Source organism: Melanaphis sacchari, unplaced genomic scaffold (assembly GCF_002803265.2).
Source record: "Melanaphis sacchari strain LSU unplaced genomic scaffold, SCAv2.0 Contig0_pilon_pilon, whole genome shotgun sequence".
In the NCBI taxonomy this organism is placed as follows: Eukaryota; Metazoa; Arthropoda; class Insecta; order Hemiptera; family Aphididae; genus Melanaphis; species Melanaphis sacchari.
In genome coordinates this window covers 11,876,438-11,948,526 of record NW_020270366.1, presented here as the reverse complement: position 1 = coordinate 11,948,526, position 72,089 = coordinate 11,876,438, and the positions used below count along the sequence as shown (strand labels likewise).

The 72,089-nt window shown below is 27.1% G+C and overlaps 4 protein-coding genes across 6 annotated transcripts; 2 read left to right on the top strand and 2 right to left on the bottom strand.

The window, feature by feature from the left end:
- Positions 1 to 25,536: 25,536 nt before the first annotated feature.
- Positions 25,537 to 32,267, bottom strand: LOC112600404 (annexin B9-like). 3 transcript variants are annotated; one of them, XM_025347640.1, is made up of 10 exons: positions 31,986 to 32,267; positions 29,450 to 29,998; positions 28,546 to 28,722; positions 28,230 to 28,434; positions 28,061 to 28,140; positions 27,930 to 28,002; positions 27,698 to 27,871; positions 27,457 to 27,638; positions 25,931 to 25,945; positions 25,537 to 25,662 (listed from the first exon to the last, which is right to left on the bottom strand). In XM_025347640.1, exons 1-10 carry the CDS (start codon positions 32,016 to 32,018, stop codon positions 25,609 to 25,611), a joined length of 1,542 nt encoding a protein of 513 aa, XP_025203425.1. In that variant the 5' UTR covers positions 32,019 to 32,267; the 3' UTR covers positions 25,537 to 25,608. The 3 variants fall into 3 exon arrangements, with proteins under 3 accessions (XP_025203425.1, XP_025203577.1, XP_025203505.1); XM_025347792.1 differs by lacking the exon at positions 29,450 to 29,998 and having other exon boundaries at positions 31,986 to 32,263; XM_025347720.1 differs by lacking the exon at positions 25,931 to 25,945 and having other exon boundaries at positions 31,986 to 32,262.
- A 210-nt stretch (positions 32,268 to 32,477) lies between these two features.
- LOC112597308 (V-type proton ATPase 21 kDa proteolipid subunit) lies at positions 32,478 to 33,378 on the top strand. The gene has a single exon (XM_025343294.1). It carries the CDS (start codon positions 32,644 to 32,646, stop codon positions 33,268 to 33,270), a length of 627 nt encoding a protein of 208 aa, XP_025199079.1. The 5' UTR covers positions 32,478 to 32,643; the 3' UTR covers positions 33,271 to 33,378.
- Positions 33,379 to 34,597: 1,219 nt separating this feature from the next.
- On the bottom strand, positions 34,598 to 38,861 carry LOC112597302 (PCI domain-containing protein 2). The gene is made up of 10 exons (XM_025343281.1): positions 38,754 to 38,861; positions 38,220 to 38,333; positions 38,092 to 38,133; positions 37,900 to 38,024; positions 36,664 to 36,790; positions 36,456 to 36,601; positions 36,166 to 36,383; positions 35,431 to 35,531; positions 35,162 to 35,361; positions 34,598 to 34,895 (listed from the first exon to the last, which is right to left on the bottom strand). The coding sequence occupies exons 2-10, from the start codon at positions 38,244 to 38,246 to the stop codon at positions 34,643 to 34,645; spliced, it is 1,239 nt and encodes a 412-aa protein (XP_025199066.1). The 5' UTR covers positions 38,247 to 38,333; positions 38,754 to 38,861; the 3' UTR covers positions 34,598 to 34,642.
- A 4,836-nt stretch (positions 38,862 to 43,697) lies between these two features.
- On the top strand, positions 43,698 to 70,224 carry LOC112604162. Its single transcript, XM_025353068.1, has 7 exons — positions 43,698 to 43,850; positions 43,914 to 44,064; positions 64,603 to 64,752; positions 66,299 to 66,900; positions 67,636 to 67,959; positions 68,080 to 68,227; positions 69,527 to 70,224. The coding sequence occupies exons 2-7, from the start codon at positions 44,028 to 44,030 to the stop codon at positions 69,787 to 69,789; spliced, it is 1,524 nt and encodes a 507-aa protein (XP_025208853.1). The 5' UTR covers positions 43,698 to 43,850; positions 43,914 to 44,027; the 3' UTR covers positions 69,790 to 70,224.
- Positions 70,225 to 72,089: the final 1,865 nt, after the last annotated feature.

Sequence of the window (72,089 nt, the reverse complement as noted above, 5' to 3'; positions counted from 1 at the left end):
TGTTCACAACGCTAGTTACTATAAATCCCATCAAAATGTAAAATATCCTTGGACCGGAGTTCGAGTGATCGGCGACGGCGACGTTGATTTAAACGCCACATACGACGTTATAATAATATACTGCGATAAGCCGTACACATACCTACACATAATATATAAATATAATACATCCGATGTGCACTGTTGTTGCGCATCGTTCTGCCAATACTTTATTGCAATGTCAGTGAATATATTATTATTTATGTGAAAACATATTCATATACTTATAATAATATATAGCAATACATGAACATTTTTTGTTGTTGTCGTTATTGTCGTCTTCCACCTCCTCCGCGAAAACGGGTAGTTTGCGTGTGTCGATTTTTCGTTTTCGTCGCCGTGTATAAAACAAATACTGTTTATCGGACCGCAATAAAACCCATTAGAAAACTATTGAAGACGAAATATCGTCCGATACCGAGAGAAAAGCGCCGACAGACCGTGACGACGACGACGAAGACCATGACAACGACCACGATGAATGCGCTCTATGACCGTTTTTCCGCCGTAAATAACGGTCCTAAAAGTGGTGGTCAAGACGAGGAAAAGGAAAAACCGTGGAGAGTGCCCCAAATATTTATATTTCTCTATTGGTAACTGTATAGTTGCGCAAAGACTAAAAAGCTATTATTAACGTTTATATTTAGGAATGTAATAAATTACCACCGTCGAAACAAAATAGAACTCAATACATTGTAAATAACATCATACGCAAAATACTCAAGCAAAACAATATAAGTATTGACAGCTCATTTCGGTGTAAATTGTCTTCATAAATTTAAAATGTAAATCATTCTACAATAAGTATAATAACACAATTTTCCTTAAAGTTCAGTGATCTCTACCTATTCCCCCGTACGGCTGTGCGGTATACCCAATCAATCCCTGACGACGATGCACCGGTACAGAGGAAGCAATAACTATATCCTGAACACGTTACATCTTTTTGTGATGGCGGATTTTCTAGAGCAAGCCGCAAACATAATGATAACATAAGTAGCGTGTGTATAGCGATTACAATAATATTCATATTACTATTACTATTATGACATCAAATGCGTCGCGCACGCGCACCCCGTTCGCCGTTGATTTATCGCAGACGCGGAACATGTCGTTTTATTTATTTCGCATTATTGTTTTCGCCGAGGCAAACCGTTTTTTTTTCTCTACGTACGTAAGACTCCTCGTCGTCGTTACCTACAGTATATAGGTAGGTCGGCGCATTTACTTTAGCATATACACACACACACACACACACCTATTGCCGCACGACTGCAGACAATGGGTGTGCGCACCGCGGTGTAATCGGGTATATGGTGTCACATTCCGGACGTTTTAAGTTTGAAAGACGCGCCGACCGCCGCGGATTAACTCTATTGTCCGCGTCGCGGCCTGTTTTTTCCGAGTTCCCGAGAACGCGCCCGCGTTTCAGGAATTAGTCCGGTTAATTTATTGATGTCGTCCAGGTTGAATTATGTATTATTATATATTATATACTCGCGCGCAATACACGCTAACCGATGGACGAGTGGTCGGGGAGGGAGGAATAACAAAAACCGCTCACGAGACTACGAGAGAGAGAGAGAGAGAGAGAGAAGAAATCCTCGAGTGCGCACATTACACGACGTGGGTCAAGACTGTGCAACTTCGAAAACAGTTTAGAAGTTGAAATTATATTATTATTATTATTGTACGTATATTATAATTTATAATATGTAGTGTGTGTCGTGTGTGTATACGATTCTTCTTACGTACGGGTCACTAAAAATCGAGAGTTTGATAGAAATCTGAACGCCGCCGCCGTCGTGTGCACAAACAATGAGTCGACCGATCGCATTTCGTTTATTTATATATTTTATTTTCCGTCCGAGAATATATTGTTTTAGTAACATATATTATTATTATTATTATCAAATAGCTGCAACTCGAACCCAGTGAAATAAATTTTAATGCTCGGCGCCGGCCGCCAATTTTAAACTCGCAAGCGGTTTTTGGACGTCCCGTCTCTCATAAACATAATATATATTATACATAAATACGACTTATACCAGTACATATGTATATTTGCAGCCGTAGTACTGAATGTTGACGAAATAAATCTGTCAACCAAATAGTACCCCGGACCACATATTTTAGTTTTTATTCGGAATAAAATAATATACATTGTAGTTTACGTATATTATATTTTTACCACTTAAATAATACGTATACGCGAAATTTATATTCAATTAAAAATCGTAGAATATCGTTACAATCGCAATAACTAGGATTAGGAAGTCGTAGGATTTTGCATATTTTTTTTTGGCAAGTCAAAATTATAGCTGCGATGAGATGGAAATCCGTTTTACTGCTGAAGATAAGGTATGCTTTTTTAATTTTACATATTTTTGTGTATTAAGAAAATTTTGAAGATATCTGCATATAATAGAGTTAATTTGGAAAATTTTCTAATATGTCAATTTATTTATTTTTTACTTGCCGTTTTTTGAATATCGTTATCGTATTTTATATGTTTATGGCTTGCAATTTTTTTTTATCTATGAAAGTTTTATATTTTTTGTATAACAAGCTTTTAATACAATACCAAAGCTGCTTTAAGTGATTTTTTTGAAATAAACTCTAGCTAATATTTTATATAATTATAAATTTTAATATTTCATAATTCATCAATTTAATTTTCAATAGTATATTCTAATGAAATTGTCTCATTAAAAAAAAAAAAAAAAAATTAAATAAAATCTATTAAAATATAAATTTCAATATTTATCGAACCGGTTGATCTTGATTTTTTGTTATGGGTGTAGATTGTATTCTGTGTTTTCTGAACATTAATTATTGTGTTCTGCATAAAATTATAATATGTAGCTCAAATATAGAACAACTTAGATTATGTATAAAAGTGGTATAATTATAGTTATAGGCCAGAAAATATTAATAAGTTATAATATACGGCTTTAATTTGATGTATTGTGATATATTAATATATTATAATTATTTATAACTAAGTTTTAGACTTATACACGATAATGCGTAAACATTTAAAACAGATGTTAAATGAAAACTGATAAAATATGAAAATCGGAATAAAAAAACTAAATTAATTATTTAATTATATCAATAAGCAAAACAATAAGTAGGTAGTTTTGTTTGCTTATAAATTATAATAAAGATTATTCAATTTTAAATAATTTCCGTATACAATAAATGTTTTAACTAATGTTGAACATTATTAATTAAATTATAGGAATCCTTAAAATAATATTATAATCTTTTATATATAAACAAAGAAATTCTGTGTATTTTGATAAGCTATTTATGTTGTTGAGTAAACTCGTAACATTTTTAATACGTGATTGGTTTGAATAACGATATTGCGAGCGACGAAAGACCACATTAATATTTATGGTATAAACGTAATAATTTCTATACCGACTAAAAAATCTAATACAACCGATAAATAAATAATAGAAGTAATATAAAAAGACTGCTAAATTTAACATATTTTAATACAATTATATAAATATATTATCATTTTTCTAAAAAATCATTAACATTTATTCGAAATTTAAAAAACTATTACTTTAAAATTTCTACTGTGAGATAATTTTGACATTGAAATAAATTCAAACATAATACAATCAAAAATATTGTATACTCTATGAAGAAACAAAATTATACTGTTGATTAGGTGTACGATATAATATATGTATTTTTAAGTGTGATTTTTGATTTCATTATTAAACTTTGTATATTATGGAGATAATAGTTGTCATAACATTTTTACATAAAATATCGCGCACACTCGACTGCGATGAACTGCAGCTAGCAGACAGCACCTAATATTTGACTGTCAGAATTCCTTGGTGAAAATTCGGTGACCATTGGTTCGTCCAATACATCACTTTAATTTCATTACCGATACCTCTCACTACTTTGCTCGGAAATGGCATCATTTACGAGACATGCTAACATCAACTCATCAACTCCCTTCCCCACCCCCTGACTCAAATTAATGTAGCACAGTTATAAAATACGGACTTGTAAGACGAATATAAAAATGCACTTATGCAGACGACGTCTCTCATCTTGACATTATTAAGCAGTCGGGGGTGTTAAAATTAAGTTTAAAGCTATATACTATATAGTTGTGCCATTGATATGCTCAGTGTTTAGGATTTGAATATGCATTTACACTCTTCTAATGTTTTCATTTTTCAAGTATAAATGTAATAAAATATAGTAAAATACACATGTAATATTTTTTTTTGTGTGTACAATAATTAATTATTATTTTATTTTCTTCTTAAAATGAATAGGTAGTATTTAAAATATAAAAAAAAAATTTAAACTGATTGGCTTTTAAGTGTTTGTGGATTGTAATAAACCATATTATATTATCAGCATTCAGTATATTGTAGTAGATTGAAAATAAGAGTAGTAGCATTATACGTTATTATTGTATCTTATGAAATCACCTTCCGTGGCGAAACGTCGTAACAAATACGTCTATAGATATAATGTACAAATGAGTTTTCCATAACCCGGCCGACCGACCGGTACTGTTCGATCCACAGTGGCCTACGTTATCTCTCTTTCTCTCTGTCTCACAAACACACACACACACGCACACATACACATAAATACAGTGTGCGACACGGGCACACACGCATAACGGACAACAATAAAAGTGACAAATTTATGAGCCGCTCGCGCGGTTGTGGACCCCTTTCGCGCGGCGGCGTCATACAGGAGCAGGACGATCGCCGCCGACGAAACCCGCGCAAAACTCCACCAGCAGCGGTCGAAACTTCTTCCTTTGTTATGGTCGTGTCGGATCCTCTCTCGGCTCGATCCGCTAGCCCATAAATTAAACGCTCTTTTTATCTCCACGCACACCGCCACCGCCATGTGTCTTTCAACCGACCCTCCTAGCTATCTCTCACGGCGCTTCTGCTGCTGCGACGACCCTATCCCCCCTGACACACACAATCGTGCGCGCGCGTAGCACAATTTTTTGGTAATTATCATATTGGATTGGCCGGCATTCATGGCTCTATACAACGACGATGGCATAGCGTATATTATGGTAGCGACTCGGTGGTGTGCCCTCGTAATTCATAAATTTACGACCCGAAGCGTCATACGCTGCCAACCTCGCGATTTATGCGTCCTCGCGTCGTGGCGACAACGCATTTCTTCCCATCGTCGCCGTCGGGCCGTATCTCTCTCTCTCTCTCTTTCCGTCGTCTCAATTCCCTATCTGTCTCTCTCTTTCTTCGGCCCTCGTGGTATCTATTCGTTTCGCACACGTACGCACAACGTTGCGCACCGGAATCACATAATACGCGTGTACAACAATCTGCAATTGATTATTATTATTGTCGACGGCTGGCTCCGATACACACACAATGTCTTAAAACGAAGCGAACGTATATAAAACACACCGTATTATAATAGGTATACACGAAGAGGGCATTTGCGATCACTGCGGAAAAAAGTACTTTTACAACACTAAATACCGAACGATTTACTGCCGCCGTATTGCATTACGACCGTATACCTTTGTACATATATAATACCTAAGTATAAATTATAAATAGGTACGCAATCTATATATCATATTATTATTATCTTCTTCCGAATGAAATAAATCAATCGATTCAAACTTATAACGAAAAACCGGTGGAAATCGCACACGAATGTCTAAAAATGTTAGAGACATCGATCGTATATTATATAGAATGCTCACGCATATTATAACATTGACTGTCCGACCGTTCTACACAGATCCGTAATCAATAATCATGCATATACAGACGTGGATCTAGAAATCTGAAATGGTGTGAGGGCTAAATATTTTTTTTCAAAAACTACAGTTATAATTTTAGTACATAATACATATTTTAATGGATTATTGATATTATAATGTAGATACGATATAAAAAATTCACAACTTTATTTATGTTTTAAATGTATATATAGCTTTTAAAGCATATAAGAACTACATATATTTATTGTATAAATAAATACATAGGTAATATACAATATATTCGAATGGGAAAATGCCCATTGTCCCCCTCTCCTTCACTCTGAATCTGTTCCTATACATAGATACATAAAGTACACATACGTATGAAGTGCTGTTATTTCATTAAATATTTATAATTACATACTTTAAACACTAAAATAATCTTGAAACAATTATAAAAATTATTCTAGTTATTCAAAATTTATAATTTTAAACAACATGTGTATAATATGCATATATGATTATATTAAATCCAGTTATTTTTAGCCATGACAACCATAAACATAAAAATAATAAATTAAATTTAGTAATTAAAATGTACACAAATATGCATTAATGCATGATAAACAGTATAACCAACCCTTGAAATGTCGTATATATTTATTGAATTGCCATTTAAACTAGAGATTTATACATTTTACATATGTATATATTGGTTATAATTTTATTGCATATCCTGAAAGTAATAAATAAAATATTGCATGCATATTTTCTATAAAACCCCAATCAAATATAATCATAAAGTTTTGATTTATCATCAATAACGTTGTTAATAAAGTTCTTACATCGACTATTTAAAATTTAAAATTATTTTCGTGCGCGCTACACATAAACATTGTGTTTTATTTTGCGTACAGACATTTAAAAAAATGGGATAATTTACATGACATAATATTGTTATAATATACACATCTAATAAATTATACATGTATATTATAGGGTTTTATTTTTATTTGTACAATTTTTAACGCACAAATGTGGCAGACACTCTTAATAACCCGAAAAGAACCTCTTTTTTTTTATTGCTTTGCCCGAAAAATTGAGGTATCATTGTATGGATTATCAAATGTTATACAAGCGTTATGCTGAATTATATAGTACTACAATGACTTAATATAGATATATTTTTTGGAAAAATATATAGTTTATTTGATAATATAATATATATGTATTTAATTCTACAGTGTTTGTGTAGGTAAGTGTAAACGAAAATCCGTGCTCGATTACCGACGCGTATAAAATTGTCTTGTATTCGTATAATGACGATAAAATACATTTCCAGATTATTACTTTTATTTAAATTAAAATTCATAGTAATAATCCATATGAATAAGTGAAGCTTGTTTATGTTACCCACCAAACCTTCAATCTGAGTTTCGCATATTTTTATCACGTGAATTATCAAGCTATTAGTTCTTATAAATTCCTAGCCAGCTCTTTGCGATTTCTACTCCACCCGTTTGACGAAAAGTTGAATTTATTTTTTACCTTGCAAAGAAAATGGTTGAAAATGAACCTATTTAGTTTTTAAATTTTTTTTAGGTAAGACGACAGTATTAATACTTAAAAATAATTTAATACAAATAACATAATATAGTAAAAATAATATATGGTATCATAATAATTAAATGTTAATAATTTAATAACATTTAATATCTTCGTCAAAAATGTATTCAACTTTCTGTAATACTAATAGTAAAATCAATTAATCTCACAGTAATAAAAAAACATCATGAATTATACTAAATTACATATAAGCTGATAGACTGTTCTCGCTCAAGATAATTGTATGTATGCATACAATAATATATCGTTAAATTTTAATTTAGCACATTCATTCAACAGGCATTACCCATCTGTTTTTAAATATGAATAAAAAAAAGTTATTTTTAGTTTTCTGACTTGAATTAGAAAACAGACATATCACACTAAAGCTCAAAAAAAAAAAATGTTATACGATGTATGTAATAAACAATATTGTAATTTGTCATTCATTTAACAGCTTACCATAATATCTATTATTCAATCATAATTTGATAGGTAACTGTTGTCAAATAAAATGAATACGAGGTTAATAATCGGATTTTATATATATACGTTATTAAAATTTACGATGTATAGAATCTTCAATAGAAAATATATTGTAGAATCGTATCATATTTTATGGAAACACCGGAAATTTGATAGTATGTAGTATAAATTAAACAAATTACAATACTAATATAATATAGTATAGTATGATGCATCCATATGATGTAATACAAAACAATAAGTGATTATTCTTACGTTTAAGGGAAGTGTGCGTGAGAAATCCAACATTGCAGGGACAAAAGTATAAATTAATTTAATGTCAGTACAAAATATTATATCCGGTAATAAACGCAATGGCATAAGTATAGTCATGAAAGAGTTTGAAAACATGAAAGAGTATAATAATGATAATAACAATTGGAAAAAGTTTGATGAAATTGGAAAATAATTATTCAATATGATGGATGATATTAATATTATTGTGTATTATGCAAATATCTAAATATTAAAAATCAAGTAGCCATTTTCTTTGTAACTAATTTTTACAGCAACAAAATTTTACATGGTTATTTGTTAAATCCTTAGAAATGTTAGAGTTAACTTTAAAATTACCTGAAATTACTCCCTGGATCACAATAAGTTAGGATTTAAACTTTAGGAGTCTATCTATGATTAATGTTTTCAATTTTCTCAAGAACCACTTGACTGATTGAAAACAATAATTATAAATTAAAAATTAAAAATGAATCGATAGAATTAAAGAAAAGAACCTCTCCGGCGAATCCAGTGTAACATCCGCTTGTAATGAGAAATACATAGAAATGAGCAGACGCGGCAATCACAAACAAATGTCTAGAGATCTACAAATACTTATTAAACAATAGATTTTCTTCGTTTGCGTGCACAGGATATATAATGAAGAAGTATTCACACGTCATTGGATCATTTGTACTGGGCATTAGATTTGACGAAATAGTAAAATTTCGGGTCCACTGGAATGTCCACCCCCTCCCATAACCACTATTATAATCAACCTACATGGGCTGCATGTATTCGCATCGACGTGACTTTTAATAAGTCACCTGCAAGCTGTGCTGAGAACACTGATTTTGTACTCGCAATATGTTTGCTACGCTAGCATCACCGGTACCTTGTTTAATACTACGTTTATTGTATCTTTGCTATTTCCTCCACCACTGACACCCATGGCTTCTAAAGTATTGCTGCCGCCGATCACCCTGAGTAAACCAGGATTTTTAATAGGCAAGTCAAACTCTTCCTTGTTCACAGTAATCGGAAAGAAAGAATAGTACTGGATTCCGATTACAACAATAATTCTGAACTCTGTTATCCTTAGATAAGACACCTGCGAGAAGACCGAAATCGGCGACGATTGTGTTGTTGAAAATAATTTAAGAAATACCAAGGATACATATAATCGTAGTTTAAATTATATTATTGTAAAATTGTTAATAATAAATAAAACTTAATACATAAATTAATACTAAAATTATTTCATAAACGCAAATAAGTGTAGTTATTTATTATGTCTAATTGTGTATGTTGAATAAAGAATTAAATAAAAATTCAAATCAAACATTTAACCTATTTTTCATATCATTTTAATGATAGTAAAAATTATAATTTTTAATATCAATCATATCATAATGTTGAATCTTTTCTATGGTTGAAATTTTGTGAAAAATTCAATAATTTCAACACAACTTATAGCTTATATAGGATGATCTAAAAAACAACGTGCGATAATATTTATATTATAATATATATATATATGTGTGTGTTTTACATTATGTTCTTTGATTACACATACCTATATATATTATGTCTATATAAATAATCGAATAATTTAATTTAAAAATATTATTATATCATCAATATGTACTACTTTCAATATTTTGTTTATAATATAATAACTTATTTTTTCAACACATCCATTCTCTGTTTCATAGGATTCGAGTTCCTGTGTATGTCGTACGCGTTCCAGCAGGTGGGCGAGGTCGTCGGCTTGACGTTGTGCGTACTGCATGACCACCGGACTGGCGCTTATAACTATTCCATTACCCTTTTGGTGAGCGCACAGGTGCTTCTACTACTATCACCACAAAAAATCATCGTACACCACTTCCTCACATACATCCATAAAATATAATGGATATAGGTATCGTTGGTATCAGGCGTGTTTATGTATAAAAGGTGAAACGATGAAAAATTGGTTTAGTTTCTTTGAGCTAGATAAACGCTTAACCCACCTTACCAGTACCAAATAACAACGCAAAGGCTCTGATAAATCAAATCCTTTTTATGCTAGTATCATATCGTATATTTTAAATGTACCTATATATTTTTTATATTACTAAGTTTTTAAACGTTGAGGACATCAGTTGAGGTTTAAATTTTAAACTCAAGAATATGGTTGTATAAATCAAGTTTAATTATTTTAATGAAATGAGTATAGCGAGTTTACTATACTAGAAAATATAATCATATACTTTATTTATGCGTATGAGGTGAAATTGAACATACTGTTATCGTTTTCATAAAAAAATATCACATATACAAAACCAACAGAAAAATTTTAGTTTGTAGAAAAATTCAATAATTATATACAATTATATTTATATATTTTATTAACAGAAATTTCTATTGGACGATTTTCAGTAATTTTTATGAACAATTATCATACACAATTTTTTTTTTATTTAAATACCATATACCTACTACATAGGTATTAATCGTTTTATGTTGAAACATATCGTTTTTTTTAATTATAAATTATTGTGGATCGATTTATTTCGAGGGTCTTCTTAAGAAGGTACATAGTATACATAACTATTTTAAGAGGAAAGATATTCTGTCAAAACGTCTGATTAAAAATCTATTCCATACTACTGTTTTAGGTATAAAATATGTCATAGATACAAGGTGCAGTCAGTGTCGTATTATTTTTATCAGGACTCGATCGAGTACAGCTTGGCACTGAGCCCGAGAGAAATCAGTTATTTTTCAAAGTTTTTCAAGTAAATATAATGTATAGTATGTATTTATGTATGATAATAATTTTATCATGTATATAATGCTCAAAGCGGTGTACGATAATTCATAGTTTATAGCATAAAATGTTACATTGACAACTATAATAAGACACGTTTAAATATTATTAAATAAATAGATAGGTTTTTGCGAACGGTTCAAATTATTATATTGTTTATTTTTATGTAAATTATTTTATTTATACCTTACGTTCACGTTAATTGCGATAAATTAATCACCAACATAACAATGGCGTAGCCAGGATTTTTGTTCGGGGGGAGGGGGGGGCTGATCAATTTTTTACATAGCTGTGATTTACTTATGTAATACTTAAAAATAGGATTACTAGTATAATGGACTTATGGCTTAAAAAAAATCACACAAATAAGTATGCGCATTTGCACCAAATAGTAATTCATTTAAATAATTAATTTCTGTCTTTAAGCAAAATTATAATGCTTTTATATCAATATAAATCCAATCTTATAAGTTATAATAAAAACAAAATCATAAGTCAATGTATTGATACTATGGAATTATATTTATCAAAATATCATTAATGATGAGAAGCACAAATCTAATCGTGAGGAAAAACACTCAACGTTGGTATAGTATAGATATTTTAATTTTTAAATTACATTCTTACGAATAATGTAATTGATGAAAATATAATAAAAACCTAAATTATTATGCTTAAATATTGCAAAATTTTTAAAATATACAAAAACCAATTTTGGATTTATATTCCTTACTATGTGACTATGTCTTAAATATGATTTTTGTTTGATCCTGATATTAATTTAATTATTTATCATTACAATATCATTATAAATGTTTGAAGTTTTACAGAATAATATTATAATGAGTGGAAAGAATAAAAAAAAAAGATATTATTTATTAAGTACCTATATTATGAACAGATAGTATTGTTTATAAAAAATATAGTGAATTATACTGATAGAAAAAAATTATCAATTTTCGTAAATTTGATTACTTATCCAAATTTTAATTAATTGTTTATATTTGTTATAGGTATGTTTTGCAATTTAATATATAATTCGTGGAACATTATTAAATAATTCTAGTCCTACTTTAATAAAGTGTCTGCTTGGTTTTAACGTTTTAAATGTATGAATAGTTAAGCTAAATGCTAAAAAGGAACATTCTACAATTAGAAGTAGCATTAAGCCTACTATAATATATTACAAGAAAAAAAATTGGATACCTTTACATCTATGTACCTACTAACATACAATAGTTAATTGTCGAAATGGAAGTGTATGCAAATATTGAGAATGTTTGTCTTAAAAAACTCGACGGGGCCTTGTACCTGTTGTTGTTGTTATTTCTATTAGAGTCGTCGGTGTTAAAAACTGTTAAACGCTTTCGGCCAAATCATCATTTTGCTATATCTGTAAAGTAAAATATTCAAGTCGGATCTACTAGAGTCAATATTCTACAGTGACAATTGAGCAGATGTTTTAAATTTTTCGTAATATTTATTGTTCTCATTCGTATTTCCTAAGTTCTGATAAATTAACAGTTAGGTACTTATTAATACATTATTTAATCTTCAGAAAATATTTGCTATTGTTGCTTTAAGTTAATAAATTGGCAAAATATGAAAGCATGTACTAAAAAATTGATTGTTCATTTAAATTTAATTAATCAAAATCTAGCAATTTGAAAATATATAATATGGTTATAGATTTTTTTGATTAGTATCATTTTTATACTGTGGAAATCGCATGCAGTAATTAATCGGAGGTCACGTTTGGTTATAATTTTGATCGAAAATAAATTACAACTGATCGAGAATATTACTACATATATTATTATGTAATATCATAGTGACCACTATGTTATAATATATAATGATGAAGCATTCATTTTAAATAGGTGCGGAAATGGACTAGCGCACATAATATTATGTATTATTAATACAACAGTATAGACAGTATAAGTATAAATTATCACATAATTAATGACATAATAATAATTGTACATTTCATGCTACGTCAAATGCAAATTTGTTTGTTATTCATAAGTCATAACAATCACAATAACAATACGTATTAATTTCCAACGATATTTTTGTTGATTATGACGGCCGTTCAATCGACCCAAAAAATTTTCACCATTAAAACAATTCTCGAATTGATGACGCATCGTTAAAATAAGAAAAAAACTATATAAAATATACAAATAATAAATAATATTATAATAATACGAGTGTATAAAGATACATTACACCTAAACAGTTGCGGTCGTCGTATCTACATAGATTTTAGTTCACTGTTTATACTAGTTCAGATAATCAGTTCTATTATTATTTATTATTACTAACATATTAATTAATTACTTAACCATGTATCTACTTATATAAATTATGAACCGTGATTTCGTTGTTACACTATGTTTGTTGACGAATTATATTAATCTATTTGCAGTGTGTAAAACTGTATGTTATACCGCTTGTCCTTCGTCTTGGTCTATATAATTTTATTAGTTGATAGTTGGTGAACCGAGACGACTACTCTTGCAGCCTGGGGCTTTAAATAAAGCGCCGCTGTATCAACCCTTAACATATCAGTTAATTATAATGTATAAAGTATTTAAGTGAAGCATGGTATTATTTTTATGTATTGAATTATTGTTGCACGACGTGAATGTGTAAGGATATTTCAATAATAATGAATATTACGCAGATACACGTTGAAAGATTATAAATACCTACTGGCTACTATAGCTTTCAGGCATAATATATGAAGTACGAATACTTCTTCGATACCAACACGCCACGTCAAAACAAATCTGTAGAATTACGTACGAATGATTAAGTATAATCATAGACAAGGACATAAAGTAAAACGTAATTTATTGAATTTAAATTTTGAAAAAGCGAAACATTCTGAAAACGAAAATAACTAAAAGACATCATTTTTAAAACGTAAATAGACGTTACATGAAATATTTTTCGAGACAAATCGTAGTATACTAGTATACATTGATATTATTATTTATATTTTAACTTTTCGCAAAAATATTACGAGTATAAAAATATGTCAATGTGATACATTAATCATTAATGTATACAAATATGCATATAATTTTGTTTTACTTAGTCTTTGTTTTACGCTTACTTGGGAATGTTAGGTGTTTGTCCCGAGATTCGGTAATAGCCGTAGTAATACCTATAATATATTATAATATATATTTTCCGGTAACCACACGAGAATATTTTCATCATAATCGTAGTATCTCTGTTTGAAAATAATTTAGAACAGTAGAACATGTGGTTCAGGGTACACGCTGCAGTGCTAAGACGCAATCAGAGACCGTCGCAGTTGTAGACCCTATATATATGCTATATAAGGTAATACCCGGTATAGACCAGGTTCAGACGTGACTGAAGAAAAAAATTAAAGCATGCCGCGAGACTGTTGCACCGATACAGTAAAATCAGTACGTAATTTACACGTTAAACAATTACACTTATTCGTATGATATTATGCAAAATATATATTTTGCACGCGGTCGCATCTGGCGACGCCGTGTTGAACGCGCACGGTGGTGTAATCCGTGTAAAAACGGTTTATGAGAGGGCGAAAAAACCGCTAAACGCGGAGAAAATATTATTATTAGTTATTACACATTTCGCTGTGTATATACATAATATTATACGTACATACGTATATATATGAGGTGCTGTAGAAGCGGCATTGTAATAGTAATTTATTATACCGTCGCCGACACGCAAACGGATATCTCGGCGACCGCGGCGGCTCGTTGTCGCGGCGCGGAGCAGGTCCCCGACTGCTCTCACTATCGCCTTCCTCTCTCTTTCAGACACACACACACACACACTCATACGTCAGCACTCGTCGTATATTTACTGTATATAATAATATATATTAGCCGAGGTAGGTGGGTAGCAGGTATAGATATACAAACAATCACGTGTGGTTAAATTCGCTAATGAAGTTCAAAGTCATCGTCGTCGTCGCGTTTAAACGGCGATTTATTACGTTCGCCATTGTATACTCGTACACTATATGTACACATATACGGTACATACACACGCACGCGCACCACAGCCAATATATATATATATAGATTATAGGTATATATTATATTGGTTCGCATATGTAGGCTCGAGTGTCGATATATATTATACATATATACCGGTTATTAATGGACGCGAGACGTAGTTTTTTTTACACCGCGTTACGTTTCGATCGCACATTTGCACCGCGGAGTACATATTATTATTATTATTATGTATACGGACGGCGCACATATACATATATGTATATAATATTATGCGTACAAATAAAATAGTACGACGCGTATTTTATAGATAATTTATATAATATATTTTATGTAAAATAAAAACACCACATTTTCCACCGTCCGTCGATACGTTTTGAATTTATGACGGCTTGTCGTCACTAAATATTGATGCGGCGGCGCTGCACCGGCAGTATTATTATAATATATTACACGGAAAGGTGTTTTTTATTTTTATTTTTCCCCCGCATCCTTCTATCTTCTATTTACGGCCCGCCAGTCTTCCGACTATGGTTTGCACTTAGGGACGGACATCGTCGTAAAGATGCCATCACAAGCGCACACACGCGCACTTGTACATTATATACCTGTAGTATATACCTACACCTATAATACCGTAGGTACACACTACAACGACAATAATATGTACGCCGCCGCGGCCATCGGTCTCTCGCGCGTGGGTCTATCGAATGTTTAGCGCTTGCGATATTTATTTGACATCCCGTCATGGTCTGAGTGTGTATGCGTGTGTGTGCGCGCGCGCGTTTACAAGTGTGACTGCGAATAATATACCTAGTATATACTGTAATGTATATAATTTTGTTCAACCACGGCAATGCTATATAAAAGTTCGTATTCGTAGTCTTTCCCAGCCACCCGTCTCAGAGAAAAAAAAATATCCATTCCCATTTATGTATCGTTTTTTCCATTTTCGTGCCTCCGTTTGTCTATATGTATAACATTTTGACGTTCTCTCGTGCATCCACTACGCTTATGTGTATGTACGCACAAACACACACACACACACACACATACACGAGTATATTATATAAATAATAGTGCGCACACACATAAATGATATCGATTCGTCAAGAACGAAGACGACGAAGTGATGATCGACGACTGCTGCCGTGATCGTGTCACCTGCTGTACCTATATCTATTATACTTACGTACGGGTGTTGTATAAAAATAGGATTTTTCCAACGTTATTATTTCGCAGTGTCCATTAAGTGTTTTTCACGATTTATTTGGCTCGTCGTTGTCGGATTAATGGTTTCTATTTTTTTTTTCTTTCAATTCTCCTGCAGCTGCGATGTACATAAAAAACAAACGGTAGTCCTATATCCACTGGATCTGTGTAGACGACGGCGAAGAATATGACGATAATCACCGGTCTGCGCGGACTCGATTCCGGACCAAACACATGTCGTAGAACCGCAGGAGTCGTTTCAAAAATTAAATATACCTACCTATAATATGTAAGTTTTTTTTTATAATCATCATTTATTATTTTCCACGTCTGCGGTATATATTACGATTATCGGCACAACTCTCCGTCGAACGGTTTTTATGTTGTTTACGATCCGCGAGTTGCCGTTGATTATATTACTATTAAATATTTATATATTGTTTTATAACATAAAGATGAGATTTAAAATTCAATATATAACTCTAAATGTCAGTACATATACAATAATATATATTTGTATATTCATTGCCTAAGTCATAAAATATATACGTGCTTACTTCGACTATATATGCATAGGTAAGTAGGGTGAGCTGTATATGGAACAAAAGGGCTTGGGGTGCCTGTGTAAAAGATGAATTATTACTGGCATCTCCATAACCCCGCTACATCCTAAATCGTAGACCCTATATAATCGATTCGTTTAAAAACGACAAATTTCCTTAACGATGTTGGCCGTCGGGTTCAAATGTCAATATCAGAGAATTCTAAACCAAAATCAAAATTATATCAAGTTTTTTTCTATTATTCTATCGACGGTTAAATAATAACAAAAGATATTCATAATTTTCATTATTTTTTAAAATAATTTATTTCGGTTCGATGTCTTCGGACACACAGAATAATTATGAATGTGTTTGTAAATACAATAAAATATTATACATAATTGCTGTACTAATTCATTAACATTTTTAATAATACTATTTATACTATATATTGTACGTCTAAACGTTTTATATAAAAAAAACTATAAACACAGAATTGAGCAAAGTGTAATGTGCATCTATACCTAAAAGCTAGACTTATTGGTAATATAGTGTACCTTTATTAATATATTATGAATGTTGATACTGCATTATAAGAGAATTAACAACGAAAAACAACAGAATATTATATAGGTAGATATTATATTGATAAATATTATTCTACTTTTTTTTTTTTTTAATTTATCAATTACCTAAATTGTTTTAACATATTATGCTAATGTGTTTAAAGTGTAACTTTAAATTAAATTAAAAATGCAAAAATAAAAATAATTGTATGATAAGATTTATAAATATGATAATGAATTAGAATGTGGGACATCTTTAGAGAGGCGTGGCTTTAATCGACTTTTTTTTGTTTTTTCCCAGTTTTATAATGAAGAAATATCATACTTAATCAGTAGCATAACCAAGAGGGGTTAAAGCGTATGGGCCAGGACACTATAATGTTATAATGTTGGGAGTGGACAAGTGTTTTCTTTAATAATAATAAATTATGTTTTAATTTTTTTTTTTTTACTTATTAAAAAACAATAAAATTCGCTTTAAACTGTATGAAACTACCGTTAACGTAATTAATTATTATGTTATAGTCAGTTGCATGATCACGACGAGTAATATCATTTCAATATTATTTTATTGTAACATACTGTATATTGTATAACATGTTACCAACGCGGAAGTATACTATGTAATATCACATAGGCGCAAATAAGGTGGGGCTTGGGGGGCTTAGCTCCCTCCTGATCCCATCTAAGCCCCTAATATTTACTCTCATATTAAAATTAATGTACCTATTTATAATCTGACTGTTCATTTTAGCTGTACACAATAATGTCAATATCAGTTTTTTTCTACATTTTAAATATAAAGTTAATTTATTTATGAAATATTGGGAATATAAATATTTATTTAAGAGTATAAGAGTTCTAAACAGACAAGTTATAGTTAAACGATGATGATTATCGAAAATGTCTTAAAAGTTTATGTTGATTTGGAAGTTCTGTAAAAAGTAAAATCACTTAAACTCATTGAATAGGAAACAAATCTTTCCAAATTATTATAAACTTTTTAATGTAGCAACAACTTTGCCAATTCATTCTGCTACTTGCGAAAAGTCACTTTCCACCATGAGGGTATTGAAAACATGGATGAGTTAAAGAATGTTCAAGAAAGATTCAGTAGTTTAGGGTTAATTTTTAATTTATATTGAAAAGGACATATTAATATTTACACGTTATCACTGTTATCAGTATTAAATGACTGCCAATCCAACAGGAGAATAAATTTAATAGTGTAGTTACCTATTACCTAGTAAATAATAAATACATAATATATATATAATATTTTTATTTGATGTAGGGGATTTTCATTGAAAATATTGAAGGGCTTAAGTCCCCACCAATGTAACTCCCTATTTGCGCCTATGGTATAATATGACATGAATTATGATTAGGTACTGGGTATTTTAAAAGGATAGGAATAGCTGGTCTATTTGATGCTTATTTCACAAATTCCATTAAAAAGCGGGCATATTTAAAATTCGTGTGTTATGTTACACTCAAAATATACCATTATATTTTATTAGGTAGTCCTGTTCGATTAATCGATAGTTACATTGATTCATTTTTTATTAATAAGTATTCTTCACCGATCAGATATTCGATTGACTAATTAATGTATTGATAGTGCATTGTAAATTCGTATAATCACACATTTTTGTTTGATAACTATAGTGTAAAAATATTAAATATTTTTTAATTTTTAATTATTTTTTTCACACACACACATCGCTTCCGCGTTGATTGTGAAATATCATGCACCGTTACCTTGTTTCCTTTTCGTCGTGTTACGTACTAAGTACCAATTCTTTTGTTTTTTACTAAAAAAAGTTTTTTTCATCAAGAGCCGTCGTTTCTTCACACAAAATACCTCATCATATAGTGGCTCTAGACCTTCTCGTAGTCGGTTTGGTAACTTTTTTAATTTATTAATTTATTAATCAGTTATCTGTGAACTTACGGCGGCCAACTCAATCAGCCCGCTAATCAGCTATTACGCAATCTACTTACCACTATAATACTCACTCCGTTATAATTAAAAATTTCACAATAAACAACAAATAACAATAGAACTTTCTCTCCGTTAATAATTCAAAACTCTCCCATAACAGAGCGTGCTAAATAAACCTCAAACTTCTCCGACTGCTCAGTGATGGTTTCAACTCTCTTGCTAAATTTAAATTACCTACTCTTCTTTTCATATTAATCACTCTAAAAATAATCGTTTTTTCGTAACTTGCGGTAAATGAACACGTTGATCCCGACTACTAATCGAACGCCAACATAGAATTAATTATATTATGAGCCGATTATTATGGAAACAGAACCTTCACCTCCAATATTTATTATGAGAGTTAATGACTTTAGCTCTTTTACTATATATAAATTAATTAAATAACAAAATGTGATAATTTTTCACGTAAAAATACAATTAATAATTTCAAACTGGCTACTAGTAAGTACAATTGATTGATGTGGAATTGTAATCAAATTTTTTCAATCTAATAATGCAGACTTCCAAACTTATCAGCTGAAACAAGAAAAAAGCATTTAGAGCTATAATAATAACTTTTCACCTCACTTTCCACAAGACAAAATAAAAAACAACTCATACTCCAAGAAACGTAATCAATATCTGACAACATCTTTGTATCAATCTAAAATCTAACATTAACAACAAAGAATTTTTCAAAATTGATCTCCTCTGTTATACAAAAATAAAAATAGAAGAGCTTCGTGACTTCCATAATCCAATTCAATGCCTTCGTTTTTGCTGCCAAGACTATAGACATAAAAACTTATCGTAACCATCCACCTAAAGGGGTTGATGTTGTAGTGAACTTTAGACAGTTGTCAACTAATCAACTACAGAGGTTGTCCAATACACAAAATATTTCAATCGACTCAGTAAAATAAAAAAAATCACTTAACTCAAGCTGATTTCAAACTTATTACTTATTAGTTACAATAATGTAAACACTACTTCAAATTTTAATTTTTGTTTCTTCTTAATTAAAACAATTTATTATGTTTAGACAAAAAAAAATTCCAAAAATCATTTGAATGTTCTCTTAGCAAAACCAACTCAGTCACTTAGACTAGATCTGTTTTATATTGTCACCCTATATCTTGATAAGTTTAAACCATTGATTACTCTTATCTCACTCTTGATCACCTTCATCAATAAGCTCATTATCTCCTTATTTCCAACAATAACAAATAGACATAATAATATAAATCATCCTATCATAATATTCCTTTGGGATTCAGATTAATACACAAAAAAAAATGAACTCCAAGCATTTATTTCTAATATTTAATCTTTGCCACTAATCCCTGATAATCCCACCTTGACGTTGCAAACGCAACTGGTCGTGTATATTTACTTGTTCAAAATAGCCTACAACTAAAAATAAAAATAAACAAAATTATCTATAAAATTTAATGTAGCGTCAATGGCGTCACATTCTGTCATGCTACCTCCGCGCCTATTTTACTATTATTTAATTTGCTTGTTATTATGTTACTATGTATGCAGATTGTAAATGTTCTACAATTCATTTTTAATGAATAAAAAAAAAAAATGTATTTTACTTTTTAGTTTTTACATATTATTTTGAATGTTTATGTTTATAGAATTAGATAAAATAAATATCGCATCGTTGTTAGAGAATGTTTAAAAATATAATTTAGTAGGTATAATATTACGCTATAAATAATAAAAAAAGGATGGGAGCTTTCCTCCTCCCCTAAACAATTCAAGTCTGCTAATATTGATTCTAATATAAAGACAAAAAATTAGAATTTTGTCATAATTTTAAAGTTACTTCACTATACTTATAAATTATAATATAAGCCATATAATAAGAAATAACGTAATGACGTAGCTATACTATGTCTAGAAATATTACAATGAGATTAAGTTTCAATATATTGTACGTCTATGCAACCCAGATAAGTAGTAAGATAATTTTATTAAATATACATTTTTAAAATAAGTTTCAAATATACTAATACTTGTGGACTGTGGTATAACAATCTAGAAGGATAAAAAAGTATTTTGTTTAGATTTTTTCATTAAGGAATAGAAAAAAATCGGTAGGCAATATCAAGTGCACGACGCAACGACGAAGAAGTTTATAAAAAAAAAAAAAATAGAAATGAAAATTCAACTGTAAATATTAACCAAAGTATATCAATGCACCAACTGTAACCACGAAAATCAGATATAAAGAAGCTAAACCAGCGGTTCTCAAACTATGGTACGCGGAAGGCCGCATGGTGGTAGGATTTTTAATCATCAGTGGTACGCGACTGATTAATAATATACTTAAGTGGTACGCAAAAAAAAAAATGTTTGAGAACCGCTGACTTAAATCAGTAAAACATTGCACTTATTTATCCACCAGACCACGTGGAATTTTCCAAGATAAGGAGTGGAACCATAATGATTTTATTCACGGTTCCGGTTAATATTAACAACTATTATTATTACAACAGAATAAAGTTCTTTGTTACTACTGCGATTACTATTTGTATTTGATTATCTTTCAATAATTCAGGAGTTAGGTTATTTAATCTAAGTATTAATTTGAATTATTATTTAAAATAAAATAATATTTAATGAATATAAGATTTAGACACATTTGAATTATCCATCTCTAAGTTTAATGTTTTAAATATTAGTAATTATTATTTCTATTAATAAATTATTTATTGTCATTAAAAATACATGGAATATTGGAACCTATTGAATTCTGAACTTAAAAAATCCGAAAAAATCTCTACACTGAAATATAGGTTTCAGTTCTTAAACAAAAAGTACCTATCAAAAATTCTGGTCTCAATATTTTCAAAAAATTTCAATCCTGAACCGATCTTTTTTGGTACGGTTTCACCTTTTTAGTCCCAAGTCTCAACTTCGAGGCTGTCCGATAGTTGATCCACGATTAAAATTTAACTCGTATTATAAAGAAAAAACTGGATTTTTTAACGTTACCTAGTTAATGTACAACAAAAATTGTATGTCCTAATTAAATTATCTTCAGAATAAATTAACGTTTATAAAATATATACAACTATTAAAATACCTAAGAATAATGTTCACTAGTTATATTTTAACCGCACATAGGTAATACATATAAAAAAAATAAAAAAATTATACGTTTGTATAACTTATCTCAGGTTACTTATCCCCCCCCCCAAAAAAAAAAAAAAAAGTTTTCACTTTTACATATTGTGCTTAATGGTTAGGAAAACTAAAAATATTACTGTAAAAATTAAAAATTGGAAGATAAGCGGGTAATTCGATATCGCGTTGCTGTAAATTAGGTGTCGAATAGATCACTATTAAGGGTCATTAAATTTAAATTTTAAAAATTTAAATTTTCTATAAATAGCTCAAACATTTTTGAAAAATTTAGCATGCATAAAATATGATAATATAAATAGCTGAGAAAATTTTCAAGTTTCTGTCATTATTCATTTTTCAGTTATGATAATATAAAAAAAAAATCAATTTAGTTGAAAACTGTAAGGCCTAAAAATTCACATCTGTCTTTAATGTTTTATTTTTAACGATTATAAAATATACTGGAAACTTTTAATTTCAAAATCAAATACAAATTAGATCCAATTTTCTATTCAAAATCACCATTAAAGTTAAAAATTTAAACATTTTATGGGCTACTTATCATTAGGGAACGGATTTTAATTTAAATAAATATTTTTATGTAGTAATAGCATCGGAAAGTTTTCAATATATGTATACGTTTCATTTAAATTCAAGTAATCTGATGCTAATTTTGTTTTAAATATTTTTAAATATTTTAGGATAATTAAATTTTTTTATAAATAAATACATAAATTATGTAACATTGTAGAATTTTCATGTATATTTGATAAATGTAACCACAAAACTATATGTCAGTTATTTAATAATGCAATGGGTTTTTTGTGTCCGAAAGGTATAATACACAATAATGTACTTTTACTTTTAACGGACGCCGCGCCGTTATGTGTAAGGCGGGAAAAGTGTTGGACATATTTTATCCAAGGATGGTGCATTTAACTTGTCTAGTACATGGTTTTCATCGTATAGCTGAAACAATTAGATTTCAGTTTTCTGAAGTTGATTCATTAATTACCAACGTAAAAAAAATATTTTTAAAAGCGTCAAGTCGAGTACAGACATTTAAAGATATGTACCCGGATTTAACTCTACCTCCCGAGCCTATTATAACTCGATAGGGTACGTGGTTATCAGCTGTATTATATTATTCAAATAACTTTGAAAAGATTAGAAACGTTGTCTTAAATTTAGATTACGATGCTGCAATGGCAATAAAAAAAACTATTGAGCTCATAGAAAGTAAAAATTTGCAAAACAATTTAGCATTTATTTCCACTAATTTTGGATTTTTAATTGATACTATTTCAAAATTAGAAACTTTTAAAATGCCATTAACGGGGAGCTTAGAAATAGTTGATAATGCCATAAAGCAATTAGAACGTGTTCCTGGAGAAATTGGAGCTTTAACCAATTCAAAATTAAAAAATGTATTGGAAAAAAACCCAGGATTTAATAATATAATGTCAATAAGGGACATACTATTAAACAAAACTCCGAATAACAATTATTCAGAAATTGAATACACTCTAAAAGAAATAATGTGTATGAAATATGCACCTGTCACGTCCGTTGATGTGGAGAGGTCATTCAGCCGTTACAAAGCAATGTTAAGACCGAACCGCCGCCACTTTACATTTCAAATTATATGTCGTTTCTAACTGTTTCCCACATGATGATTCAGAATACATTTTAAATTTTTTTAATATTTTTTAATTTTTTAATAATTTTATCTTCTTTTCAATTTAAATATTTAAATATTATACATTTATAAATAAATATTTATTAAGTAATAAACAAATATATATTTAAATATTTTTGATTTTATATTAAATTAAAATCCGTTCCCTACTTATCACATATATAAAAAAAAACACACATCATTGTAAAGTTAATACATTACATTGCTCCACTCAAAATTCTTCACTCCTTATAACTTGTAATAATTATGAAATATCTATAACACCCTTACAAAATGGTTTTAGTTAAACCACTGTCATTCACTACTGTAACAGAAATAGATTTTTATCACCTGCCACGTGTGAGTACTTATAGCACATAATAAGATTGATTAAAAACTAATAAAAAAAAATTCCAACAGCAATTTTAAAATTGAAATATAATGAAATTTTATTATAAAACATCAAAAGATAAATATATAGCGAATACAGTGTAAAACAAAAAAACATTGTAGTTTATCAACAGATAACAATGCAATAACAAATAACTAAGCCAGTGACGTTACAAAATATTATATTATTAAGTTAAACATTAAATTGTATATTTTAGAATTGTAACTAATTTTTCATATAATATTATAATTAAATATTTTTAATGCTATATTATTTTAACCAAATAGAATTTTTTAAGTAAATGGTTAAATTTAATATAATTTTATTAAACAAGTAATACTAAGGTATATTTATAATAAGTTGATAACGCCACAGCAAGAATTTATATATTTATTAATGAATAAATAATAAGACAATTAAAATGTATATAATAATTCAAGTATAATAACATTAATAACAAATTAATAAGCACCATTTTAAGACTTCCGAGAGTCATAAACATTAAGTTTATAAAATGCATTCAGTGTTTTACAATATTTGGTTAATGAGTGGCACATATTTACCCTGCTTAAAAACTATAATATTTGTAATAATTAATATAATTTTATATGACATAAATATCAAGCAGATTTGACTAATGATGTTAATTTAGTTTATTTAAACAATAATATAGAAAAATATAGAAAGAATTAACAAATCTTCAATAGTAATTAAAAAATTGACAATATAATTTGACAAAGTGAGTTTAAATGTTTACCATGTATCATATTGTAAAAAAAATAAAAATGCTTAAAATATACATCATGTATTCATAAAATATTAAAAATAACCATTATTTTTTAAATACCCAAGCCCAAAGTATTTAACTATTAAATACAAAAATTTAATTGATGCTTAAATTCACAGTAAAAAAAGAATAAAATATGAAATTTAATTATCATGATTTAAATATTATTTTAAGAATGAGTAAAAATATTTAAGTAAACATTATCAATTTTAAATGCAAATAATGAAAATATTTTATATAAATATTAAATAGTGCAAAGCTGTAAAATGTATTGATGATTGTATAAATAAAATACTGTATAATAAGATTATATGTATACTATTATTTTTAGCCAACAATTAAAGCAATCAGACATTTTTTGTAGTCGCCTGATGTATCGTCCTGTAACATAAAATTTATCAATAAGCTAATTAAATTTCAGTGGAAACTTTAAATACAAATTAAATAAATGTATATTTTGATGAAATAGGTTAGTTTTCTTCTACAATGTTTTTCAATGGATGTATGCAAAACTAACAACTTTCAGACTTTGGTTAAAATTAGTCCAAGCAAACCAATTTTATAAAATATTAGTTAATAATTCAGGCAATTCAGCAATCAATCATTGTAGCTGACATATTTTTCATTCACTACTCATGCAGCAACTCACCATAAACGTATCAGACTGTTGATTCGCATAAATAAAACAAAACAAATTTTAAATTAGGTTTATATGATAATTTATCAGTACTTTTCTAGATTATAAAAGAAATTTTCGGTTATAGTTTAAGGAACAAATAATAATAACAAAGATACATGTTTATTAATAGAGTCTGAATTAATGAGATACGTCATAAATATGAACATTTGAAGCTAGGTCAACAAACTTGAACATATTTAATTTAAAATTTAACATATATTATAGTATAGCAATCACAAAATATGTTGAATAAATTGAATATTACTGGTATATTATGAGTTAATTAAAAATAATCGTGATTACTGATTATACTAGTACAGAGTAAAATCAATCTGGCATTATCTAAATTAAACTTTCAATATAATATTTAAATTTGAAATATAATGCAGTAGGCATAGTAGTGATTAATATAAGGGCATGACAATTACGAAATTAATCATTTAATTTTAAATAAATGATAATTTAAGATTTAGAGTTTATATTAAGTTTTAACTGATGTTTATCTGTTTCAATATTATTACATATAATATACTAACTTATTTTACAATTATTATAATACAATTTAAAATAATATGTTTTATTTTCAATAACTTATGAATATTTCTCATGTATTAAAAACAATTAATTTAAAATCAAAGATTATACATTTAACGTTTTGTTTCACAATTTTTAAAGAATATTAGATAACTTTTGCCTACTTAAATTTGAATTTATTAAAAAAAAAAGTATTATTTGACATTCAATAGTTAAAAGTGACTAAATTCCATTAGAAACAAAGTTAATTTACATTTTCTTTTAAGTACTGACACCATTTTATATGTTTAATTCCAAGAGATAAAAAAAAAATAATAAAATATAATAAGTACTTTAAGCACTATAAAATCTGTTTCTAAAGAACAGTAATTTATTTTATTATTATTAATAAGTAAGGCTTAACTGTAATTTCGGCAATCCCATATGATGACATATTGCAATTAAAATTTAAAATACCTTTAATTTTTAGATATTTTTACATTAATAGTTTTATGTAAAAACTATTTTATCATTTTAAACATAAATAGGAAGGTTAGTTTACTTGAACAGTATGAAGAAGTAAGTCAAAATTGAGATTTTTTTTGTGTAGATTTTTGTACACTTTAATTAGTCTGCATTTATAAGTAGTAAAAGAATATTCCATTTTTTTTTATAAAACATGTTGCAAAAATGGAAAATCAGTATGTATATTAATAGATTTATATTACAAATAAACTAAATTTATCGTTACAAAATAAATATGAATTAGTATTATTAAACTTTGTTTTAACGAATACTCAATTTTCAATGATCAGCAAAAATATTATATTTTAATCACTATATGATAACCAGTTAATTAAAACTATTTAATTTTACGGATTTAGAAATATTATCAAATTAAAAATGATAATGAAATTTAATGATTGCACACCCTGACTATATAATGTGCCTAATACGTACAAGAAATAAAATATAATTCTTACCGCAACATCAGTCTCCAAAGATTTCCCATACATCGACATATAAGCATTTTTTATGTCAACCATGTCAATTTCACAACGAGTTGCAACAATACGAATCAATGCACTGTCATTTGTGCCAAAACCAGCCATGCTTTCGTGTAAACGTTTAGCAAAGTATGCACTTTTATCTCTTACAGATTTCACTGTAAAATGATACATTTAATACTTAAACAGTTTAAATTAAAAATTTTCAAATTTATACCAATCGCTTTAAGTCCATTCTCAATATCTCCACTGAATTCACTTTTGATAACATCTTCAAAGTCTCTTCCAGTTAGACGATGATATTCCAAAAATATTTGTTGTAATTGACAGAAGCTACGGCTACATAAGATCATGTTAAATGTAGACTCATCAGTTCCAAATTGTAGTTCACCTATAAAATTAAAATTAAATATTATTGGTTTACATTTTTTTATGGTGAAATAATTTACCAGCTTGTAACAATTTTTGTGCATCAGCTTGTGCAGATGCAACATCAACAAATGTATTTTCATTGCGTTGTCCCTACCAAAATAAAAATAAACTTATATTATTGTTAAGGAGAAGTACTAAAAAAATTTACCTGACAAAGTGACACTAATAATCTCCGGAAACTTCCTGATGTTTCTCCCATGAGCTCTTTTTCTAAATCTTTTCCAAACACTAGAAAAAACAATAATAATTAAATTAGTAGAAAAATATAATGTATTAATACTAATCATTTTTATACTGATTAACTACATTTAACCTACATTTATGGTATGCCATTTTTATATTATTAATTTCAGCATTTGAAGCAGTACATATGATTTCAATTATTGTTTCTTCATTAGTGCCAATACCATCAATAGCATTATGAATTTCTTTAGCAAGAAAATCAAAAGTTGGTGTCATGAGTCCTACAATCAGATCTTTAAACTTTCCACTCACTTCACTCTTCAAATCGGATATCAAATCCTAAAATAATAAAACAATATTTAATCAAACGAATAAATATTATAAAATTAATAACTATGTAATTAAAGCTTAAGCATGCAATAAGTTAAACAAAAATTATATAATACTTACTTTACCATACATCGTCTTGAATTGAACTGCGATTTCCTGTCTTTGAGTATTAACTCTATGAGCCAAGACTTGTATGATTGATTTTTCATCAGTTCCAAACCCTTTCATAGCTTTACGCAATATTTCAGCATCACGACGTGGATCAAATGGATTGGCTGGACGAAGCGTTGGATTAGACTAAAACAAAACAGGTTTTTCAATATGCAAAATATAAATAAACTAAACGGTATAAGTTTTGAATACCATTATTCTATTTTAAACTAATTATTGAATTGATATTATATACAAAAGAGCAATTAATAACTCAAGTTACTGGTTATAAGAATTAGCATCATTTAATTATAGAGAATCATTCATTTTTAAATATTATGAAAAGCCAAAATCATGTTATCAGCATTATCTTAACAATAAGCTTTTAAAGTTAATTAAAATGAGTATAATTAAATAAAGTACTTATGAAAGCAAAACATTAATTTATATCAGTATTTTTTTTAACTTACTATTTATCTCTTAAATACATAAAAATAAACACTAATTAACAATATTTATAGATATATAACTATTAGTTCCACCTGCAAATAATTATAATTCGCAAAATTACATGTATCTATTTTCACCAAATACAAAGCCAAGAATAAATAATTAAATAATTTTTTAAAGTTTTGATACAAGTATTAAAAAAAAAAAAAAGGAAAATATTATGAGAAGGTATTGTATGTAATTAAAATGAATTTTTTATTGTAGAAGTAGTTTTTAACGAAATTCTTGATAAAATAAATAAAACAAATTTAAAATAAATTTTTGAAATTCACTGATAATTTAATAGATATATATTGAAACATTAATCTTAATTGGAATCATAATAAATATTTATATATTTAATTAGAAATTATTGAAATCTCACCTTTTTTTGAGCAGGTGAGCTGCTTAATGGTTGATAATGAGCAGGAGTGCTAATAGGTGGATATGCTGCTTGTGGTAGACCTTGAGAACCACCATCATAACCACCAGCTGTCATATTCGGATAAACTGAAGATGTTTGTTGAGTGGGTGGATAAGCTGATTGAGTTGGGTAGGCAGCAGACTGAGGTACATAACTAGAAGTTAACTGAGCATTTGGATATGGAGAGGCCTGTGGTGGATATTGGCCAGGATTAGTGGATGATGGATATTGCCCTGGTACAGTGGATGGATATTGACCTCCTACAGCTGATGATGGATACATTGGTAAATTTGAAGTATAAGGACCAGATTGAGGTAGGAACTGTCCGGATGGTTGTGGTGGATATTGACCAACTTGGGGAGGGTATGGGCTTTGCTGGGGATAGCTAGGTTGGCCTGGTGGATAAGCACTTGGCATTGGAAACCCTTGTTGTCCTACATTACCTCCGGGATATGGTGGATAAGGTAACTGGGAGCCAGGTTGTTGCACTCCAGGTTGACCAGGGAATCCCTACCAAAAAACAAAATAGTTCATAAAATATTTAACTATGTAAAAACGAAATACATTTTTTTAAATGTAGTACCTAATAATTTGTAAGTTTGAATAATAATTATAAATATGTTAACATTTAGCTTATAGAAAATTATAAAATTGGGTTTTTGTCATAATTTGTATTTAATTAAAATATATATCATAGAATATATTAAATAAGTAGGTCTGTGTTTTCATAAAATCGTGTTAAGTATTTTCAATTTATCTGGAAATTATGTGTTATTCCAAGTTATAGGTATATACAGTGAAACAAATAAATATATGTCTACTATAATAATTATTACTTATATAAAGGCAATCCTATTTATTTTCAATCTTACTTTAAACAAAGTAAACTTATTTTTAATTTGAGATCAGTGTATTATTATATCTACAGTTTTAATTCTTTATCTAATTAATGGCATGAGTAAAATGTTATTTGTTAATTTTATCACTGTCATTATCAATTTTCATATTTATACGTGATATACATAGCCAGATTTAGAAATGCAGATACTTTGGACCAACCATTAGAATTAGATATCATTTTTTTATTACACATATCTAATATATTGTAATAAATGAATTTAATTGAATAATATATTGAAATTTAAAAAAAAATAATATTTGATTAGAAAGTATGGTTTAAAAATATTTAAATTTAAAAATCAAAATAATAATAATTCATACAACATATATTTAGAATAATATTTTTATTAAAATTTAAAACCATACCAAATTACCAACATTATTATAGAGTTAATCCTACTCTACTAGTCCATAATAATCAATTTAAAAGTTATATTTGTAAACTTGCTTCTCACTTTTATGCATTTATAATGTATAAATATATTATTAGCTATTAATAATAACATTTATTTATAAATTTATGAGTTATGACAATATCAACAATAATTGAACATTTTTATTCAAGTTGTGATTTAATTTTATTTTGCTAGTATCAGCCCAAGAGTCTCTGGGCTTCTCTTAACCCAGCCCTGATGAAATACATAACATAATGAACAATAAAAGTGCTTATAACCAATATTATTATTTAAGTAATAAGTATGTATAAAAGTGAACTAAAACATACAAATATTTTAATGTAAATTTTCTTTAAGCCTACTATACAAGAATTTAATACAAAAGTTGTCTTATAGAAAAACATTACTTCATTAACCAGTAACTAGAACTACCTAATGTAATGTTACCTAATAAAAATCTTAGACGAAATTATTAGTGTTATTTTATCAATAAAGACATTGCTAAAACATATGAAAATATTAACATACTATAATAAACTATAAAGACAAATTTATCCATACAATAATAATATTAGAAGTGTTAATAGTTATTAGTATATCTTAATGCTATATAATTTAAAAAAAGTAAATACTCAAATTATAGTTAAAATATAGGTAATTTGTGAACAGACTACATTATAATATAATATAGTAAACTATAGATTCTTATTCTAAATTATCAATAGATAAACAATCAAACATATATATTGATAATTGTCCAATATTACTAAATAGGATAAAGTTTAGATATAAACAACTAATATTAGAGTGGTGAAATATTTATATGAAAAAATATACTTTTGCAATAACAATAATAAAACATATTGTTTAAAGTGTTATTGCAAAAAAAATATTGGTTGGTATTCTCGAATTAAGCATTTTTCATCATACAAAGATAAAATTCATTTTTTTTTTTCAAGCTTGTTTGCAAAGCTTAATAATTAATTTGAAATTATGTAGATAAAAAAATGTTTTGTATTAAGTATTTATAAAAAAATATTAGTCAATTTATAACCCCTCAACTAATTAAGACATCTGATATCAGTATCTACTAGCATGCATAATGTTAGACTTTCTGCTCATAAAAAAGTAGTAATAAATTGGTAGTATGCATCAAGAACATTTTTTGATACCTAGTTTTTAAAAATAAATAGTAAACTTACCTGATTGTTGGGAGGATATCCAGGATAGCTCATATTTATAGATTGTTGGAATTAATAATTTAAATTAAATCCGGAGTTGTTCGTCAAGAAATAAATGAAAATGCTGAACTCGTAATGAAAGTCTAAGCTTTTAGCGAATAGTGAATACTGACTAATGATGAACGATGAACGAATAGAATAGGACTACAGAAATGACTAATGTCTAATACTAACGTAAAACGAGTGACAAGTCGACAAAATGACTAAAGTAGTAAAATGTACAATAATTATAATATTAATACGATATTCTGTGATAATGACATTATAATTGTACAAGTGGGGTAAATGGGAATAAATATAATTTTTTTTTTATCAAAACCATATCCTGTGCAACATATTTCCATGGAAGCAATAAACATCAAGTGTTATCACATACCGTGGTATAAGGATTATTATTATATTAAAACATATGTTTTAGCGTCTAGAATTGATTAGACCGTCTAACTATCTAATCCGTACTTGGGGCGGAGTCCTTTTGAGTTATAAGTAATAAAAGTAACAATTAATATTAGTAATATTACCGAATATTATATTGTTTTATAATTTGTACTTAAATGTGTTTCGTTTGCATTTGACTTGCATAATTTTTATCGACGACTAAGTTACAAAGAAATCGAAAATGAGACTGAGAGCGATATTAGGTTACTCGATCTTCGGAACGGGATCCACATTGATGTCGGCTATCATACTATTCTACCTGTTGGCCGGTAAAGGTGAGCAAATAAGTGTTGGCTGGTTCTTGGCCAATACATCACCGTATATGTGGGCTGTTTTGGGTATATCTCTGGCGGTTGCCCTGTCTGTGGTTGGAGCCGCGTTGGGAATACATACAACTGGTGTGAGCATCGTTGGCGGTGGAGTTAAAGCACCACGCATCAAGACCAAGAATCTTATATCTGTCATCTTCTGCGAAGCGGTGGCCATCTATGGACTGATCACTGCAATTGTCATGTCCGGCCAGTTGGAATCGTTCACAGACAATGTGGATACCACACAACAAATCAGAGATCAAAATTGGATGGCAGGCTATTTAATATTTGCTGCTGGCATAAGCGTTGGTTTGGTTAACCTATTTTGTGGTATAGCTGTTGGAGTAGTGGGATCAGGTGCAGCATTAGCAGATGCAGCAAACTCTTCGCTTTTTGTCAAAATTTTAATTGTTGAAATTTTTGGAAGTGCCATTGGTCTTTTCGGTCTAATTGTTGGCATATACATAACTTCCAAAGTGAAGATGGGTGATAAGTAACTTTACATTCTATGTTATTCATGTGTATATTTATTTTTGAATAGTTTTGTTTTGATTTTGAATTGTCTATTAAAATGTAATACATTGGATGGTTCTTAAATCTACCAAGTAGTATTAGTGTTATTACTTTAAGGTAATTAATTATTAATTATTTCACTCGGTCTAATCAATTTATTTTTAAAATATCAATTCCAAACACATTTTATATAGAAGTTCATAATATACATTTATATAATATATATAAAATTGTTTTATGTAATAAAATATATTAAATTATTAACATATTGTCCAATTCCAAACATATTGTAGAACTTAATCATATTTGGCCTACTGTTAATAATTGTATAAAATATAATTCATGCAAAATTCATTTTTTTGAAAATCCTTTAATTTGTAGACTACTTATTTTAAGGGATAGATTATAAAATTTAATTTTTGCAGTACCTACATACATTTCATAATGTCTTCAATAATATTTTAAGTATCATGTTACTTTTAAGATAGTAGACATTAAACCAAAACAAATGGTTCATTTTATTTTAATATTTAATACCAAAACATGTACTTCATCATTCCACGTGTTCATAAATAAATATTTGTTAATTAAAACATTTAATCAGTTACAGTATTTATTTAATACCTACTATTATTAAATTTACCATTTGGTATATATGTTATAATATATGTTAACAAAATAAATATACTTACTGTAATTAGTATACATGACCTACCGAAATAAAAAAAAAAAACTATACATCAAAAAATGAATATTTCTTTGTTTATTTTGTGTAAATTCAAAAATGACGACCATTTTCAATAAGTTTTAAATTATATCAATAGATTCCTTAAAACTTGTAACTTGAGGATGTTTATTGCTTATATTTCAACCTCCATGGGACGGTTTACACATAGATTGAGATTTGCCTCACAAAAATTAAGAAAATCAAATATATTTAAAAAAATAAATAAATATTAAAACCAAATAATTATAAACGCAGTAAAAAATAATTACTTTAATGATTTTCTAACTTAATTTGGATATGTTTTAAGTATGAATGCATAAAAATTAATATCAATCTTAATGAATAACGATATTAGATTATAAATATTAGTTGTTTGTATTTATATCAAAGATATATTTAGAATGATTAAGAAGGAAAAATAATAAAATTAATAGCGATTAGGTTATATATTTCAATGGAAGAATAGAAAACAATAAATTTAATTTAACCTGGACAGTTGTAATACAGCTAGTTATTTTAGAAAAAATAAAAGATTCTTGGAAATACATGTCATAGTATGTAAAAAAAAAAAAATGTCTTATTTTAGAAATAATAGTATAATACGTACATGTTACATCAATTAAATTAAACTAATTATGACCAATTTCATTAATAGATTTTGTAGCTTTATCAAAAACTTGTTTACCAGTGGGGAATGGATCTTTTTTACTTAATACAACTTTTTTGTGAGCATGTGATAAATATCCACGGAGTGTTCCTCTGTAAATCATGTTAACTAATAAAGACTGTGCTTTTTCAAAATCTGTTTCAGGATCATCAAATTTTTTCAATATTACTGTAATAGTCTCAACTGGTATAATATGGTTGTTAGCTATTAAGAAACTGTAAAAAGAAATAACAGTTAAAATCAAGTTTAGTGAAATTTTTCTAGCACTTGTGTTATTTTAAATCTTCTACAGTTCTATTTAGTATCTTAACAGAAAATGTATACATTTTTAATTTTGATTAACAGTTAATTAAAGTTAATCATTAATTATTTCAAGAAAAGTAAATTTTTTTTAATAGTCAGTTGGTTTTTGTTTAATTCATAGCTACAACACAAGTGCTATACATTATAATTATAAATATTTAAACATTAAATTGCTTACAATTTTTTTAACAGGTTTCTGTAAACAAGATTTATTAATTTTTGCAATAACAAATATATTCCAGATTTCATTAAATATACTTCATTAACATCAATGCATTCTCTAAATTTTTTTACATTGCCCATCTTAATATACTCAGTCAGATCTTTAAATGCATCCAAATTATATTTATTGAGAAGATGTTTTGATGGCATTATTCCCTAAGACAAATAAATGATAATTCATTTGTAAAATATTATAGTATATAAATATAATTAGCATCTAATTACATGCAACATGTTTAATGGGATAAGTTTTTTCAAAATCAACGTCTTGTTTTTGATTGAGTTTTTATGGCAGCCTTGAAATGCAATTGTCAAATTTTCTCTAGCTGAAACAACCATAAACAATTAACAATATATTTTATTACATATTTACATATTAAAAGATAATGCATCAATTTTAAGATTTATAAAAATTTAAAAAACTTATTTTTAAATATATACACAAACTATACATAATCAAAATATTTCTAATAGTATGACATTTAAACAATAGGGTTTGAAATATTCTAAAAATCATATTACAATTGGTCTATGCTAATTTATTTTACCAAACTAGCCATTGATGAAAATACTAGGTATGCTAAGAAAATAAGCTGTATGTGCAAAAGAATACAGCTTATTTTATGATAATAAATCAAAACTTTTCAAAATAACTAACATAGACACTTAAACAAAACACTTGTACAAAATATAACTATATCAACCACTAATAATAATTAAATTATGTTTATTTTATAAAAATAAAAATTGAACACTATTGATTTAATTATATAATATGCAATATACATATTATTTTAATATTATTTATTTGTATAATCTTTATTCTAGTTATTAATGTTATAAGGTTTAATGAATTTATACAATATTTTGCAATTTTTATATGCGCTATCGGTTTAAGCATTTTATAGGGTAATGGAAAGCAGAGTTTTAGTAATAATTAAATAATATACATTTTCTAACCATCATTAAATTTTCCTTCAAATATCTCTTTACAGCCAGTAAAATAATAAAAGGTAACCGCATGCGCTATTGGAAATGTATTCTTGTCCGGACACATGAAAATAGTTTTAGTCAAACCTGTAGTCAAATGAAATTTTTTGATTTTATGGTATACTTTTAACATCTGATTCACAATAAACATTATTGTCCAACGCTTGGATTGACGTGCTGGAGCTCGGCTATAATTGTAAAAACAAATATTTTAATAAACATGAAAACAATTTTATAATAATTTCAGAGAAATAACTTACATGTCATTAGAACAAATACGGAAATACATCATCATTATATCAATGTATTTTTTTTGAAAATCATTATATTTTTCCATTTTCAATTTTTTACTTGTGGACTCATATTTATAATACGCATTTAATAGATATCTAAGATCAACACAAACCTACAACATAAAATGTTTATTTGATGATTAAACTTATTTTATTAAAATCATTGTATATTTACTGTATTAGCAAGTGGCACCATCCAGTTTTCACTATCAGATTGAAGATATTTAACAATGTTTTGTAAAATTACCAATTGTCCTTTAAAAGCATCATCATATTTTTTTTCTCCTATTGATTTAAGGACACTGTAATAATTTTAAATTAAGTAACATACACTTTCAGTTATTTATAACATAACAATTATAATATTTATTTATTCAATTTAGACATGAACAAATTATAATAATCATAAAATTGAAATACAAATTATCTGGAGAACTTAATTAACTACAACCTAGATCATAATCATAAATTTAATTATATCATAGGTCTAATTTCAATACTTAAAAACAAAACAAGAAATAAGAGTAATTTTTATACTATAATAAGTAAATATTTGTTAGACAAAAATAACATATTATGCATTCTTTTACACATTATGCTATTAAACAAAAATAATTTGTAAGAGAAATACAATTAAAAAATGGTGTTTATCAGCCTTTTTTGAATTAATGTAAAGTACATTTTTCGAAGACATACTAACACTAGTTAAGCTAATAGAAAAGAAGTAAAAAATTGTTTGCACTACTTTATTAGCTAAAATTACTAAAAATATTTCAACCTGGGTTCTCTTAATAATCACCACATTATTTTATTTTATATGAATTTTTAAAATATTTATTTTTACTTGATATTTTAAATATAACATTACATATGTATAAATAATTTAAGAGATTTTAATATTTACCTTCTTTCTAATGGCATAATAAATTTTAAATATTCTTGTTGTATGCTACCTACCAACAAATGTTGTATGCCAAAAACTGTATATTTTACCTGATTAATTACAATTTATTATCATTATCATTATTGTTTTGATAGATATTTTACAGTTATTAATTATTATAATGGATATTTAAGTATTTTTTGACCGTTAATATCGTTTATTTTAATTATAAAAGTCACAAGTACCTTACGCTCACCAGTAATAAAATAAAATAAAAATGCAATAGAAATCTTAAATTTCCAGTTAAGTAATATACTATACCACAAAGGAGCAGTAAATAGTATACTATAAGGGTAACAAATTTTAAACTATTTTTTAACATTTAATTTAGTTTAGATCCTTCTAAAACAGTTTCAACTTTAATAATAACACAATGTTATTTTTTTGATTTTTCACTTCAAAATTATTATAGATGGATATTTCTTTATAGAATTTATAACCAATACTAGCCTATAATATAAAAATTACCTTAAGTGCAGTATTATTTCACCCTCAAAATCAAGTTCATTATCTTCGGCAACTTTTTGAAGATACTCAATAGAATTTTTTAGGTTCCACTCTTTAGATGAATTATCTCTTAACGAAAAGAAATTCTGTGAAAATAAAAGAATTTTTACACATACATTTTAAATTAAAGTAATGACTAAAAAATATTATTACCGCCAATTCAGAACCATTCTCTTCATTGTAAAACGTTGTAGTCTAAAACATAATATAGTTTCAAGTAAATGTAAAAATCAAAACTAAATGCCTAACTATTTTAAAATATTACATTTTAATTAACATACCGATAAAATATAATCTTTTGTATACATATTAGATACTTTGTTCTTGAAAAATGTATATTATGCAAAAACCATCAATACAACTAAAAGCACTTAAGTGTTTAAACAAAATAATTTCTGAAAAAATAAAATGTATATAATAAAAAAATGGGTTTTATAATCACACAATACATTATACATGATTTCCACTTTGATATGCATAATACATATATCTATATTAAAAAGTACTTAAAATAATCAATTACATAGATTAGAATTATTTATGGTCACCAAATAACGGCCAAAACCAAATTTTTTTATTACTTTTGGATTGACTCTAAAAACTTTTTGAGTTATTAAAATTATTTTCAAAAAATATTAACAGGTAATCCTTGTCCCCTGGTATAGACTATAGTGAATACTTAATTATAGCATAAGTGATTGTATTTAGTAATTATTGTTATAGTTATTAATGGCTATTTTCATGTCCATTAATAATTATTATAGGAAAAAATAACATTTTGTATAACAATAATATTAAATTAAATTAATACTTACGTTGAATAGTTAATTACTAAAATTCTAACTGTCATTTAAAACAGTTGTAGGCTGTAGCTTTGAAGTTAAATTCAATAACGCGTAAATGTAAAATACACATAGAAATATTATAATTAAATAATAAAAAATAAGAAAGAAATAATAAATATTATTTATTTTGTGATAAGAGATAAGAAAGAAAATCAATTTTATGGTCGACTCAAGAACCGCTACCATAAATAATTGAAAAATGTTTGTGATAAAATACACAGTTAAATTGCCACCAGTAGCACGTCGGTCGTTTGTGTAGCTGAGCTACTATGTAGATATAATTTTCATTTTTTTATCTACATTTTGAGTCGTACGGCGTGCATAACATATGAATAAATTTTATTAAATTAGATTTTTGAAAATTATTTTTAATTATTTTAGATCATGACTAATTACATAATTGAATTATTGTAAAATTACGAATTAATATATGTTGCATAATTTTGAATCAATGTATCATACTATTAGGTATATTAAGTATAGGTAATAAGGTATTAATTGAAGTTTTGCATATTTTATATTATAATATATTGTACATCATAGGCGTCCCAAGGGGAAGGGGCAAGACGGGACACTTACCCACTAGAATTTTAAATTTGTTTCCCAATTGTAATAATTTAATGTTATACTGATGAAACATAATAATGTTCTATAAATAAAATATAAAATGTATAATAATAATACCTAATTGTAATAATGATAAAACATGATAATGTATTATAAATAAAATGTATAAAAAAAAAATCTTTATATATTTTTAAATAAATTCCCTCCCCCCTAGAAAAATGTCTGGGAACGCCCATGTTGTGTATCATTATTTATTTATGTTGAGATAATTGTTATAAATATCTACCTATAAAACTCTGCAGACTTCGGGTATTGCTAAGCATATTTAATAAATTGACTAACTTATCACTTACTTGAATTAATGTCCATTGATATAATATTCATATCAGTCACAGTATAGAAGTTAACAGGTTTTTGAAATTTTAAATAAATTGCTGTAGGTTTAGCATATTTTGAAATTTACAGAGTATATTTTGTCAGTTTGTAATGCATATAAGTGTATGCTTTACAATTTAAATTTACAGCCTTAACCTGAGCTTTAGTTATCTATCATAGTTTAAGCTAATAGGTAATATTTATTTTGATTCAGTGCATGGTTGATGTGTGTTCTTGTTCGTTTCTGATGATAGGAATTGAATTTCACGTCAATGCTGTTTCACATAAGTATTATAAAAATTAACCAATAAGACGTATATTTAGTAGCCTATCTATGGCGCCACGCAATCAAAGATAAAGTGTATAAGCACAATAAGCACCTTTAGGTCATGCTGGCAAACACCAAATAGTAATATAAACAATAATTTTCATAGGGAGAGATGTAATTTATTTAAATTTTCAGGTCTAATCTATTATTATATAATATGTTACAAAACTTATTTGAAAAAAATTGAAATAATTATACTTAATGTAAATCGTTAATGCAATAAATATAAATATTAAAAAAAAATATTTTTAGAGATTCAAAATTTTGTTGTCATAAATTGAATTCTCCAAGGTTAGGCAAGTTTGGTTAGTTTATAAAATATTTGATATTTTTATCTATTCCTACGAGTGAATTATATATCTAGATTCCTAGCGAAGGCATTGACATTTTGTTTAACGATTGGTAATGTTCATAAATGGATCTTCTAACTGTATTAAAAAATGGTATGTAGATAATTGGATTTTGTATCCTTTATAAATTAAAAATCTACGTAATATAGTTTTTCATTTGGCTCAACTCGTCAATTTTAATGTAGTCATTGGTAAATTCTTCAGATGAAATACTCTTAAATCCTGGTTGATTTGTATCTGATGTAATTTTTATATTATAATGCGATTTTAAGTACCTATCTAATAATTTTACAATATAAGTAATCTAAGGTATTTGATTTACAATCTAATAAAATCTTTGTCCAAATAATTATTTAAATAAGGTTCTAAAGAAAGAAAAATTTTAAACGCAAAAAGTAAATAATTATATATGATTCTCTTGTGTAATAAAGTTATACAAGTACAGCCCCTATTTTAGTATGCAGTACAAGAATATTAATATGAAGTATGAATTTAAAATGTACTACTTAATATATTTATTTGCTTTTAATAAATACTTCAATACAGCGTTACTTAAGAATAAATGCGTTTAAATTTTCCAAAAAATGTTTGTAACTTCATTACTTTATGCACTGTAAGACTGATTTATATATTAAACTATTTGGTAAGTTTTTATTTAAAAAAAGGGGCTTGTATTTTGTACTTATAGATACTGTTATGTAAAAATATTGCAGTATATTCGTACTTATAGTTTCTATATAATTACTAAATTATTGAAGAGCATACCTATAGAGTTATAAATGTATTTATAGATTATAAATTATAATATTTATTTTATACTAGATATTACTATAACATGTACATTATACTTATTTATATACAGTTATACATAATTATATATAAACTCACGCCGAACACTAAAACATATCATAATTCATAGAATATAATAATTGTATAGAGAACTAAACTATATATATAAGTGTATTTAATGTACACTAATACTTATCTACTGTTACATTACAGTTACATTACCTAGATACTTAACTTTACCTGTAAACTATATTATGTCCATATTTAATCTTATCAAGATTGTAGTGTGAATATTCATATTATGGTAATATATTATATATGTTGCATAAATTTGATAATTAAGTAACCATGTAGAAAGTTACTTCAAACATTTTTTTTTTTTTTTTTTTAATTTAATCATATTAATAATACTGAGAAAAGTATATGCGATCTGTAATAAATAGGTACCATGATAAACAAATTAAAACATTTATATCAGCAATATTTGTTTTCCTTTTTTTTCTCTGTAATTATAATAAAATTATAGTTTATTTTTGTAACAAATGACTTTAATGACCAATCACAGACTAGAATAACACATTGTATATTGCCCATTAATAGTTTATAATAGAATTCTTTTATTTTTATTAACTCATCTAATAATTATTTTTTAATTAGATTGTACACGATTATTGCAGTTTAATATCAGATAAATTGATTTCAATTAAATTATTCAATCTAAAGTATGCGTTTATAATAATAAAGGTAATTATCTTTAATTTAAAAATGTATTATTTATTTGTTATGGAATTTTTATATGTTATAAATGTATTAATAATTTTTAAATAATACCTATAATATAATTCTAATAACGATAAACTTAACTCAAAATAAGGTTATTACCCATATCTGTTTTATGTATTTTTTCACAATTCCACATGTATATTATTTTTTTATTCAACATTTTTAACCCTGTCTTTTAGACAGGTTTCACATAAAATATATGATTTAAATATTTCTCACCAAAATTGTGGTATTATATTATAGTGATAATAGTTTTAATATCTAAGTTTAGATAGGTATATAAAAATCATAGGTACTGCATGCACAATGTATGTCTGTGGAGTCAACGGTGTGGGCAGTAAGTTAAGCACCCGTGACCAGTAAATCGTTCAGCGCAGTAGAGCTGAAATCCGTCATTAAAGATTATTATACTTTTATACACGATATTATCGTCTATGTTAAAGGGATTTTTATAATAATATAAAACATAAATATCACTAGAATATTTTTTTTTTTTTTAAACAAAAGAATACTTACAATTTATAATACCTATATTTGTATATTATTATTTTAATTTTGTAGCAAAAGATATCATTGATACCAACAAAATGAATAACGTGAGGACGAGGCTCACCAATGTGGAAACTATCTGACTAGGCCGACTAGGGTGCTACCTACTAACAATAAATTTTGATGAAAAATCAAATTATTATAATTTTTTATGTAGGTAGTTGTGATTTTTAAGGTTTTATAACTTTTAGCCTTATAGGTAAAATTGTTTATTTGCTTTAAATTTTGAAATGGAATACTTTTCCACAAAATGTTGATTTATATAAATGTCGAACATAAAATATATAGTTGGTTTAGGTATTTTTAATTTTAATAAACAAGTATTTAAACTATATATTTATTAATGAACCACAAATTTTATTTCAATAGTGGCATTTTTTAGGGGGAAGGGGTCGATTATCTATTGCAGGATTTTATTTATTTATTCTTTTTGATATGTAAATACATATTAAAAGTAGGTAATACATAAATTATGGCAATTATTATTAACAATAAATATAAAAGTTTTAAAATGTAACTTAGATAAAACTTGTGTAGGCTTAGAAAGTTTTCGGCAAGACAATGAACAATTTTTTTAAATATTTTTTTATCTCGTATTCGTGTTATAGATTTTCCCTTCTCTCGTTGACGTTTTGTTAATAGTTAATACCCTATACGGCTATACACCGCTTTTCAGATTATATCACTTCTCTTCCCTTATTTAAACTTTAAATGTTGTACTATATACATACATATATTGATATAAGTATAATGTATAATAAAAGTGGGTATTGCTTGACCTATCTATTATTTCTTCAATATTTCATATCTATACGTTAAAGTTTTTATAAAAATATTCTGGTTCAAAATGTTCATAATATAATAATATTAAAAATGTAAGTAAAAAAAAATTATAAATATAGGTACATTCAAAAGTCTTAGACATACACATTACACATATTATAGATACATATTATTATATTAGGTACTTACAATACGGCATACAATATACCTACGTCCTACAGGGGATGTGCATGTGTTGATGTACACCGCATGGGTAGGTAGCGCATGCATCGTCTCAGATTGACGACGATTGTGCCTGCCGCCAGCCGTCAGGATGTAGGTACTATAGGTATAAATATATTATTATTATTATTATTATAACATAACAACGTCGTCGCCGATCGTGTTGTCGCGTTAGTCGGTGGGAGGTTGAAAGCCGGCAAAAAGAAACACGCGGCCCAGCGCTTCTGTAGGACTGTAGACAGTATCGTAGTGACTATAGTGATCGACGCTTATTTGCTGGAGTGCCGACGGCGTTTGTTGTTTTGTGCATGCGTTATTTTGGTAAAAACTTCTTTTTTTTTTTCGTACCGGTATTTATTACACCCATTTTTGAAATATTTCAAGTTTGAATTCGAGACTTGTGCGTTTTACCGGTTGCTCCGACGATGAAAGGCTGAATTATTGTGTCGTATTTGCCTATAATACGAGTGTACAGCGAAATCTATAAGAACTTCCACCATGGCCTGCAATTTCGGAAGAAATGAAATATTAACAGGTTATTACTAAATATTAATTTTACGAATATTGTAGTCCATACATTTAATAATCTATATTTATAAGAAATGTCAATTTACACTGAAATAATCCTTGTCTGGTTATCATCTATTTAATATCATTATTAATTTACATAATATATTAGATTAACGTAAGCGGTGAGTTTAATCTTATAATTTTGGCGCGAATAAGGTAAAACGGATACCAATGATATATGTCATTATAAAACACCGAATAATTTGAACATTTTAAACTATTTATGCTAGAAACGAATCCTATTTACAATCTTGTGTAAACCAATCCTTATCTATTTTCTTCTAAAAATAACTAATTGTAGATAGATGAAAACGATTAATTGTGTTAATGAGAATTTAATGAAAAATAGACAATAGTCATCGTTTGTTATAAATTATATAAATAATAATTTAGTAAATTAACTAAATCCGATGATAACTAATAACTATATTAAGTAGTGATAAAATTTGATAAGTAATAGATATTTAATTTAATTTTTAAGTATTATTTCAATGAATATGCTGTTTGTCGTTTGATGATATGTGTAATTTGATAAGTAATGACTTAATGGAACGATTATGCAATTTCTATTTATTAAATATCAATTTATTTTCTTCAATGAACAATAATTATGATCAATACCTACTACCTATAGCCTATCAGGCTGCGAGCTTAGTATGTTGTGATTACTTGTTGCAGTTTATTTTATGTTTTATATATTTTTATTATTAATAATAATGTCTACTTACCGTAATAATCAAGTATTATAATAGTAATATTAGTTAAGAAAGTTATTACATTATTATTATGATATTTACAATTAGATAATTATCTGAATTAGCACCTACTTTATACTCATAATGAGCAAAAATATTATTTGATATAAATCTGAAATGTTACTGGGTTATGATGTGCAAATCTTAGTTTTTAATATAATTATATAGGTATTATAACTGTAACTACAAAAATATTTACTTTTTCTTTATTCGGACCAAACGAATTGATTAATTATAAAATTAACATAATTATTGAATTTACACTGGATAGTTTTAATTTTTATTTAGCTAGTAATAGGTGTGCTACATTTTACTTAAACGTATAGATACAACAAAGTATAAAATAGTGCCATTTATAACATATTAAATTTTAAATACCCGAAAAGATAGTATGATAATCTATGAAAATAAAATTATTTTATTTTACAAACAATAATTACAAGTTAGTCTAGCAGACATCATTAATTTTTACCAAAATACTTTGTGTTTTACTAAAATATATTTAGGAAACAACTATTTATGTTTTCTACGTCATTATGTATTATTTGAAAAAAGTACTGCTAATTTTGATAATAACAGATTTTAGTAGACGAATCAACACAATTATATATTTTGTCTACAACATATATTATATAGGTTATACTTGTCAATAAATAATAATACATTCTACTTAACTGCATAACTGCTGTATTTACTATGTATGTGTGTATTTTTTCATTTAACTACTGCAGTACTGTCATATTTTGTTATTTATTGTTAGTTAATAACTTACCGTAAGTTGTAACTTGCAATAATTCGTTTACTGATCGTGAATTTCTGAAACTTTATTTTGAATGTTGCCTATTGTCTCGACTGTTGTAATCTAAAATACGATTGGAATTCACAGTCGTGCAATTTATTTTTATTAGTTGGCTTGTAAACAATAGATAGAGGTATTTGTACTTTACTAGTCAATTAGTCTCTTTAACATGATCAGATTATTCTTATCACACGTTTCATACGCGTTTTTGATTTCTATTAGTTTAGCAAATATTCTAGGAATAATGAAATGAGTCAAGGATGAACATAATATTTTGGGTAGTGCATATTAAATATTATACGTATATTATGTATGTAGGAAGAACATTAAATGCATTAAAATGCATGGCACGTACGGTACAAAACGACCGAACAAAATGTATCGTGAAAAACAGGCTTAACATTCTTTGGTTTGTCACATCTTTGGGTCAGAAAGTTGAACTAGAAATACATTGTTTGTACGTTATTATTGTTAAAAGTACGCTGGAAAATTAATAATTTTCGATCTTTATTTCCGCAAATAGGTATATTATTAGTCATACCACATACTATATACCTAAAATGTGTGCTTGTTATAATAATACTAGTAATAACAATAAAATGTAGATACTCAAATACAATGTGGCTAATAAAAATACAGTAGACACAAATATGGTACACTGCAATGTAATAACACCTACGAATATTGATTTATATCGTTTTAGGTTTGTAAAAAAAAAATAAAAAATTGGATAAGAATCAGTATGAAGCTTGAAATTCTACTTAATTTAAATTTACGATATTATATCTAACATAATCGGTTCGGTAGTGTACTCATCAAAGTACGTATTACTTGTATAAGCAAAAAATAATATTGAAAACTTCATCAGAAACACGTGTTTCTATAACCGACGTTAAATCATTTAAAACTCGATTGTGATGCGATTTCACGAATTATCATAAAATAGTGTGAGACTTAACCGCGTGCGATAGGCTGCTGCAGTTTGTCGGAAAGTTATATTTTACTACTTTCACTGTGTATAAAGCCGCACCATCGAATGAAGACGTTTGCTGGAGATTGTTCAAGTTTAAAATACGATAATATAATAACGTTATGTACAATTACTTTTGCCAACAATAAAATAATATATTAACAACGTAGAAATTACGCTTCTCTAATTTTATAAACGCAAGATGTTTATAGTAGGTATTAGAAAACTTTTTTGGATGTAAAATATGTCAAGTTGACTAAAATGGTGCAAAATTATGTTTTTGATTATAATGTAGTAGCATTTAATATTATTTTCTATAGATACTAGAGTCTATAGTATATAATATTAATATATCTTAAACGAGCATTATGAAGTTTTACCTATTCACGCAACTAAACGACCGTGAATATAACAATATATTAATGCGCTATATGCGGACCTTGGTCGTAGATAATAATATATGTTTTTACGAGCTAAAGATTGGTAGTTGGTATATCGTATATGGCCATATGGGTATGTTGATGAGTTTTACTCATCGCATATTATAATATACCTCTACTTATTATAGGCGGTTAATATTATATTATTTTTCGTTGCGATCGATTATTTAAGAAACCTCTAAGGGGTTATACAGATGCAAAACGAGTACCTATTTTAGTTCGCGTACCTAACACGTGCATTAATTGGTACAATATTGTTTTGTCCTTATAATCGTGATTTGTTGTGTGTACAAAAAATGTGCGTACAAAATATAAATGGTTAAATCGCAAAACCGGAATCACTAATTGTCACTTACGGACTTACAGTTATCAGCGACGTATTCGCATTACCTAGTGGCTAGTACCTATGCCTACGTTTTATGTACAGAACATAGATAGATAGATGCACGGATCATAAACTGTCAAGTGTCAATAAAACTGTCGCGCAAATAGGTTACTGGAATACTAGTCCGACTATATAAGTCGAACTTGGTTTTTATTTATTTATTAAACGTTTGTGTTTTACCCTACTAATATTGTGTTATACATTGTGGGTTGCTAGTTGCGACTATTGAACGTGAATCGACGTGACAAAACGTATAAAGAAAATACGATACAGGTGTAAGATATAGACACTTAATACGTGTCGTCAACGGTCGGCACCGCTGAGAAACCTATACATTATTATCGTCTATTTTATAGAAATTAAATACTTCTACGTGTTTACTGTTTACTTACAATTTACACCATGATACTACAAAAGGGTGTTGGTCGTATTAAAAATTATAAATTGTAATAGTACCTATATGCGTTATTATATAATGTTTAAAAAAACACTATTTGCGTTACAAAGATAATCCATACCGTCGCCGATGATACGCTTATATATAATGTCTGTGTCATTTCTAATTATGTTATAATTTATAATCGTTCCCGTAACTATGCCGACTCACATTTTGTCTCTTCTTCTAGTTTCATCTTTGTGCGTGCTACTTGTACTTATCCTCCACACTGTATGACGTATCTGTTATATTATCGTATACTTAGGTACTGCGTATATGCCTAAAACACTAAAACTTCGCTACTTCACATAATTTTTTTGAAAATTGTATTATTTAAAAATATTAATATGAAATCATAATAATTTCCTATCTTAGAAGTGTCACTTGCGTGAAAAATGATTTATTTTAATGTTTTATGTTATAATGTCTTTAAAAAACGTTGAGATAATTTAAATATTAGAATAAAGCATTTATATATATATATATATGCATAGATAGTATAAGTTATAAGTACATTTCTTCATAACATAATAACATAATATTATAATAATATCCTAGATACTATACTGCATGTATATTTTATGGTTAAGTTGTGTTATGTCTATTCTTTTGACGGTGTGATTTATATTACGTAGACAATATTCGAGTAGTTGCCGAATTATACCTTCGGGATAAAAGTTGAACGGTGTTTTCCGCGTTATAAAAAAATCGGACAACCGACGCCGGTATAAATCAAATGCGCGAGCATATCAGGGGAAGGTCATCGTTTCGTTAAAGCTTATGCAATATGCGCCTCGTATAGGTCCGAAGAACATAAAAAACCGCTTTCTTCCTTTCATGTACAATGCACACACACACAAACACACATACATATTTGTTATGTGTATGTATTATACGATGTTTTAAATGTCACGAGTCGAAATCTAATCTGGTCTTGTACTTCTGAGTACGGATACGTTTAAGTCGTTTGATACGTTGCCGTATAAAACAGTAAGTAAAATTATATGCTCGAACAGTTCAAGCACGAATTCTCGCTATAAATCTATCCAATTTATTATATTGTATCTATATTTATGATTGTATGTCTATTATATTGTGGCTTTCACGCGGACTAAGTAAACAAAATCGTTAATTATTATAGGATTATTATTAAAGCGCAATGAGTCGATTGTTTCAATTTTTTTTTTCGTGAAGACGCAAACTCGTTTTTGTCATGGTCTTTCCGTATAGTTTCCATTATCGTCTTGGTACGGGTGATAGTTAGGTAGGTAATAGTTATATTTTTATACATCTTTTTACTGCTATATAATAATGATAATTGATCAGCGATCTCTTTCATCTTGCATAATATTATCTATTACCTATAATACGTATACGTATATATATATATATATAGCGATAACAGGTGGTTTTCGTTTGTCACACGAACACGCGTCATCGGAACTTAGTCATATTAAATTATTTCCGGTTCACCGTGTAAAATGTTATTAGTGAGGCTCGGAAGTTATTGCATTAACATATTTTTTTAGGGGCTATTGGGTTATTAATTGCTAAATTTGCTTAAAATTAATTTTATGATTTAATGAAAATAATATTAAAAGTTTACATTTAATATATATTTTTGCATATCTAGTGGTTTTTTAGTTTTAAAAGTATATTTTTCAATTTTACTATTTTTTAAAGCATATTTGATGATAACTGATATGTTTATTATACAATTTGAAAATTTGACAATAAAAAAAAAAATAAATATTTCATAATGTTTATTTATTTTGAGGGGGTTCATTGGGTATTATTATATTTTGTTTTTCAAATTCAAATCCTTAGTTGGTATACAATATCCCGTTTTTATTGATACATATTTAGTATAAATTATAAATATTTGTAACTATGAAAACTGTGAGTAGAAAAATAAGTTAGTGCGTTGTGCATACATTTAAAGTATATTTGTATTATTATAAGCGCATAAGTGCTCACATATTTAGTACTTTTTAAGTGCATTAAGTTCCGATCCCTAGTTATTAGAGTATCTACCTATTTGAATTATAAATTAATATTACCCACAAACAATAATATTATTATTAAAATATAAAAGACCATTCCTAGTTTTAAATAACTTAGATTTAGTAACTAATATTTTGTGTAGTGTGCTACTATACTAACATATAAAATTTATTCCGAGATTTATTACTATTTCGTACCCAAAAATTGTTATATGAAAGACAAACGAAATAAGTTTCTTCTTCAAATTTTATTATTTAGGGAAATTGTTCGCCCAAATGGATCTCTCCATAATCATTAAATAACTCGATAAAAGTACGTTTCGGAATTATTGATTAGACGTTCAAATTGCGCATGAACCTATACTACAGTTTCATAAAATATATAATAATATTACATCCTTTCTAAACGACGAAAAAACCAGTCTGGTTGTCTCAGCAATACATACAGCGGCGGCGGCAGGAAATTGTTTCCTCCTGACCCCAAGGCAGCACAATAACCCGTGTCCTATCCACCTGTTTTTGTAAACCGTCAACCGCTGTCTTCGTCGGTAGCATAGCCCGTGACATGCCATTATAAGCTAGGTGCATTCGCAGTAGTACGGGACGCGCATAGCATTCATATATCGTATAATATAATAATATAGGTGTGCACCTATAGCCAATAGGTACACTTAATAAATGGTTGTTATAATGCTTATGCTATTTATTTGTTTGGTAATACATACGTTTTTACTAAACCGTTACTCGGTACATCTTTTTATATTTTTATATAGAGTGATTCTTTAAAAAAAAACTCAATACATTTTAAACTTTCGGTTTTAAAATGAAAATCTATGATTATTAAATACTAACGAAAATGTATGATTTGAAATTGTTGATGTACGTTGTTTAGTATCGTATTTGTGATGTATGAATGTGGGATGAATGATAAACTTAAATTATTTAAACTTTGAATTGGGCAAGTAAAGGGAACCAAACATACAAATTTTAAATAATATATAACAAAAATAATTTATTTACTTTACTTTATTTTTTTGAATAGTCAAAACTCTAAATCTTAAATTTGTAGACGTACCTAATCATATAACTATCTTATATTTTATTAACTTTATGCATTATTATAAAAACCACATGATATACATTTATAAGATGTATAATTAAAAACTCTATATGTAACCTTGTGTATAACTCTTGTATACCTAATGGCCAATGCTGCTGAGGGTTGTCTTTCATTAAGAAAACTAAAACACCAAATATATATTTTTAAAATATATTCGATGTTATATTTCTATTGGCATCAGCCAATTTATATTGGGAAAGATAATTGCTTTGTATACTGCAACTTACTTATGTAACTTCTCTCTACGTAGTCTAATTTGTAAGTGACCGATATAATATTAATATTATACGCTGGAGAGATCATTAAAAATAACCCTCCAATCAGTCATATTATGTTTGTTGGTTGGTCGCAAACTATATGTATAATATAGTATACACATGTGTTATAATATATTGCATCGGGTTACGTCTACAGGTCTCGACGAGCCCCTAGGGGATATAAACATACAAAGCCACGAATCGAATATGTAATATTATATTATCTTGAATTCGACCAACGGTATATATTATATTATATTATAGTAGTATTTTGTTAACGGCTTCTGAATTTGAATAGATTACCACTGAAATATTCTGCTTTACGAATTAAATAATAATAATAATATTACGAGTACTATACATTATACATTTTGTTATTGTATGTTACTATAGATCATCATTGATAGTAATTTGCTGCAGGTTTTTGATACGATTTTTGAACGTTTCATAACTTGTTCAAGTTCTTACCTTGGAACAGATGAAACTTTCTACGCATAATAAAGATTAGGTATACCGTTTTTAAATTGACTACCAAACATCATATTGGATACTTATAATAATCATTTCATGTTAATATGATTGCTAGTTAATGATGTAGGTAGTAGAATCATAGAAGAAATACAAATTATTTCGAGAAGAAATAATAATCTAACTAAAATGCATTGATTACTTTATAGTATATTCCAATAATCTATAACTTTATTGCTGTAAAAACTATGAATAACTATAAAAATAAATATAATATATATTAATGTCACGTACCCACATATTTCGCTTTTTATCATTTAATTATTCATATTTATCATAAAATATATTTCTTTCTGTTATGGTATAGTTTTTTACATCAATATATTTTATTTAAAAATTAAAATAACTACTCTTTAACGTTTTCATTATATTTAATGGTTATTAGTTGAGACACGGAATTGGTGATTTTAAAAATGATGAAAAAAAAACTTTTAATAACCTAAAATATAATAAAAATGGCCTAAACGATTTCTAGAAATTAATTATTCAAAAGTGTATTTATTGTCAAAAAAAAAAAAAAAATAATTGAGTTGTATCTTTTATTTCTTGTCTGGAAACAAAATTTAAAATAGATATAATAATATTATTAACTTTGGATTTGTGTAATACATTAATTATAATATTTAATTTAAGCGTTAGTCTGCAAAACCATGGTATAAACCTGTACAAGCAACTGCACACGGTAAATCTATAATCATAAGTCATATCAAAAACTTTTAATTACCTATAATATTTATCGTAATAATAAATATTTTTAAAAATATTAAATTTTCTTTTAAATCTAAAATGTAAGAAGATAAACTGACAATTTGAATAATGTACAAAAATTATAAAAATGAACTATTATTTAAAAACTATGAAAAATTAAGTTTAAAACAAAAAATGCATTTATAGCTAAAAATACCTAAAACTTGCAAAAAATGCAGTGTAAAATGTATATACATGAAACAAATATTTTGTTTGGTTAGTATTGTACGAATAATATGAAAAGATGCATATTAAGTTATTAACCAATTATCTGTAGTTATTTTTCAAAAAATAAAATGAAAACATTATCATGTATACTTATTTTTTAATTTATTACTAGGTAATTATTAATGTAACTACGTAAGTAACTTGAACTATTTTATACTTTTTACTTTTTATACTAAGAGACAAGAGTTAATAAAAATATTATATTAAACTGTTCATATTGTATTATGAATTTTATGATTGAAAAAATACAAAAAAAAAAAAAAATTATGCATATTATATTATGTCAATTGTATAAAGGTTAAAGTAATAATTTATTTTTTATATCAAAGTATAATATCACACTATTCACATTCCTGTGGGTTTAATGATTTATAAATTGAAAATATAACCTCTATAATAATAACACGAAAGACTTTAATCTAAATTCATAATTATAAATTTAACAGCATAAATAATTAAACCGAATAAAAAGTATTTAAAAACGTAAGGATTGGATTTTTAAATTATTCTATATTTTATATTTGTTCAGGCCTGCTTGTTTATATTAGCAATTAATTATCTATTCAATTTTAAAATGTGTGTAATATTTTCTTTAACGATCTATAAATGATTTTTTGTACCATAATTCTATGATATCGTAATTATAGTGATCAACATAAACTTGAAATGAAAATATTTGTATCTATAATCATTGATACAGCTCTCACAAATTTTAGGTTGAAAATTATTTGTCTTACAAAATTTGTAAATTTTTATGTTCCGTTGCTTTAAAAATGGCAAATACGATTAATTATTATTTGGTATAAAATACGCAGTATATACTCACATTTCAGATATTATTTATTATTTCTCTCGAATTAAAAGTTAAACTTTAACGTTTAATTAATTAGTATACCGTCAACTTATAACGTAGATACATGTTAAAATAATTTTTATTTTTAACACATATTATATTCTGCATTCGAGGTTAACAATGATGAAAATAAAAATTTACTATATATATGTATATATATATAAAATTTGGACTACTGTTAATTCAATGTTTCCCCATTAAGCAAACAAAAGAAAATGGAAAAGCAAAGACTGTTATGTATGATTTCATCTATAGTATATATTATTTAGTTACTATAACAATTAACAAGTTTAAGATACTATGTTGTATGTATGATGGTGTGTCATAAAAATTCTTTCATTGTATTTCAATTATTAAATGAAATTGTTCAAAATTTTAAATATTGAATTGTTTATTTATAATCCGGTGTGTGGGCTGTGCGACTTTTTTTCCCGGATTTGTGAATATCACTTGGAAAATATTTCCTTTTCCTGTGCGATAATATTCAAGCAATATCACTTTGTTATCTTACAGAATTGCATATTTATAGTATTTTTACAGTATTTAATACGAATGAAAGTAGTAAAATATAATTCTCCGTTGTTATGACGGTAACCCATAAAAATGTTTTTTATTTATTAATGTTTGTGGAATGAAATGTCTCCAGCGGACAAAGTACCGTATCACGTATCTATACAATAAATATAGGACGTGTTTTTATAGGAAATATTAATGAAAAAATTAATTAATAAACATATTCGTAACAGCGGCGATATAGCCATAATATGGTGTTTCGGGCTATTATATATTTCATAAACGGTGGCTTATGACACATGTTTTTTAATACTCATATATTGACCTTCCCGCGTGAGACCAATTGTGAGATAACGTTTATTTTTATTTTTCTGGCACGCATGTCTAACAATAATAATAATTAGTGGCGTGGGTGGTACATTGCTCTAGTATAGGTTATGAGACGTTCGTTTGCTAAGACTATAATACTACAATATATTAATATAATTTATAATATTTAATATTTATGCAAGTTCATGGTAAGTCTTAATCCTATTTAAAATTCTTATGACATTTATATGGTATTCTCAAAATCGTCAAACTCTAATTTCATTATCATCGTTCACAATAAATAATAGTTGAACGCATCGACAGTTTTTAGACGATTTACGATAGACTGTAAGAACCTCAGTAAGAACGTAATAACTATAAAAGCACTCATTTGTTTGGTAATAACGATATAATTATTTTTAAATGTTCCGTCATCTATCATCGCTGATATAGTGTATTGTTATCGGTGATTTGTATACACACTTGAAAGTCGTATGCCATTGGTTTTCTAGATAACAGTGTTGCAGTAAAAACAAGGCGATATTCTTACCTTGTAACATTTAGAAAAATCGTATTCCCATATCCGGCCTATACCTACTACTACGATGACCTACACTAGACTGGAATCTAACGCCCTCCACAATACGCGTTTATAAATATTCGAAATTAATATATAGACGTCAAGTCTCCGTAAATTTTGTCACACATTGACATAAATTAATCTTCAATATCTTATGCTTATCAGCTCAACCAAATATAATTTTTACATCACTCCCTCGTGAGAGGAGAGTTCTTAATATTTTTCTTAAATTGTGGCGTGTTCCAAGAATGAGTTATATAATACCAAAGAATAAAAATAACCAATTGATACAAATGAAAATATGTTTGGCCACCGAGTGTAAAATAATATCTAAAAAAAAAAATATATATAATTTTTTTATTTAACTAAAGTGTGTAAAACGTCAGGAATATTTTAAAGATACACTAATTATACTAATTATTACTAGTACCTACTTATGGATATAGCAGATGCAATGCTACCTTATTCACACGTCAGGCGTTTGTCATATATGTAGTTACCAGTTACCCAATGGATTACTCTTAATAACACCGACAAGAAAATATAAAACACCACCGATACTACTTATTATTATATATATAAATAGGTAGGAAGTTAAACGTTTGATTCCATATTAAAATCTGCTACACGTTTAATAATATGTATACTGCGGTCTGTGACCGACAAAATATAGCAGATAGCAATTAAATTCACGAATGTGAAATCAACCGATGTCGTAAAATTATCTCAAATTTGGTATTAATAACACGTCAGATATAGACGGCGGTCCACCAATCTTGTATAGCGAATCAGTCGGATATTGGTATATATTATTTTATATACCTATGATTATGCGATCACGCGGGAAACTGGGGATACTCACCAAACGGTCGCAGCGGTGTTCCCTCGTCCGATCATATAACGCGATTTATTTATTATTTAAAACACGTTTTACTATTATAATACATACGTTATGGTCGTACGAGATAACCGGTAATGAATGTGCTCTACACGCAGTTTCTAGCAACATTATTGCTATGGGTGCAATATTATTATACACATGCACTAGCTGTAGCAGTATTATAATAATTATGATATAGTAAGGCGTAAAAAATAAAAATGTTTTGGCCATTGGGAAGTTAGATTGATTATGTTTACTATATGGTTATTTGAAATGGCAGTATTGCGTAAGGTCGACCAAAAAGAAATTCAATAACTTCATATACCTACCTATACGTATGTATAATATAGTTTAGGTACTTAGTATAGTCGTAATAAATTATAAGCGCAAATTGGTCCAGAAAAAATGTATACGTACGATATTGCTCAAGAATTTCGACGTTACAAAATTAGCTTAAAAAGTAAACACGATTTTCAAAATATTTTAGGCATATTTTATGTTATTGCTCATTAAACATTATTTTTGTAAAGACGTGAAACATTTAATGCGCGAATAAAAAATAACGTAAACATTATAATTTATTTATTAATTTTATGAAAAAAAATTTTTTTACGTTCATTATTTTTGATTCGTTTTGAACGTATTTGTATTTGAAATGTAATTTATGATTCGTTGTTTAAAATAGACAATGAATAAATATACACGTGCATATTTGTTTAGATGGAGTAAATTCTAAAATTTTTTTTTCCCCTTGAGATTGAGTATGATGCATAATCTTGATGTATTAATATTATACTTTATATTTATATCACAATAATAATATGTTCACTAACTGTATTACAAAAATAGTAAAAAAAATTTTTTATTTCATTAAATTGTTAAAAAATGTAGCTTTGAAATGAATGAAATTGTAAAACGCTTTACAAAGTGTTCACGCATAATTCACTAAATCTTCTTATATTTGTACATAATATATTATACATATTTATTCTTCAAAGTTTAAAGAAGTAAAATAAGGTTCCTAAGAATTATAATTTCAAAATAAATTTTTGTTGAACAATATTATTACATAACCGATGTTAGTTCAGAGAAGTCTTATACAATGTATTTTAAGACCGTAATAATTATAGTATTAGACACTAATAAAATATAATTTAAAAAATATATTTTTTCCTGTAGTTATGAAATATATTGTTCAATTATTTAATTTTTATTGTAAGTATCTCACAACTGTAAAAAATATTTTAATATTCTTTGATCGGGAATTTTATAAATTTTGTTTTATAGAAAAATTATTATATTAACCATTCATAGGAGTAAAATTGTGTTGTCTTTTATCTCATTTTTTTACGTATAAGTAGTAAGAAAATAAAAAAATATATAATAATAACAAAATGTGGTTCACACAATTATGCAATGTACAACTTGCTTACATATTATGTAACAAGCAATAAATAATTCGCAAATCGAACAATTGTTACTATTTTTGAATAATGTGTACCATATAAATCTACAATCGAATACCATTCTGAGTTATCAGCCATTTCATAGTTATAAACTTAAACAATTTCTTTTAGCCCTTTTTATGGTTATGAATTTGTTGATATTAGTGTAGTACATACTTTAATTCACGATGCATGACTATGTTAAAAAATATTGTATTAAATTAACATGTTGAAATTTATTTTTGATAATTTGCTGATCTAAATTAATTTAATTTAGTAAGTAATGTGGCTATACTTTTTTTCGTATTAAAAATATTTGTAGTATCTCATTTTGTGTTAAATATTATTTATATATTTCCTTTTGAAAAGCAAACAATTTACATTTTCAAAGTAATTTTGAAAATTAGTATTTCGTAAATAATTTATTGGTTTTTTCATGCAATGACTAAAGTAGGAGCACTTTTCAAGAAAAAACAAGAACTCGCAAAACTCTCATACATAAGCTAATGGCATTACATGGGTGTGGTTATTATGTGTATACACGCATTATCGACGAACTATAATATCATAATATTTTGACACTATAAAATTATAATAGTTATGACGCATAAAATGAATAACCTGCAAATATACGACACAGACAACAAATTATTCCAATATTATGCAGTACATATTTTTTATAATTGGCTTACAGACTAAAAGTTTCAAAAAAGTAAATAATCGTATTAAAATTTAAAATGAGACATTTTGAAGGATATTGAAATAGTTCTATTAACTTAGAATAATTTTCACCTTCTATTTCACGTGTATAGTACATTATTAGCGTATTAGGTACCGGATAAGTCATAGTCGGTCGAACGGGTCGTTTAGTAAACGTTAAAATATTAACGAATTGGTTATGTAAATATGATCAGTATTTGTAGATATTTCTCGAGTTCTGGTATTTTTAACATAATATCATTTACGTTGTTATGCTATTGAATACTTTTTTTTTTTTAAATAGTGTATTAGTAAAGTATTTTAAATGGTATTTTCTTTTTTTTTTTTTTTAAATAAATCAGATGCATTCTTCTAGATACCTATCTTTTAAAAGTATTTTTCGTGATATATGTTGGTGTGTCCTATTATAATTTATATGGTATGTGCCTATACAACTATATCTACGAGGGATATTTAAAAAAAAAAAAACAATATATAGGTACGACAAGTAACGTCATCGTATTGTATTCAATCATAACGTGTTGTAAGAATATAAATATAGAAATAATATAATATCTACTACCAATGTGGTTTTATAGAATGCTATGTATTTTATATACGTAATAGTGTCAATTAAAGCCGATGCTTGAATTCATTGTTTTCAATTAGGATGAGAAGTCTACGCATGTTACGCGGGCCGCACTCTTCTCGTCCGTGTACAAATTATTTCATTATTATTATTATTATTACGAGCTCCCACATGCCGCGATCTCTTTGGTTTGGTTTACACGACGTTCCTTAATATAGTCGATGTTATACATTTCATATGTAATAATATATGTACATTCGTATTAATCAACGCCATCATTCGGGACATTATAATAATTCATAATAAAATATATTGTATCCTTCGCGCGGGGTTAATACACTGAGCTCAGCGAGACGTATACAATCGGGAAGATGAATAGATATTGTAATAATAATAATAATATTTTATCCGATTAGTATGATATCGTATCTTTTAGTGGGTGAATATATGTGCGGCCTATACGCGTTTAGGTCTCCGACGATTTAGTTAAATTTTACATTTAAACCAGTAATCAATTTCACATTATACGTCCTCCCTCCTCTGATAGACTTATCTAGCTTTTAAATATTTTGCTTCTATCAATCATAATATAAATATTATATATTGTGAAATATACAAAAGTTTACTACAAAACATAGATATGCGATAACTAATTACAATAAAGAATAATCAAACGTAATATTTGTATAACAGTAAAAATCAAAAATATGTCAATTTCTTTATCGAATATCTTTCGGAATGCCTTTGTGGAATTTGTTTTGAAGGGCTTATCCCCTTCCTTTCCTAAAATTATCGTTAATGGCTCTCAGGGTCGTCGGGTAGACAGGTTTATTAATATTGTCAAAAGTTAAGTGCGTACACTTTCACGCATGATAGACGGATGAACTATATATTAATGCGTAAATGTATACACGTGCAGCACTCTACTTATTTCTAGTCCTGTTTCTGGAAGACCGTTTTTAGTAATATATGTTTATTTTTATATACCTCTTAGGGTCCACGTATAAATTGATCAGCTCCAGCAACCAGTAACGGATGTGTGGTACGTCTGTTGTTGTATATTCACGCGGACAATGAGTCGCTTTTGTGGAGTGAGTGTAGTTAGTACCATTATAATGCTTGTATGTGTAAGAATGTGTGTGTGTGTGATCGGTATGCGCCGTGTAGACGCCGACGAAGGTTTTGTCCAAAAAAAAAAAAAAGGTTATGCACTTAAACCTCACACAGGACAAAAGAAATACTTTAAATAAAAATAAAAATTAATGATGTTTACAATGCTAATGAGATAACTTATTAGTTATAATACTATAATAGTTCTGTGCGCACGTGTGTAGGTATAGGATCTACAATCAATTAGAAAGTGAGAGCGACCGGTACGAAACAAGATTTTATGAAATAATATAACAATATGTTTAACGTTGTTAACCACTTTGAAATAATCGCACCTATATTTAAAATTGTATACATAGTGTTATAATGCTCTATTTGTGTGGCATTTATTATAAGAACTGCACTAAGTAGGTACCAATTATAATATTGTATTATAAATTTGCGTTAAAAGGCTCCTTAACAAGCATCTACAATATGATTTATCCACAAACCGCGCTAGAAGTATTTGATTTTTTTTAACTATCATTACACATCATATTATTATAGGAGGCAAATCTACAACTATTTTCTTCAAAAAAATTAATATACATTTTTCAAAATGAAAAGCTATATAATAAAATATAAACAAATAAATAGCTATTTTGAGTTTAAAAATATTTACATTTGTCATAAAAAAAAATAATAGTACAAATAATTGAAAATATAATCTAGAAGAATCTGCACCGGTGTTTTTTTAATCATTATATTAATCTGATGATTTATCTAAGCTCTGAGAAATATAAGAGAATTACGTAATATTTATTTTTACGTCTTGTGACTTGTTTGTTATAATATTACAAAACGTATATTTAAATAAAAATTTTAAATTTTTGTAGTTTGTTCATGACCTGCACTTAATTTAAAATAAATATGTGCGCAGCATTATTTAGAAAAACATTTACCTTAGTACTATTAAAATAAATTATTTGTTTGCGAAGAATATTCATGTTGAATTTCCTTTGTTGATTTAACTATAATACACTATAATATGTATTTACATTTTACGCCATCATTTAACGAATATTCTTAGCAAAATTATAAATATTTAAATGAGAGTATTGTTAAGAATGGTTATCGTATTATTTAATAAATTTGTTAAAAATCCTTTTTATAGTATTTACTATTTTCGTGATATTAATTTCCATAAATATACTTACGTCATTGAAAGCTTGGTAAACTAATTATGTTTCTAGTTACATTATATTATTATGTGTAATAATAAATATTGAGAAAAATTTAAAGAATTAAATTACAGTTCATTAAATGACTTCATAAAATTATGTTACAAAAATGTTTTTTAGTCATATTTAACTATTTATTATTAAGAAAGAAAAATAGTAATACAATTGCCTACTAATACATGTAGATAATCGAATTTCCTTAAATTTTTCGAATGAATCAATAAGAAGATAGTTTCTTCACACAATTTAAGATAGTAACTTTTTAGTATGTGAAATGTGGTTTTTAAGTATTTAAGTTTTATAAATAAAGCTTATTGAAAAAATTGAAATTGATGATTACAAATTAAACTATTAGAATAAAATTTTGTACTAAATTTTAAATGATTTTCATTGTTCAAAAGAATAATATAATTTTTTGTTATAAAATCAAGAAGTTAAATATTTAGTAAGTTACTTACTGAAATTTATTTCATTATAATTAATATTTAACTGCAGATATGCAAAACTTAAAAAAAAAAATTCCCTTTACTAGTATAATGTACCATATAAATTATAGGTAGGTAAGTATAGATATACTTATATGTATTTTTGGTAGGTACTTACATTTATGATTAAAATTTATAGTAAACAATTTTTAATTATATTTGTTGGTACTTTTATATGTATACATATTATGTATTAGTAAATACGTGAAAGTTAGTACATTTTTACTCTTGATATTACTAAAACATCTAATTATAGATATTTGTATACTCTTCAGCTTGCCATTGAACTATATAAATATGTAAAATGTGTATATAATTATTATTGTATGAAAGTAGTATAGACTCGTATAGTTTTTTTATTAAAAATAAAATATCTTGGTAAATCAATTCTAGATTTTATATGATAATTATATTGTAATGGTTATAACTTCAAAAGTCCAATTTAGATAAAAAGAAGTGAGTAAATGGGCATTAGTTACTCTACTGTTCAGTAGATTTTCTGTAGTTGATGTATTACATTTTAATTCAATGATAAATCATTGCTTACGAAATATGATGCTAAACGTAGATAGTCTGTCAGTTTATCTCACTAGTTATATTAATGATATGTTTATTATTATATTTATCAATTTATTTATCGATTTTGCTATTAAAGTAAATTATTTTACTATTAATATTATGGTAGGTTGATTTAATTTTTTTCGAAAACATTGCATTAATTACATTATACTTATAAGGACTCGGAAGTTGATGAATTTGCATTTTTGGAACTTATTATACGATGCTTTCTTGTCCACAAATGTGTTTCATAAACACGTGAATCTAAATAACTAATTTTTATTTTAAATTTTTTGCATTTTTTTACTTTTTAGGTCATTTTTTAATATTTTTGAGGTCATCAACTTCGGAGCCCTAAGTATGAGTATTTAAAATTTTAAACTATTATAACAATATTTATTTATACTATATTTTATTATTGTTATTTACTTTAGAGTTAATACCATCTTACCGTAAAACATGGTGAAGGTTCATGGTAATAATTCAAAAAGAGTCAAAATATTTAGGAAATTATACTATGTATAGGAAATTTTAACAAGCGTTATTAATGAATATTCCAAGTATACTGCTCGGTTATTCGTTTTTACGATTGTTCAAGTATCAAAAATCATTTGAGGAGAAATAGTTATTATACGGGCGAATATCCAATATCGTACAAATTTGAACTTCAAATTGTCATAAAAAATTAATGTGATATTGGTATTATTTTTTTCGTCACAAGTAGAACAATTAATAAAAAATCTTGCATTAAATTTTGAAAAATATTTATCATGTGATAACATTTTTTAATAAAATTTATAAGAAGAAAACTATACGAAATTGGAAATTTAAAATAACAATACACTTAAACATTTGGTAAAAATGTTAAATACCTACAATTATTTGTTTTTGAATTACAACAAAAATTACAACTCCCCTTTCTCAAAGTAACAACTAAATCCAATTTTCTATTAGAAACCACTCCCTAAGTTGAAAATTGAAGTAGTTTACTGCCTTAAAAAGTGATGACTAACAAAAAAAAACATACATTATCGTATAATCAATGTATCGTATTTATTGTTCCGTTCAGAATCTATAAAAAAACATTACTTATTATACGTATTTAATAAAATTCGGATATTTTTCTTTTGGTCGAGGACAATGTGCTTTTAAAAGATAATTACTAATATAGCAGTTATACTGTCACAGTTGAAAGTCGTTGACAACAAGCTATTATTACACGGATGAATTAATTCTGTATATAATGTACATAATATATATAAGCAGTAAGTCGGTTTCATCCAATATAAATAACTAAATATTTTTGTTATCGGAAATTATTTTTTAATCAATTAAACAGCATAGCAATCATTTATTTTTTATTTAAAGAATACATTTTGAAGGTCAATGTGATGAGGTACAATTTATTAGCATTCACGATATTTACGGTAATATGCATTGCTAAACGTTGCCAAATCACGATCAACCATCAACGGTTTAGCATAATATTTTTCTCTCAAACATGATTCATTTACTAGATAATTGATTTTAATAGGTATAATATTATACGATAATATTTAATGCGAAATGATGATTCAATCAATAGATACAAAAATAATTTTAAATATTCTCTACACAATAATATTTCTCTCAAATGATGTAAGTTTTGACAATCAAACAAAAACACATTGCTTTAGGGTATATAGTGTATGTAAATTACTGACTTTTAATATAATTTAATTTATGTTTAATATAATATCAATATAAGGAAGTATAAACTACTTATATCCCAAATAAATTACATTTTAGTATTAATTTAGGTATTGAATTCTACTGGTAACTTATACATCCCGTTGGGAGACGCAACTTGTTCAAATTATTTCTCCTACTTGCCATAATAATGATCACAACTAAATTGCATCCTCATTATTACTTTAAAATAGTTAAGTTAACATTTAATTTTAACAGGAAATTTTATAATAAAAGTATAATAACTATGTAATTTATTAATATGTCTATCTTGTATTAAATATAAAATAATTCTTAAGGTATTTAAACAAATAGTAACAATTTTTGCCAAAGTTAGAAACTTAAAGTACAGCGTATAATACATTTAAAAATGTTACTAAAATGCACCTATTATACCTTTTATAATTATAATAATTGTTTTATTATATTAATGAACTATAAATTTATAACTTATTATTTATTATTAAACATAGTATATCACTATATTAATATCGATTTATAAATTATGTTGAAAATGTATGTTTGGGTAGTTTGTTTTTATTTAAATATGTGATTAAGTAAATTGTAAAATAATATAATAGTCTTTAGTAAATAATTAAAAATATTAAAAATTGGACTCAACTGGTATTCAGTATGCACTGCAATAAAGAACTAAACATTTAAGTCTATTGACAATATTATATGATAAACTAATATAATTGACATTTAAATTGTATTATTTTTAAGAAATATTAACTCTTTGTTCGGAGTTAAAAAAAAATAGCATTTAAAAAAAATTAGAAACAAGAATAAAACTGACTAATAAAAAAATGTATATACATGTGTGCATGTCAAAAAATAAATTAATTTCTGTTAATTGTTTACAGATGTGGCTTTATATTTGCAAACGGTATTGGTCGCCGAATCTCTTTCAGAGCGAGCCGAAATACAACGCCAACAACTCTTGGAAAAACTTACCAATAGAGAAATGTCGCCAGCCAGGACTCCATACATGGACATGAACGGGCGTTCAAAAGGTGATTATGTGCTAGAATAATTTTTGTTATTTTTAATTTGCATTTTCAATTTTTGCTAATTCTAAAATCAGAGATGACGAGGAATAATTTATGTATATAATAGCTTTCACCCAGTTAGCAAATAACGGTAGGTCATAATAATATTACGGACTACATATTATTATATAGTTTGCAAAATAAGATGCGGTACTACAAACAAATATCATTTTATATGTGCACGATATGAATATATAAAGAGGTAGTTTTTATTATTGTGGTGTTGTCTCGTCGCCTATTTCATTCGTGACGATGGTTTTCAAGGTAAAATGTTGACAAGATATCAAAAACGACAAAAACCCACGGCACAATGCATCTATGCCGACGCGACGACGCCACAGGTAGGCCGATAAATACCTACAAAAATACCTACAACAAGAATATCTTTATATGAATACGTGTAGCGTACCGTGGAAACTCGTGGTATAATTACTTTGAATTTAACAGTTCTATGCAATTGTATTTTATGCACACGTTAATATAAAAAACGTTATACGGAAAATAGTAAAAAAAACACTATGTTATTTAGTAGAAAAAACATATTATATGTAATATGTTAAATGTAAATAAAAATGTTTTTAAAGCAAAATAATGTTGGAATTGGAAACAGCGATTTTAATTTTTGAGTTTGTATTTATTATAGATATTTAAATACGCCTAATATTGGATTCTACTCTTATTGTGTTCCCAACAAACCGACTGAACTTAAATATAAATAATAATGTACCACAATTTTTAAAATTAATTTTAGGTATCTAATATACCTAAACATAGGCGTGTGCAAAGTTACCGATCAGGTGCAGGACATATTTTTATTTTGTTGATGTCTGTTGATAACTTTTATTTTTAGGAACATTTTCAGCATAATGTTTAGCCAATAGGTACATTGTATATTTATCAACACTAAAAATAATTATCTATTTTATCATGGTTTTAATTTTAAACAAAGAGTATAATCGTATCACGAACACGCAGAAAAACTAAACATATTTGGCGTTACAGAAAGAGCCAGATGCAGCCTAAGCTGCATCTGCTGCACCCATGCGCACGCCTATGTGCCTAAAGATTAAATTACTTTCTTCTAAATCGGTAGGTACCATAAAAACTTTACTTATTTTTAAAATTGTCACAAATGATGCAATACTGTTTAAACTCGGGATCATTTTAGAATATTAATAATAATTTTATTTGTATAAGTGTGATCATATAGTATAACTATAATATGTTATATATATATAAATATAATACATATACATTCTACATCTTGTACCCGATAATTATTATCGTATTATATTTTGTAATTAAATAAGTTTTAATAATAATAAAAAAATTAAAACAATAAAATTGCTACCTAAACGTATAAAAACTACGATTACTTATGAAATATAAAGATTACACTATATTAATATGATATGCCACAATGTCAGTATATTAAATGTTTTTCTATATTCCATAATATTTACGATGATATGGCGTATAATAATAATAATAATACGGTATTTTGCTGCAGGTCTGATAATGAAGTCGAACAGCTTTGCGTGCCTACACCAGCAAGCGGCGTACGAAGAACTTTGCTCGAACCAACCGATCTACAACAACGTGCCGTACGAAGACGACATGCTTAGTTACGAACCTTTCGTGACCGGTTACCACGGATACGGTCCGCCGTCCAAACACCATCTGAACGCGAAACGGCACAGCGCGCCAAACAGCGGCGGCGTAGGAGTCACCGACAGCGGCAACTTGTCGACGGGCTCGTTGAGCAAGTCGGCCCTAAACGGCAGCAGCAGCCTCAGCAGTCGGTCGAACAGCGACTCGTCGGAAAGCTCAAAGAGCGAGGTGATCTACGTGTCGGCGAACGCGGTCAAGTATTCGGCTAGCAAGTACGGGCCGCTGACGAAGCGCGAGAAGATACTGTTCGTCGACCACACGAAGAAGTACTGGGCCGCAGTGCTGTCGTCCACCATGTACGTGTACAACGGCGAAAAGGAGTTGAAACCCTGTCTGGTCGTCCACCTCGAGGGGTACACGGCCAGGGACGCGGCGGGCGGCGGTAATCGGAACAAAGACTGGGTGTTTGAAGTCGTGTGTCCAGGCAAGAAGACTTACCAGGTAATAATACCTATAATCTGACCAATAGTTTATATACCTAGGTATAAAATTTATCTTGATGTAGGACTGGTCACAGAATCACGAAAAAAAATAGTCCTTGATGATGTGGTTGAAAATATAAATTAAAAATAGTCGAGATGTGTATGTGGTCAAAACATATAATGTTATTTGACGGTCTTGTAAGGAATTCATTCATTTTGTATTCTAATGAATAAATGATAAGATTCAGAATACTTTTGATACATTTTTCAAATACTTTAGCAGGTCACCGATGATACAATTATAGTAAAATAATATGCAATAGTAAAAGTTAAAAAACGCAAATGATATAATATTATTTCGATTAAAATATGTAAAACACAAAATATTTTTATGCAATAATATATTGACAAATAGGTAAGTACCTACCTATTTATGTAAAAACAAAAAAAAATTGATGACAGATTTTAATTATTCTGTAGGAATGATGTCTGTACATCAGGAAATAAATGTTTATCGAATCAAATTAATCCCTCTTGAATCGAAACTAGATTTGTTCCTCAAAAATATATGTACATAGTAGGTAGTAGGTACAAACATCGTAAATTTGGACATCTAAACCATTATAAGATAAGCGTATACTATAGTAGTAGAGTATTTATCACGGTGCTTAAATTTAACTATACATAATACATCAATGTATGTTTGTACGAGCCAATATTAATTATGGCGCTATGCATTTTTCTCGATTTACAGTTTATAGCTCAAAATCAAAATGACTTGCATTCTTGGATCGAGGCCATCAACAATTCGTGCAGCAAGTCGTCCACCCCAGAAATGGAGCAACTTTCGCCGTCTCCCATATGTTTCAAACAGGAGCTATTGCCTAACCGCGAATTGCCCGTACCCCCTGCTGCTACAACCGATGACACCACCGCACAGGATTACTATTATGATAAACCGAATCCTATTATAAGACCGGTCAATCTTTACGAGAACGGAACCGATGACGTAGATATGATAGAGTCGATTTACCACTTTATCGACGAGTCTAAACAAGAAAAGGATACTTTGCCAAAGGTTTATTGTTTGTTATTATTATTATTAGTAAAAGTAGTAGTAGCAACCGTGGGTGTTATCGTTGTTACTGTTAACTGATCGTTATCGATTTCTCGGTACTGATAAAAAGTTTTTTTTCAGATCGATAAGCAGTTTTGGGATGGCGACACATCGTATTACAATATACCAAACAATATACCGGTGCCGGTGCCAGTCAAGGAAGATCGAAATAACAACGAATACGATGATTATTTCGCTGAAAAAGAAACTAGTTACGATATAATAACAAGTATGTTTAACTAAATCCGTCGTTAGGCGCCAGTATGGCAGACAAGAATATTAACACTAAAATAAGGTCTTTAAATAAAGAAGGGTTATAATCAAGGAAAACACTTCAGGTTTTTTTTGGGCGTGTGAGGTTTCAAGCAGGCCATTTTGAAATTTCACCAGGTCATATAAAAATAAATATACGTATATATACATAATCCTGCTTTCAATTATTTCCATACATTGCATGTATCGAATTATTGCATCAATATAATTAAAAAGAATCAATTTAAAAACTGAAATAAAATAAATAATTAACAATCATAAATTCATAACAATTGACAGTATACCAATATTATTGATAAATATCAAAATTAAAATATCATTTAAGAAAATATAATTTTGAACATTATCTCAGCAGAGCGTAGGCCAATTAGTATTATTTCAGAAGTAAAGGATGAAACCGCACATCCTGAATCCCCTCAAATGACATCCCTGGTTACAACAAGGAATTTATTACATTAATATTAGGACTCCAAAATGGTAATAATAAAAATCAATAATATTTAATTATACTATTTTTAATATTTTATTTATTGAATGAATTACAATACGTTAAAAAAACTATATGATTAATGCATTATCCTATTGAAAAAAAAAGTATTTTTCTGGGTATGAGAAATTTAATAAAAAAAATAACATTAACAAACAATAAGGATTATTAAGGCTGCGTGACCATTAGTGGTTAACTAGATTTGCATATTATTAAAGTTTGAATAAAATATACTGTACAAAAAATTTATGTTTGCTAAACATGCATGATTGTAAATTAGGTTACCAATCAAAATTCATGTAAACTTCTAGAATGAATGTCAAGTGACCACAAATTTAGATTAAAATAATAATGAATTATATCTTAATTCGAATACAATTTTTAATAACTTTAAAAAATAAAATAATAATAACCAAAAATTAGTACGTATACCCGAAAAACTAGATTTGCATATTATTAAAGTTTAAGTAAAAATTTGTACTGTACAAAAAATTCATACTTGCTAAAAACGCATAATCGTAAATTAGTTAACCAATTAAAATGCATGTAAACCTCTTGAATGAATGTCGAGTGACGACAAATTTAGGTTATTATAATAATGAATTATACAAATATCGTATTCGATTACGATTATTAATAAATAAAAAATAATAATAAATAATAATCAAAAATTAGTATACTCGAAAAACGGTCCAGCTTATAATAATAACGATACACTTGTAAAGATGTAAATATGCCGTGTTTAATGTACATGGATTTTGGTTTCAGACGACAAATGCGAAATGACTGTGACGGACCAGGTTTTGGGCGTACAACAGATTATACAAAAAATCGAAGAGATAAACAACAAAAAGACATCACCTTTATTAAGGCGTAAATCGCAACCAAAAAACAACAGTCTAATGAGGAACTCAACGCCAATTTACACTACCGATGAGTTCTATGAGCCCATGAAAGTGTTGAAAAACATACAGCCTAACAACAACGTAGCTGCAGTTGTCGGTTCACAATCATTTCGAAAATCTCGTTAAATAGCGTGTGATATTTCTTATTGAGAAGATATTATTATATGCTTTATCCAATTTTGCAGAATCTCGATCATGTCGTATTTATAATTATTAATTTCCCTTAAACTATCTTAAAGGTTCAAAAGCTACGATGACTGTGAATTGTATACTAATATATGCATTTAAGAAGATGTATAGTAACACTGTGATTATATAACAAATGTTACATTAAATTATTATTTTGTAGTAAGTCGCTCAAGAAACTTTTTAAATTGCAAACAATTTTGATATTATCATATCTTATACAATAAATAGTTTCTCCTATTCTGACAAATCTGCTTATTGGTAGAGATCCTATTTAAATATTGAATATTATTAAATGTATAAACATTTTTAACACCAAAAGAGGGAAAAGCTACTTTTATGTTTCTAGTCTGTAGGTTGTAAACAATAATTACTATGTTAATTGATTTTTTTTTATTATTATATAATAGTATTTAAATAGAAATTACGATTATGTCCAATTAATAACATTGAATTATTATTACTTTATTGTATTTTTTTTTTTTTTTTTTTGTATGCAAACAAATACATTCCGTGTTATTAGTTAAAAACAACAAAATGTAAAAAATTATACTGTAAACAATTTTTGTTGGATCTCTATATATATATATATATATTATATTGTATGAATTATAATTCTTCCCTTTAAAATATCACATATTCATGCTTATCTGTCTTTACATGATAATATTCTTCAATTCATTAAAATATCACAATTTTTTATCGCTTATAACTTTATTGTTAGTCAACTGTTAATATATTATTTAAGACTTAGGTGTTAGATAAACCATGGACTTTATATTTTGTAATTTGTACATATTATCGTAAAACTTTATAATATTAATGCAAACAAATAACCGTTGAATGTAATTTACTAAAACTGAATAAATGCAATAACATGTAATATAGAAATATGATTAAATTACAACTGGATTTTCTAAATTATTTTCCATGTTGCTTTATATAAATATACTTTTACAAGACTATCTTTTATACCGTGGTATCTTTTCAACTATTAATGGTTCATAAATACATACTCATACCATAATACCACATTACCACATACACACTCACACAATACATTACATCATTGTTAATTTGTAAAATCAATACGTACATCGCTCGCCCTGATCAGAATCTAAAATTGTCAACATTTAATTATTTAAGTGGAAAGTAATGAAAAATGTATTTTTACTCACATTATGTAATTATGATTTGGTGTGAAGGTTATTTCGCATATATTTAAAAAAAAATTTGAATACTCAAGAGAATGCATGCTTCATATACTCGAATTAAAATATAGAAAAAGTTAATTTTAAATTCTAAGCAGAGTTATAAATATTATTAGTTTTAGTTATTACATTTTTTTTTTATATATATAATCGGGAAAAACGAACAAACAATTAAGGAAAAACTAGAATTTTTTTGCAAATTTAATTTTCGACTAATACAAGCAGATAACCATATATTATGCTTAAAATATACACCAAATGTTTAAATTATCATTTTTGCTATTTAAGATAAAAATTTTAAAAAATTTTGAAGAAATTTTCATTTATTTTTAGTTTTTTTTTTTTTTTTTTAATAAATATTGGTAAATAATTATTTGCTGGATAGAAATGCTTGAAATTTTAGTATAAAATTTCTCATAAATTATTAATTTCCCTATTAAAAAATATCGAAAATCAATACTCACAAAATTGTATTATAAATTTACAAATGTTTAAAGATAGAATTTTAATATAATTCATAAAAAATCGAGAAAATTAATAAATTATTTTATAGAATAAAAATTCTATATGATATTTAAATTCATAAATATTTTCGTTTTTATCCTAAGATTTAACAATGCATGGTATAAAGTTCTTTGTTTGATTTTTAACAAAAAAATATTTTATTATAGGTATTTTTAAGTAAAAATTACAATAAATATTTGTAATTTTCGCTAAATATTTATATTATCTTTCTTATTGTACAATAAAATTATCAACATTTTTTATTATTTTTGAGTGAAATGGGGAATTTTTATTTTTTGAGGGTTTTTTTCTCTATAAATATCGATAAAAAATTATTCGCTACTGTAAGATCTCATAAAAGTTATTCTTATATCTATATGAAAATATTACAAATCCTTAAGCACCATTTTTTTAGCATTTTATGCATTTGAAAAAAAGAGTGTTTAAAGTTTAAAGAAAATCATTTTTTTTTTTAGAAATTATTCATAACGATATAATCCCACAGCTGCTCATGAGTCGTGATAA

What these genes read in the sequence shown, in the direction of transcription:
- LOC112600404 (XM_025347640.1), bottom strand. Translation starts at nt 32,018, where the DNA reads ATGAGCTATCCTGGATATCCTCCCAACAATCAG. An exon ending in GCTCACCTGCTCAAAAAAAG is followed by an intron (nt 28,723 to 29,449) that starts GTGAGATTTCAA and finishes GTTTTGTTTTAG; the next exon opens with TCTAATCCAACGCTTCGTCC. An exon ending in AAAAATGGCATACCATAAAT is followed by an intron (nt 28,141 to 28,229) that starts GTAGGTTAAATG and finishes TGTTTTTTCTAG; the next exon opens with TGTTTGGAAAAGATTTAGAA.
- LOC112597308 (XM_025343294.1), top strand. Translation starts at nt 32,644, where the DNA reads ATGAGACTGAGAGCGATATTAGGTTACTCGATCTTCGGAACGGGATCC.
- LOC112597302 (XM_025343281.1), bottom strand. Translation starts at nt 38,246, where the DNA reads ATGTATACAAAAGATTATATTTTATCG. An exon ending in CAAAAGATTATATTTTATCG is followed by an intron (nt 38,134 to 38,219) that starts GTATGTTAATTA and finishes ATTATGTTTTAG; the next exon opens with ACTACAACGTTTTACAATGA. An exon ending in TCCCATTAAACATGTTGCAT is followed by an intron (nt 35,362 to 35,430) that starts GTAATTAGATGC and finishes TATTTGTCTTAG; the next exon opens with GGAATAATGCCATCAAAACA.
- LOC112604162 (XM_025353068.1), top strand. Translation starts at nt 44,028, where the DNA reads ATGGCCTGCAATTTCGGAAGAAATGAAATATTAACAG. An exon ending in AAAAGGATACTTTGCCAAAG is followed by an intron (nt 67,960 to 68,079) that starts GTTTATTGTTTG and finishes GTTTTTTTTCAG; the next exon opens with ATCGATAAGCAGTTTTGGGA. An exon ending in TAGTTACGATATAATAACAA is followed by an intron (nt 68,228 to 69,526) that starts GTATGTTTAACT and finishes TTTTGGTTTCAG; the next exon opens with ACGACAAATGCGAAATGACT.